This window comes from Dreissena polymorpha, chromosome 5 (genome assembly GCF_020536995.1).
Source record: "Dreissena polymorpha isolate Duluth1 chromosome 5, UMN_Dpol_1.0, whole genome shotgun sequence".
In the NCBI taxonomy this organism is placed as follows: domain Eukaryota; kingdom Metazoa; phylum Mollusca; class Bivalvia; order Myida; family Dreissenidae; genus Dreissena; species Dreissena polymorpha.
Genome location: NC_068359.1, coordinates 21,275,534 through 21,347,622, shown reverse-complemented (window position 1 = coordinate 21,347,622; position 72,089 = coordinate 21,275,534). Strand labels below are relative to the sequence as shown.

General features: G+C 36.0%; 3 long non-coding RNA genes across 4 annotated transcripts; 1 reads left to right on the top strand and 2 right to left on the bottom strand.

The window, feature by feature from the left end:
• Positions 1 to 969: 969 nt before the first annotated feature.
• On the bottom strand, positions 970 to 5,960 carry LOC127831786 (uncharacterized). Of its 2 annotated transcripts, none has more exons than XR_008026496.1 (3): positions 5,860 to 5,960; positions 4,025 to 4,142; positions 970 to 1,504 (listed from the first exon to the last, which is right to left on the bottom strand). It is a non-coding gene; the product is annotated as an uncharacterized LOC127831786 (long non-coding RNA). The 2 variants fall into 2 exon arrangements; XR_008026495.1 differs by lacking the exon at positions 5,860 to 5,960 and adding an exon at positions 5,636 to 5,809.
• Positions 5,961 to 38,708: 32,748 nt separating this feature from the next.
• Positions 38,709 to 49,649, top strand: LOC127831787 (uncharacterized). The gene is made up of 4 exons (XR_008026497.1): positions 38,709 to 39,382; positions 45,214 to 45,393; positions 45,574 to 45,680; positions 49,584 to 49,649. It is a non-coding gene; the product is annotated as an uncharacterized LOC127831787 (long non-coding RNA).
• A 13,207-nt stretch (positions 49,650 to 62,856) lies between these two features.
• Positions 62,857 to 64,545, bottom strand: LOC127831785 (uncharacterized). Its single transcript, XR_008026494.1, has 3 exons — positions 64,378 to 64,545; positions 64,044 to 64,145; positions 62,857 to 63,667 (listed from the first exon to the last, which is right to left on the bottom strand). It is a non-coding gene; the product is annotated as an uncharacterized LOC127831785 (long non-coding RNA).
• Between the last annotated feature and the right edge of the window lie 7,544 nt (positions 64,546 to 72,089).

Genomic DNA, 72,089 nt, shown 5'->3' with positions numbered 1-72,089 from the left:
CGACAGCACAAAGAAAATACCAGAACATTGTGCTAATAATTTTCATAAGACAATTAAATGATTTTCACTTGTTCCATTCACCTATATTTATACTCTAACTGTTATTGTTATTGTTGATGTTTGCTTACAGTTTATACTTAACGATTGTTAGTAGCATATATTACAATATATGTTTGTACTGACCGTATATTTTAATAAGACTAATACTTAAATCCCATAAACTGTTGCTTGTTGTTTTTACAGCTTATTATTAAGTTATCTTTATTGTTAATAATGAGCCTTTGCACACACTTTTTCGAGCCAATGTTTGAAACTTAAACGGAAAAAAACGATCGCTTACATGTAATTTTACTTTGATTGATCGTGTGTTCATACTGTTAAATGACAAATGGTCGATAAAGTAAGTAAGATCAACAAATAATACCCACTGTAAGAACGTGACCGTCGCGTTTAAACGTGAACTCAACGAACGTTTCTATTGTGGTTCGCGAACGTTATCTAGATCGTATGCGTTAAAACACTTTCAATCAATAACTGCATTAACCAAAATTAAAGTAATATTTTCATAAAATTACAATAGTTGATGACTTATGCATTTTTCAAAGAACAGAATTTAAAACAAAGTACATTAAAAAAATCTTCGTTTATATGTTGCTTTGAACCAAAACAAGAATCATTTGTGGCTTGGCACGAGATCAGGACAGCACCATCTTGTCAAGAGATGACTTCATCATTATACAAGTGTAAAATTTGACACATTATAATCTGAAATTTTAGCTCTGAATTCCCAGGTGGGGACGAATTTGCGACACTTGTCATGTTTAGTCTTTAACACCGATTTCGCAAACTCAAAATGTGCAGCTCCATGAGGTACACATGCATGCCAAATATCAAGTTGATATCTTCAATATTGCAAAAGTTATGATTTTGACCCATATATTTTACCTTTGACCTTGATGTTTTTGTAAAAAAGTGTGACATGTGCATAATACACCCCATTTAAAATCAATGGATGCAATGTAAAAAAGTACATTATTCACAGGGAGCTAGAGACAGACAGATTTGGAAACTAAAACAAGCAAATTTATTGACAATGTGTAAACAGTGCTGAGTGAGCATAGAATTTCTTGTATTCAAATGCTTGTGCAGAAACAACATAACATTTCTACAGTATATTCCCTTAAAATACTTTATCATGCTTAATATTCATAATTATGGATGAAAGGCTGATTAAAAAACAGACACAAGATATACATCAATGCCATTATAACCACATATTCACCCTTACAAATAAAACTTTATTTTTAAATTCTTTGATGAAATCTGACCTCTAAAGTCTTCAATTAAATACTTGATATGTTAAAAAGGTCCATCACAAGACAATTACTGGGCAATACATGTATATAGTCCGTGTTACCACCCACACACAGCTCAAACTGACGGTTAGATGTAAACATGGTAAGGTAAGGTTGCACCAGGATCTGCCAGGTTCATTTGTGAAGATCTGCAATGAAAATATATAACAATGACTGATAATTATGACTGCAACGTTCCACAAACACATCAATAATACATCAATACAGTGGTAACCACATGTTATTTTTCCCTTCATTGTTGTTTTTCTTATTGAACTTAATATTTGTAAAAATAACACAACACATTATTAATCAAATGATACACTGTTATCAACATGAAAATAAGATTTTTGTTTTGTACATAATTTATTTCTGTTCCCTCCAGATATGCATAGTGAAAAGAGCTAAGGCATTTTTGTTTAATAAATTCTGTTAGTTTTTATCTAAACATCCGCATGCCACGGATAAGATAATCAATAAATCATATGTTGTTTTACAAATGAAAACAAGGGACAAAATTGTCACAAAACCAGGTTTTCATTGTGAAAAAAAAATCTGATAAAGGGAGAAAACTCAAACTGAACTTTTGAAATGACCAAAAAAAATTAACCCCCTTTGTAAGTTTTTTTTTTTTAAATCTATTTTTAGTCGTGGCGACCTTGACATTGGAGATATTGACGTGATTCTTTCGTGGGACAAATGATGGTGAACAAATGTGCCAAATGATTTTCAAATCTCACAATGAATGACATAGTTATGGCCAGGACAAGCTCATTTATGGCCATTTTTGACCTTTGAACTCAAAGTGCAGGGCTTTTTTTCCTTCTTTGCGATTGTCCGTGGACGGACATTTCACAATTTTGACACGGCCAATTCACAAACCTGACATGGCCGTGAATATTTACAAAAACGGCCGTTTTAAATCGTGAAAAACGGACTTTTTGTGCTCAAAACTGTCAAAAACGGCCATTTCGGAACAGAAATATAAGTTTCATAACCTCGTTTTTAATTCCGAATTCGCGAAAAACTGTCGACTCGCGTTACCGATGTTTGCTTGTTTTAATCGATTTTAAAGTGTTGTGTAACCGGTGAAACCGGCGTAAATAGTAAAAGCTCTGCCCAGCAACGTAACTTTAAAAAATGGCGACGCCGAACGCTCTCTACTACACGAAGAAAATTAAAAAAAAAACGCAAAATAATCCCGATTTATTTAAATTTGGGATAACAGTAAAGAAACAAAAGCTTTCTACAGAAGGGTAAGATTTGAAACATGCACATTGATAACATTATAAGGAAAGTCATTTGATAAAAGTGAAAGTATCTGCCGCGGCTTATGTATTGATGGAAGCTAGTCAAAACGGCCCCTAGTCAAAACGGCCCCTAGTATTGATGACCGAGACTTGTTATTCGTATCTGTTTACGATTGGAAATCTTGGTTAAAGTACATGTAATAATGTGGTTTTTTCATATATATTTTTTTCATTTAAATGCATATTCATGACACATATTCATGATTCAAACTTTGTATGTAGTCTATTTATGCTTTGTGAAAAAATGTGAAAAATAAAATAACTTGTTTACATTTCTTACAAAAGTATTGTTTTTCAATGTATACCTAATGTTTCAGATCAAATGACAACCTCCCAGGGAGATCATCATGCACTGGCGAGGGTCAGGCTCACAGAACATGAAAATTATCATGAAGAAGGAATTTTCCTCTTCAGATTTTGAGAGAATTATTGACATTTTCAAGAGTAAAAAGAACAGAGTTCTAAAGCTGTAAAGTCCAGAACATGTCTGAGTTATGTGCCCTTGAAATGTTCTATGTTTATAAATGTAATTCCTGTGGTAAAGAATTGTTGGGACCAGGTATTTTAGTTGCATTTGGTACATGAATAATTTTTTGCAAATCAGATACATGTATATTTGTTGTTATTGTATCAAATACAGTATTCATAGAAGGAAAATATGCCTTTATTGCATTATTTAAGGAAATTTTGATAATATTTAAGTGTTTAACATGCTTTAGCTATGCTAATGCATTGAACTTTGAATAATTTAATTTAAATAAGTTCGCGACTCGTTTTTTCACAATTTTAAGAAGTTCGCGACTCAATTTTTCACAATTTTGAAAAGTTCGCGACTCATTTTTTCACAAAGTGAGGGGCCAGGGCCGCTTCACAAAGTCAGGAAAAAAAGCCCTGAAGTGTGACCTTGACCTTGGAGATATCGACGTAATTATTTCGCGCGACACACCGTCCAATGATAGTGAACAAATGTGCCAAATGATTTTAAAATCTGACGATGAACGACATAGTTATGGCTCGGACAAGCTCATTTATGGCCATTTTTGACCTTTGAACTCAAAGTGTGACCTTGACCTTGGAGATATCGACGTAATTATTTCGCGCGACACACCGTCCAATGATGGTGAACAAATGTGCCAAATGATTTTAAAATCTGACAATGAACGACATAGTTATGGCCCGGACAAGCTTATTCCGCCAGCCCGCCAGCCAGCCAGCCAGCCCGCCAGCCAGCCAGCCAGCCAGCCCGCCCGCATTCGCCAATCTAATAACCAGTTTTTTCCTTCGGAAAACCTGGTTAAAAATAGAATAAATACTAAACACAAATGAGGTAAACAATACATGGTGTGAGTCATACCATACCTGCTAATTACAGTGTAAGCACATCTTTTGGTACTATGTCATTATTTCCAATCAGTATGTTATGATGTGGATCAGCTTTGGACACATGCCCCTACATGTATATCATTGGAGTTCTTCACTGAAACAACAAGATACAGGCCTTAACAAAATTATTGCAAAATATATATGTGTGGTTTTAATTATATTTAAACATAATATATTACAAATAAAAAAAATGCCCGCACAAGTATTGAATCTGGTAACAATCTTACCAATATTCCAAAACATATGAGCAGACAACCTTTAAATTGTCTAAAACTGGAAACTATAGTCTCTAAAGTGACTTCCAAATTTGTGTTGTTCTACATTTTTTATTTCTATATTTGTTTTAATGAATACTTATCTTTGCGCATCACTGTTTAAATTTCAACTTGATCATGAACACTTAACTGACATTGACGCATTCATTAATCCTTTCAGTGCGGGAACCGAATTTTGAAGGCCTTTGCAAACAGTTTAGATCCAGATGAGACGCCACAGAACGTGGTGTCTCATCTGGATCCAAACTGTTGGCTATTCTGATAGTATTTTTTGAAAAAAAATCGAAGAAATGCTAATTGTAGAAATTCAGCAGACGACATTTTAGCAGACGACAAATTTCCCAGCATGTAAAGGGTTAATTCTGGTGTTACAAATAGAATTGCGAGTGCTTACAGTCCATTACAGGATTGCACACAGATTTGCAACACAAATTTTATAATACATGTACAGTCAAGTTACCATTACCGGATCAGTAGCATAATAAAGTTGTTCTGGTGAAAAGCAATAAATGTTTTGAGACTTCTTTTACATCAGTTTGATTAAATATTACCTTTGCTCACTGATTCAGCATATAGTCTTATTTTTAAACGCAGGCAAAATGTATTTGTGATACCTTTTTTTCGCTGCAGAATTCATGCATTAACAGATCAGTTGTAGCCATAACGGATCACGTGATCGAAACCACTCAGGGGGCTTCTACCACGCTATTTGAACTGTCGATACATGAACTGTGTTGTTTACAATGCCCCAATTACATTGCCAGTTATAAATTATATTCATTTGTTTTTGTTATAATTGTTTTCTATATGTGATTGAAAATGCTGTGTTCAAAATATCATCCAAAACTGACAACTATTTATCGGGAAGCACATTCTTGAACATGAAAGTGATCCTCTATGGGTAATGATCCGGTAATGGTAACTTGACTGTATCTTCTACAACCTAATTCCATATTCATGGGTCACACCCCAATTGATCAACAGTTATACAATCATCTTAAAAATAAATAAAGTGAAAGTAGAAAACTTTGAGAAGCATATAAGCACTAAAATTTATCAAAGCTGTGTCACTACAGTTGATGTCATTTTAAAATCGTATAATAAGAAATGATTTGACAGATAAATTGTGAAGCGTTTTAGATTTTGACAACTGTGTAACAGACAGAAATATCCGTTAAAATCGTCATTATGAGAGTCAATACGTCTCATAAACACGTTATGATTGATGAAATATATTCTTTTTTACAGGAAATGTTTTATCCACATACTACTTCTTGAAGCAAACAAACTGAAAATCTATGAAAAAATATACCTTGGCAAAATCCAGAAAGTTTATCCGAAAATTTATGTTGATCTGCCATTCCATGCCCTACTGTTTTGATTGTTATATTAACTTAGGTTAATCTACACCATAAAATATCAAAATAAAAAAGGTAAACATCAATATTTAAGTATCCATCGTGTATTTTTAACATCAAAAAATAATATTAAAATAACTAAACCATAATAAACACCATAATAACGGACAGCGATTACCGTCTGCAATTTCCTTCTTTGTTCATATCGTATGCAGTTTTCAACGTTATCTATATTGTATGCAAATTCCGTAAGCGTTTTAGTGAGACCCGACGCCAACAATTAGTTTGTCATGATATTTACTGTGTTTACACACTAAGGTCCTTAATTTACATGTGTGGATGAACAAATCTTCGCTGAATCGCATTGCATTGCCCGATTAAAAATAATAATGCGAACTCTGTTGAAAACATATAGAACTAGCTCACTATATAGAATTATCCGTGACATTTAATAACATCCGGTCCTTAACGCCACCTCGGAAGTAGCATTGGCTCATTTATCACTCAAAGGAGGTGGCGCCCATGATTAAATTCATTCAGCTTTCTCCACTGGATTGAAGTTCAGTCGTAAGTTGTGATAAATGAATCAGTTTTTAAAATGATAAAATTGTGACTTTAATGTCTGTCATTGTTCAATGTATTTTTTTTTAAAAAGACCCCAAAGTGAGGCATATAATATATATAGTCCGTCCGATCATTCGTCAGTCAATTATTTTGGTAGAAGTATATCACGTTGTATTTTACACTTATAAATAAATTGTATGATTTACTAATCTGTCACCACAGAGTGGATCTCGGTAAAATGTTCACATTTTAATTTCTCTAATGTGGAGTCTTAATGAAAAATTGTCTTTGACTAGTTTTGGTCGGATTGTGGTCCTTTTTCTATTTTTCCACTTAATAATATATCGTTTCAAAACCTTGTGTTTTAAGTCCTCTTATCGCTTTGTGGATTTTGTCACACTTGCACTGCTTTGAAGCTTATGGTATGGGAGGAATATTGATAGCGATAGGATTCGGCACTTTTTCGCAGTACAATATATGGTGGATTTGTACGTGTGCGTAAATGCGTTGTGGTGGGGTGGGGGTATCAGTGTTATGACACGTTTCTAGTGATTACATAGAAACAAAAACATCTTTCGGCCTTAATATGACTTATGCAAACAGAATCGTAAAACTCGATTTGTAACGGACTAGAAGTACAGAAAAAAGTTGAAACAAGAATGATTATTTGTGTTACCTTTATACAAACGAGGTGATATTTATACGTAGACTTAATACATACGTGAATTTGAAATGCGTGCACAAAAAAGCTGTTGGTAAATCATAAAATGGCTGTTTTATTAGTGTAAAAATGATTGGCCATCAGCAATTTTAGTTCAATTAAGGTGTTCAAATAAATTATACCTTGCAATACAGTTGTTTCTATTAATCCGATATTTTTTTTAGGTTTGAAGCTTAAAAAGATATGTCGTATTTGTGGATATTATTTGGAGGTTACAAGAAAACGATGAACACAAGAAACGTTGAGACAAAACAGACGACAGCAGGAGGGAAATGTTCCTCATTAGAAAAAAATCAGTTGTCTGTTTCCACTAAAAACTCGAATAAAGTAGGTAGGTCGGCACATATTTTTTAGCTCAACTAAGCACAACGTGCTCATGGTGGGCTTTTGTGATCGCCTTTTGTCCGTTGTGCGGCGTCAACATTTGCCTTGTTAACTCTATAGAGGGCTCATTTATTGTCCAATCTTCAGGAAATTTGGTCAGAAGATTGGTCGCAATGATATCTTGGATGAATTCGAAAATGGTTACGAAATGGTTACGTTTGCTTGAAACATGGCTGCCAAGGGTCGGGGCATTTTTCCTTATATGGCTATAGTAAAATCTTGTTTACACTGTAGAGGCCACATTAATGGTCTGATCTTTATGAAACTTGGTCAGTAGATTCATCCCAATTATATCTTGGACGAGTTCAAAAAATGATGCCGGTTGGTTGAAAAACATGGCCGCCAGGGGGCGGGGCATTTTTCCTTATATGGCTATAGTAAAACCTTGTTTACACTTGAGGCCACATCTATCTTCCGATCTTCACGACACTTGCGCAGAAGATTTGTGCTAATAATATCTTGGAGGAGTTCAAAAATAATAACATTTGCTTGAAAAACATGGCTGCTAAGGGGCGGGGCATTTTTCCTTTGATGGCTATATATGGCATAAGTAAAATCTTGTTAACACTCTATAGGCCATATTTATTGTCAAATTTATGAAACTTTGTCAGACGATTCATCCCAATAATATCTTAGACGGATTCGAATATAATGCCGGTTGGTTGAAAAACATTGGCCGCCAGGGGGCGGGGCATTTTTATGCCCCCTTTCGAAAAAAGTGGTTTATAGTTTTCGCACTGTCCGTCAGTCTGTCTGTCTGTCTGTCACTTTTCGTGTCCGCTCTCTAATTCAAATACATTAGTAGTTTTCATCCGATCTTTACCAAATTTTGTCAGAAGTTGTATCTAGACAATATCTGGGTCAAGTTCGATTATGGGTCATGCCGGGTCAAAAACTAGGTCACGGGGTCACTAAGTGCATTTCAAGGACTTTGCATGGTTTCCGCTCTCTAATTGAAGTAGTTTTCATCTGATCTTTACCAAAGTTGGTCAGAAGTTGTATCAAGACAATATCTAGGTCAAGTTCGAATATGGGTCATACCGGTTCAAACACTAGGTCACGGGTTCACCTAGTGCATTTCAAGGATTCAGCATGGTGTCCGCTCTCTAATTGAAGTAGTTTCATCTGATCTTTACCAAACTTGGTCAGAAGTTGTATGAAGACAATATCTAGGTCAAGTTCGAATATGGGTCATGCCGGGTCAAAAACTAGGTCACGGGGTCACTTAGTGCATTTCAATGATTTAGCATGGTGTCCGCTCTCTAATTGAAGTAGTTTTCATCTGATCTTTACCAAACTTGGTCAGAAGTTGTATCAAGACAATATCTAGGTCAAGTTCGAATATAAGTCATGCCGGGTCAAAAACTAGGTCACGGGGTCTCTTAGTGCATTTCAAGGATTAAGTATGGTGTCCGCTCTCTAGTTTATGTGGCGTTCTGATTTATTTTGATATTCTAAGTTATTTTCATGCCTCCGAAGGAGGGCATTTAGTGATCGGACTGTCCATCACACTTTGCGTTTATATTTCGAAAAATGCTCATAACGTCTATGTCGCTTCAGATAGCAAGTTCATGTTTGGCATGAATGTGTATATGGACACGGCCTTTCCATACGCACACAAATTTTGACCCCTGTGACCTTGACCTTGAACTTAGGGTCCGCGTTTAGGTTTCGAAATCTGCGTTTAGGTTTTGATAAAAGCTCATAACTTCTACCAAGCGTTTATAGGGGGCATAAGTCATCCTATGGTGACAGCTCTTTTTTCTTATATTGCTATAGTAAAACCTTGTTAACACTCTAGAGCCCACATTTATTGTCCAATCTTCATGAAATTTGGTCAGAAGATTTGTCTTCTTGATATCTTGTTTTGGTTTTGTGGTAGCTTTTGTCCCCGGTTGTCTGGATTTTAACTTGTGAAATGACGAAATGTGTCAGAATTCTTTCCCCCCTTACTGTAACTTTATCATTAATCATGCAATTGTTTTAAATTACGTACCACACATGTTCGTCATGTATAGGCGGTGTCTCACGTGAAAGGCTAATGTCCCTAGCTTTAAGGCTATCTACAGGTCAAAGGTAAAACTTTGGCATATAACAGTTTTCCGGACTCTTTAACTTCATTATTCGTATTGCAATTCTACTAACCATAATGTTGAACATACAGATACTGTGACTCACATGTTCGATCCTTTTCCCTAGTTAGAGGGTTTAATTTACACAATCTTGTCCACGAGCTTTTGGGGAGTGTTATTTCATCATCGTGGAATTTTGATAAACAGCTTACCACAACATCTTTTCAGCTATAAACATTTGTTCGGAATAGTTCGTTTGATTACAAAAAGTGAATACTGTAACATCGTAAGTTGGTTTGGTCTAAAAATTATTCACAAACATAAACGATGAGACCAGATTTGCATGTGTCCCGTTAGTTATTTGTCTGAATCGTCATCATATCCATAGCCTACAAATTAAAACTCACCAGAAAGAGCTTTAAAATAGACGTGTAAAAAGCTTATCTCAAAGGTGAGGGTATGAATGTTCAGTAAAGCATGTCTTATAGGAGTTGAACAGCACAACACTTTGAGAAATATTTATGAGCTATTGTCAATACACATACAGGGAAACTTTAGATGCACCAGCAGTAGAGGGAATCCTTTTTATACAATGCGATCCTTTATTTATGACAAGTACCCAATTTACAACGAGCAAGACCCGAGCAAACACACCAGACTAGATACACATGAACAAAACAAGTCACAAACATGGGCAAAACGTTGGTCTTCGTCTTGGAATCATTGGAATCATAAATGCAAAACATGAGGGCCAAGATGGCCCTCCTAGTTCGCTCACCCGAGAGGAGTCGGTTCATTCAATCTTTTCACCAAATGTCAAATTTGACCTAGATATTGTCCAGACAAACATCCTGGTCAAGTTTCATCATTATTTCATCTGCGAGTCATGATCAATGTACCTATGAAGTTTCATGATCATAGGCGTAAGCATTCTTGAGTTATCATCCGGAAACCCTTTTTCTAAGTTGAGTCACCGTGACCTTGACAGCCATTGTGTGAATACGTTTTTTGGCACTGTGACCTTGACCTTTGACCTAGTGACCTGATAATCTATAGGGGTCATCTGCGAGTCATGATCAATATACCTATGAAGTTTCATGAACCTAGGCAAAAGCGTTCTTCAGTTATCATCCAGACACCATTTTACTATTTCAGGTCACCGTTATCTTGACCTTTGACCAAGTGACCTGAAAATCAATATGGGTCATCTGCGAGTCATGATCATTGAACCTATGAAGTTTCATGATCCTAGGCATAAGCGTTCTTGAGTTATCATCCAGAAACCATTTTATTTTTCATGTCACCGTGACCTTGACCTTTGACCTAGTGACCTGAAAATCAAAAGGGGTCATCTTCGAGTCATGACCAATGTACCTATAAAGTTTCATGATCCTAGGCCTAAGCGTTCCTGAGTTATCATCTGGAAACCATTTTACTATTTCGGGTCACCTTGACCTTTGACCTAGTGACATGAAAATCATAGGGGTCATCTACGAGTCATGATCAATGTACCTATTTAGTTTCATGATCCTAGGCCTAAGCGTTCTTGAGTTATCATCCGGAAACCATTTTACTATTTCGGGTCATCGTGACCTTGACCTTTGACCTAGTGACCTGAAAATCAATAGGGGTCATTTACGAGTTATGATCAATGTACCTATGAAGTTTCATGGTCCTAGGCCTAAGCGTTCTTGAGTTATCATCCGGAAACCATTTTACTATTTTAGGTCATCGTGACCTTGACCTTTGACATAGTGACCTAAAAATCAATAGGGGTTATCTGCGAGTCATGATCAATGTATCTATGAAGTTTCATGATCCTAGGCATAAGCGTTCTTGAGGTATCATCCGTAAACCATTTTACTGCTTTGGGTCACCTTGACCTTTGACCTAGTGACCTGAAAATCAAGAGGGGTCATCTGCGAGTCATGATCAATGTATCTATGAAGTTTCATGATCCTAGGCATAAGCGTTCTTGAGTTATCATTCGGAAACCATTTTACTATTTCGGGTCATCGTGACCTTGACCTTTGATATAGTGACATGAAAATCAATAGGGGTTATCTGCGAGTCATGATCAATGTAACTATGAAGTTTCATGATCCTTGGCATAAGCGCTCTTGAGTTATCATCCGGAATCCATCTGGTGGACGGACGGACCGACATGAGCAAAACAATATACCCCCTCTTCTTCGAAAGGGGGGAGGCATAATGTGAAAACTGCCCCTCCCCCCCCCTCACAGCAGTCATGTTATTCAACTGACCGGAACCATTTTTTAACTCAACTCTCATATCAAGGAAACCAATGTTCTGAGCAAATTTCATGAAAATTTGGCCAAAAATGTGACTTCTACTGTGTTCACATGATTTCACTCTATACATATAGAGAAAAATGCCCGCCCACGGCCATGTTTTGCACCGATCCCGACCATTTTCAAACTCCTCAGAGATATCAATAAAACCAATGTTTTGACCAATTTTCATGATGATTGGGCAAAAAAATGTGACTTCTAGAGTGTTTATAATGTTTCTCTATAGCCAAATAGGGAAAACTGCCACTATATACATATAGAGAATAATGCCCGGCCCACTGGCGGCCATGTTTTTTCACCGATCACGACCATTTTCGAACTCGTCCGAGACATCAATTGAACCAATGTTTTGACAAATTTTCATGATGATTGGGCCAAAATTGTGACTTTTAAAGTGTTTACAAGGTTTCTCTATAGCCAAATAAGGAAAACTGCCCCGCCCACTGGCGGCCATGTTTTTCAGCGGATTGGAACCACTTTTGAACTCAACCAAGATATCATTAAGACAAACATTTTGACAAAGTTACATGAAGATTGGGCATGAAATGTGACTTCTACAGTGTTTACAAGGTTTTTCTTTTTTTGACCTTGTGACCTAGTTTTTGACCCGGCACAACCCAGTTTCGAACTCGGCCGAGATTTTATTGGGACAAAGCTTCTGACCAAGTCTCATAAAGATGGGACAAAAAATGTGGCCTCTAGAGTGTTTACGAGCAATTGTTTACGGTAGGACGGACATACGACGGACAAAGACCGGTCACAAAAGCTCACCTGAGCAATCAGGTGAGCTAAAAACACTTGAGTTTTCACTGGTTTTAAAGACCTCCAAACTCGACTTAGAATAATTACTTTATCATCTAAGTGTACTTAAAGAATGACCTCGTACCACCAAAATTCAAAATAAATAAAGAAATTTTACAGGTGTAGTCTAGCAATGCAATGACGGCAACCAAAAAAAATAATAATATGATCGTTGACACAACAGTTTGTCTTATTGGCGTTCCTCAATCGACAACCATGCATTTGTTATTATCTAAAAGGTTTATGTTCGTCGAGTTCTCATGTTCCTGTTTGAAACATATTTCATAAACCCATCAATGAAGAAAAGCTACTGTGGTAATTCGCCATATTGTGCCCGTTATCCTTTGATCCACGTCAATCGTTTCCTTCAAATACCTTCTCTTAAGGAAGCTGTAGGATTGTGAAATGTATATAACATATGGTTGTCATTCATATTTTCTTGGTCTTGCTTTCCGTTACCTAAGTATAAAAAATTCGTTAAGATAAACAAAAGAATGACAAAGACATATTGCAATAGATCTTAATGTTCAGAATTATGCCAACCCACAACATTGGGCCCGTCATCTTTGAGTTTGAAAACGGAAAAACAGCAAAAACCATTTATATCTCAAGAAACTGCAATGTCTGAGCTTACTTAACCCCGGTGTTGCACATAGGTTATAGAAACTAAAATAGTAAAATCAATCAAAAAAGTCTTATCTGAAACCGAGGAATTAAATGATTTGTATTTGATATCGTTCACTTTGTAAATTCACAAATTTTAACAGGAGGTAAAATAGAAGGAATGCTTTATTGGACCCTTATTACTTAAATCTGAGAATATTGAAACTTACATACATCAATTACTAAGCAATACTTCACGCTAACAATACAGTCGCATAACTAACACGAATACTAGGTACTATGATATCAATATCAGATTCCATTTGTTCATCATATACCGTTTGTACACCATATATCAGTTTCAAGATCTCTGATAAAAAAGGCGTTAACTGAAACGTTGATGAAAAGGGAAGAAAAATATGTGCTTTTGTTGGATTTATCATACTAAGATCTCTGATAGTCATTTTGGAAATCTTGTCATCCAAAATCGCCTAAACAATCGAACCAGAATGCAGAAACGCAAACGATTAGACCACAAGCACAGTATTAAGCCATAACGACTGTACATTATTTTCATTTGTCTTTCATTATTTTATAGAACGGACCAAAATTGGTTATGTTGGGAAACCAACAATTCACGTATCATACATGCTTTATTCACTTGATTTTGAAACTTGAATGGACAGAACTCCGTTTCTAAGACATTCGTGTTCTTTATTTAAATAAATAATTAAAAGGTTTATTCTAAAATACACCGTTTTTATTCTCTTGAAATGAATGTGGAGATTTAGAAATAAATCCGAGACATGAAGAGAGAACACTGCCACCGACTGTGCTTTATTTGCAAAAAAATGAACAAATTAATGCACAAATTAAATGTACTGCTAATTTGCATCAAACTTATATCACGAGTAATTTACGGCTACATTGTGCCAACAATGAGTGGCAACAATACAAATAGTCAATGTGTTTCGGACTTGGAACTATCCGAATATGGTTTGAAAGTAAGTTAGACTTAGTTATTATTACAAGACTAAGATACAGTGGTACACAATGGATATAAGATAGCCATATTTAAATCGACGAATATTGGATAATAGTTTTTGCTTCATAAATAGTTTCTGTTTTTCACTTGCATAGTTTTCACCGGAAGTACCGACCTATTTTGTGTATGCGCAAGTTGTTTCCCTTTATTACTTTCTTTAAAAATACTACCAAAGACAAGTGAGTAATATTGCATAAATGGGTGAATATTTGATTAGGTTCCATTTACTGTCCCTATTTAACAATTATCTAAATGGTAGTCATAAACAGAGATAAGTTTCATAATTACAATGTTAAATAATGAGTAAACAATATCTGATAAAAGTTCTTAGCAGATCACACGCTTAAAGCAGTTTTATGCTTTGTCGAAGCAACTAACCTCCATGTATTTTAGTAACGGTGTGTTGTCCGAATTCTTAAAGGGTACTTTTCTTGATTGTTTTATAAAAGAATGCTTGATTGTTTTATTAAAGAATGTCAATCGAAAAAGAAAAAAAAACATATGGAGCTAAATATATTTAAACTTAACTTAACAAGGGCTGTTTGTAAAACATGCATGCCCCCCATATGGGCTGTCAGTTGTAGTGGCAGCCATAGTGTGAATACGTTTTTTGTCACTGTGACCTTGACCTTTGACCTAATGTAAGTTATCATCCGGAAACCATTGTACTATTTCGAGTCACTGTGACCTTGACCTTTGACCTAGTGACCTGAAAATCAATAGGGGTCATTTGCCAGTCATGATCAAGGGGGGAGTGAGAGGGGGGTATAATGTGGGGTGTGGTAATTAATAAGATGTTTAAAAAAAAATTGGGGGGGGGGTGAGAGGGGGGTATAATGTGGGGTGGGGTAATTTATTAGATGTTTAAAAAAAATAATTTTTTTTTTTTTTTGGGGGGGGGGGCTGGGGGTAGGGGGAGTGAGAGGGGGGTTAAATGTGGTGTGTGGTAATTTATTAGATGTTTAAAAAAAAATTGGGGGGGGGTGGGGGTGAGAGGGGGGTATAATGTGGGGTGTGGTAATTTATAATATGTTTAAAAAATGCGTGCATTAACTAGCATTTCACGTTCAATGTTTGCATAATTCTGTTCTGTCTGTGTCAGTGTTTTATATGCATATGCAACTGGCTGACCATCTTGCATGATCGCTGCACCTACACCGTTCAAAAGCGTCACATTCAATGCAAACGGGCTTCTTGGGAAAAGTAAGCTAACACTGGGCTTTGTATAATGACCTGCTCTTTGGAAAAAGCATCTGTTTGTGGCTGATCCCAGACAAATTCAATGTCGTTTTCAGAAGCATTATCAATGGACATGTTATTTCCATTACTACGATATCAATACAATATACCTTTTGTGCATCATTTACCCTTTGGTAATCTTCGGAAACCAACAATTCACGAATCATACCTGCTTTATTTACTTTAATTTTATACAAGAATGGACAAAACTCCGTTTCTAAGAACTTTGTGTTCTTGGTTTTTATTTAAATATTATCTTAAATGGGCCTTTTCACAGATGTTGGCATGTATTGAAGTTTGTCATTAAATGCTATATATTGATAAATGTAAATATTGAATCTAAAAAGCTCCAGTAAAAATCAAGAATAAAATTAAAAAAGAGGTAACCCCAACAGGGCTCGAACCACTGACCCCTGGAGTCCTGGAGTAAAAGTCTAACACTCAAACCACTAGGCCATCCGTGCTTATACAATGAAGGATGTATTTTATATGAGTAATAGTTTCACAAAATATAACGACAACAACAGAACTCTCCAAATAATTCAATCGTTTCGCGCTTTTTTTTTCGTTTTTTTTATACCACTTTTTTATAGCGCCCTTTTCATTTTGTATGATTTCATGCAGAGGCGTTTTACATTTTTTTCCTGATCACTGGGTCATAAGTCGTCTGTTAACATCTTTGCGCAGCATGCAGCCACGGCACATCGGCGTAGTTTCCTCACATGTACACTTGGGAGTAGAGAAGCAGATGTGGGATAACCTTTTCACAAGATAGAAGATGATTATGTTACCTTACATTTCAGGTTGATGTTCACTTAAACATGCAGTGTTGACTTTACTGGAAGAATATTCAAAATGCTGTGTGCGAAGATGACCACGCATCAAAGAAATTGAAGCATAAGACCTGTCACATTCATCACATTGATACAATGTCTTCTTATGTGTCTTTGTATCATTTATCTCTGTATTCCTACTAGACTTGATAGATTTAGAGTTTGGTTCCTGTTCTACTTCAAAGTCATTATCACTAAAACATTATTCACTTTCTTTAAAATCACCTAATACCTTTTTAAGCTTCTCAATATCTGAGAAATTAACAAAATCATTTTTACTTTATGCCATACTGAAGAACACTGAGATTGTACATAAAAACTAATGAACATTAAAATTAAGGTTACATTAACAAGATAAGTGTTATTGTTTGATTTTTTAGTGCAATACCGAAAAATTAAAACGGCGTGAAAACGGTCAATGTCGGAACAATTTAAAGGACGCATGCTAATTATCATGATAAAAGCAATTTCTAAATTTGTTGCAAAGATATATTGTGATTGTACTTGTTTGTCAAATAAAGCGGCCTATCAAAGGTCAATATGTGAGAAGTTGTTCATGTGTGTTGGATGTGTGACAAATTTATTTTGAGAATATTCCTGTACTGATTGAATAATGTAGGCTAAAGACTTGTTATTACAGTAGACGCACGTGTATTTTTTATACACTTTAATATAATTAATCTTTTAAACAATTTAATTGATATTTGTTTTACATAATTCATCTATATAAATAAACGTCTCTTTGTTAATAGTTTTTAGCAACTGATGGGAAATCACAGATGCAATATCTGACGCGATTGAGAACACAATAAATCGGTATCGCGATTTCCGTATTATTTTTCATCTGTTTCTAATTAAATTTCTTAATGTAAACAATCAATTTTCAAGCTTTCGTACGATGATTACTTCTTAAATATTTAAATAAAAATGGTAAATATTTGATAATCTTAAATTGAAGATCGCGTCTCGCAGCCGCTTAAATCGACCGCGGCTGCTAGTACTGTTGGTTTTAACTCGGCGCAATAAATTGAATAGTTCAAATAAACAATTGAAAATAACAGGAATAAACGCAAATGTATAAGCTTTCTTATGAATGTTATTTAAATTAAATTTCTGACTAAAAATGACAGAGCAATAGTATATTTTACAGTGAAGGTGACGATATTTTTTACCTGAAACTCAGCCGCAGTTGGAAGACAAACCGTAATTACGTTGTGTTTAACGCGTCATGTCTTTTTTAATATGTTATGCATTGACATATCAATTAGATATTCAGAAAGAGCAACATTTCAGCTTTCTAAAATGGGTAACATTTTAAATATTGAATAACATATGACGTGACCATCGGAATTTAAATTACCAAGGTAAGATGATGATGGTTTCCCGCCATATTTCAAAGTCTCATGTAGTCTCCAACCTAAAAGCAAAACACTGAATTTGTAGTATACAACAATGTTTTCTCTACCACATGCACACAGAAATATCCAAAAATAATGTCATGGCAAGTGCCCATAGAGAGAATTGTGTCTACAAATAAATGACATTCCATTTTTTAGAGAGTATAGCATTGAACACCACAAGTATTTAGTATACTGTAACCTATAAGAGAAATTTATTCTGATTTAAATGTGTTTTTTCTTGCATATTATTTCATTCCCATGCATATTGCACCAATGTATTAGGTTTGGATGTTTTATCTGTCCTTTTGGCCATTCTGCTCCATATTTTCAAACGTCGGTGATTTCTGTCCGAAGGAGGCCAATTTTGGAGCCTCTAAAAGCTTAAATGCACCTTTAAGATTTAAAGCTGGTGATTTCTATACCTGCGACAAAATACCCCCCAAAAAACAAATAAACATGCCTATGGGGCTTATGTGTGGTGAGGAAAGAATGACTTTGTTAGATAATTTCACTCTAAGCAATTTTGATAATGCTTTTTTTGTGTATTTTTTTTATCACCCCAAAAATGTCAATTTCATTGCCAAAAAAATCCAATTTCATCAAAGACAATGAATTAATTAGTCAAAATGTGAGAACAAGATACATATATGTAGGCAAGCATAATAAGCTTAGAAATGAACAAGGGCTGTTTGTAAAACATGCATGCCCCTCATATGGGCTGTCAGTTGTAGTGGCAGCCATTGTGTGAATACGTTTTTTGTCACTGTGACCTTGACCTTTGACCTAATGTGAGTTATCATCCGGAAACCATTGTACTATTTCGAGTCACTGTGACCTTGACATTTGACCTAGTGACCTGAAAATCAATAGGGCCATCTGCCAGTCATGATCAAGGGTGAGAGGGGGGTATAATGTGGGGTGTGGTAATTTATAAGATGTTTAAAAAAAATTAAAAAAATTGGGGGGGGGTAGGGGGTGGGGGGGGGTAGGGGGAGTGAGAGGAGGGTAAAATGTGGTGTGTGGTAATTTAATAGATGTTTAAAAAAAAATTTGTGGGGGGTGGGGGGTGGGGGGGTGAACGGTGAGAGGGGGGTATAATGTGGGGTGTGGTAATTTATAATGTTTAAAAAATAATTGGGGGGGGGTAGGGGGGTGGGGGGTGAGAGGGGGTAATAATGTGGGGTGGGGTAATTTATTAGATGTTTAAAAAAATCGGGGAGGGTGGAGGTGGGGGGGGGGGGGGTGGGGTGAGGGGGGTATAATGTGGGGTGTGGTTATTAATCAGATGTTTAAAAAAAAATTGGGGGTGGGGGATGAGGGGGGTGGGGGGTGAGGGGGTAATAATGTGGGGGGGGTATTTATTAGATGTTTAAAAAAAAAATATTTGGGGGGGAGGTGTGGGGGTGGGGGTTGGGGGGGGGGGGTAGGGGGGAGTGAGAGGGGGGTATAAAGTGGGGTGTGGTAATTTCTTAGATGTTTAAAAAAAAAAAAATGGGGGGTGGGGGAGTAGAGGGGGGGGTGGGGGTAGGGGGGGTGAGCTGGGGGTGTAATGTGGGGTGTGGTAATTTATAAGATGTTTTAAAAAAAATGGGGGGTGGAGGGGGGTTGGTTGGGGGGGGTGGGGGGGTGAGAGGGGTTAATAATGTGGGGTGGGGGTAATTTATCAGATGTTTAAAAAAAATTGGGGTAAGGGGGGTAGAGGGGAGTGAGAGGGGGGTATAATGTGGGGTGTGGTTATTTATTAGATGTTTAAAAAAAAATAGGGGGGGTTGGGGGGAAGGGTGGAGTGAGAGGGGGTATAATGTGGGGTGTGGTAATTTTTAAGATGTTTTAAAAAAAATTGAGGGGGGTGCGGGGCGGGGATGGGGGGGTAGGGGGGTGGGGGTGAGAGGGGCGGGTAGGGGGGTGAGAGGGGGAATATAATGTGGGGTGTGGTAATTTATAAGATGTTTAAAAAAAATGGGGGGGGGTTTGGGTTGGGGGGTAGGGATGGTGAGAGAGGGTAATAATGTGGGGTGGTGTAATTTATAAGATGTTTAAAAAAAATAATTTTTTTTTGATGGGTGATAGGCGGATGGGGGGGTAGGGGGGGTTAGAGGGGGATATAATGTGGGGTGTGGTAATTTATAATATGTTTAAAAAAAATTGGGGGTCGGGGGGTGGGAGGGTGGGGGTGGGGGCTTGGGGGGTGAGAGGGGGTAATAATGTGGGGTTGGGTAATTTATTAGATGTTTAAAAAAAAAATTCAGGGAGGTGGGAGGGGTGGTAGGGGGATGAGAGGGGGATATAATGTGGGGTGTGGTAATTTATAAGATGTTTAAAAAAAATTTGGGGGTGGTGGGGGGTGAGGGGGGTGGGGGGTAGGGGGTGAGAGGGGGTAATAATGTGGGGTGGGGTAATTTATAAGGTGTTTAAAAAAAAATAGGGGGTGGGGTGGTAGGGGGGATAGGGGGGGTGAGAGGGGGTATAATGTGGGGTGTGTGGTAATTAATTAGATGTTTTAAAAAATGGGGGGTGGGGGGTCGGGGGGTTGGGGGGGGTAGGGGGGAGTGAGAGTTGGGTATAATGTGGGGTGGGGTAATTTATTAGATGTTAAAAAATGGGGGGGTGGGGAAGTAGGGCGGTGGGGGGGTAGGGGATGGGGGTGAGAGGGGGGTTTAATGTGGGGTGTGGTAATTTATTACATGATGTTTAAAAATGGGGGGGTGATATCCTCTATTCATTAAACATGAAATTTTAACTTATTGCATTTGTTTCCCCTGTATATAAGAAAGATATAATAGTGTATTACCTCCCCTGTCCTGCTTATATTTATATTAATCAACAAAATTAAACATTAACACAATATTAATTACACAAAATATACAAAAAAAATCATATTCTGATAATATTTTTACTGATCCACTTTATTTAACTCAAAGGATGATGTTTCATTGGACTGATAATTATAGATTTAGGATTACAGACCAGTTGCTTCAGTTATATTGTTCAGAGTTCGCCCTGTTGGCCGCGTATGCATTCTTGAGTTATCATCCAAAAACCATTTTACTATTTCGGGTCACCGTGACCTTGACCTTTGACCTAGTGACCTCAAAATCAATAGGGGTCATCTGAGAGTCATGATCAATGTACCTATGAAGTTTCATGATCCTAGGCCCAAGCGTTCATCTGACAACCACCTGGTGGACGGACCGACAGACCGACCGACATGAGCAAAGCAATATACCCCCTCTTCTTCAAAGGGGGGCATAACAAGATACATATATGTAGGCAAGCATTATAAGCTTAGAAATGAGGTACCATGTAGTAACAGGAGCAGAAAGGCTGCTCAGATCAATGCAGGCGTCCAGAAAGGTGTTTCTAGTACTTTTCACAGCTTCCCGCAGAATTCTCAACACAACAAATATCATTGATCCATGTCACCTTTGTATGCAAAGACAAGCAAATAAGGTCAATACTTCCCTTAAATCACTGAATAAGAGAATCATGTAACAAATAAAAAACAAAACTGGTTGCTAAAAGTGCCAAATTTTGGCAAAAAGATCCCTCTAAGGTTAATGATGAAGGGGACACTTGCTACAAAAATCCTATGTTTAAGTCGCCGCGACATCCTTTCAAGCCGGAACCATAACTGTAAGCATATTGTGGAGAAAACAATACCAAACACAAGCTAATTGTAGGGTGACAAGTAGCAAATCAACTCAGCTGTACTGCATACATGATCAGGAACAAGGATAAACCTGTTAAGTGCCAACTTCCACTGCCAACAAAGCATGAGCTTTACGTGTCAGGACGCGGAACTATCGATAAAACTGCACGGGGTATTGCACGACGGCAAGGGTTTGAGTGACCACAGACCTGATTATGACAGTATTTCACACCTTAAGCATCATAAATATGCTTATTGTCTTGTGTACATGATAATAATTTAGTATTATTACCTGTTTTGCCATCAACAACCTTTATCCAGTGGCCCTCGGCTTAGTACCAGATATTCCTGTACCTGGAAAAGTCAAAATACCCAATAGAAATAGATATAAAATGAAAAAAAAACAACATGCATTTATGTATTTTAAGTGTATTTCTATGAATAATATGAAGTGATAAAGCTTGTTATATTCATGATTGTACTAAACATGAAGGCTTGCTCAGTTAAGCGTCTGCTGCACTGTTCAAACTGTAAAAATGTCCACTATTCCATATCGGTGAAATGGGGCTCTGTTTGAATGTTCATGCTTTACGCACAAGCTATTGTTGCATTACTGGATCACGGAGTCCCTGGCGTTGAATTCTGACTTCATGTAGCACATCAACGCTACATGGTCAACCAATATGCGTTTGAATTTAAGTCGGAAAGCAAGTTAGCCCTTATTATGCTATATAAGGGTGGGGGTCAACTTGAAAAACAACTATTCCAGGTCAAATAATCTGAATTCATTTATTTGATGCACTTATAGTCTTCTCTTTTGCTAAGAAATGATCAAAAACCAGCTTTCTCGGTCATATTTTGCACTGACAGACAATATTTAATTTTAACCTGAAGTTAGTTTAGGTCACATTATACCAAAAGATTTTCTTATCAAACTCAATGTAAAACCAACATCTTCAACGAAAAATAAAGTCAAACTTTTGCGTGTAGACACCCTCATAACCATACCTTTTCTTAAAGAGCATCACAGCCGAATTGATTTAAACAATAAAAAAGATAGGTCATGCAGTATGTAAGAAAGAACTCGACGCGAATCAACGGTCACTGTTTTAAGGCCCTCTTTTTACAGGCTTAATTCCAGTTGATGATGGTTTCCTGCCATCTGTCAAAGTCTCATGTAGTCTCCAACCTAAAAGCAAAACACTGAATTTGTAGTATACAACAATGTTTTCTCTACCACATGCACACAGAAATATCCAAAAATAAAGTCATAGCAAGTGCCCATAGAGAGAACACCACAAGTATTTAGTATACTGTAACCTATTCAATGTAAGATCCGGACTTAGAACTATCCGAATAGACCGTACACATTGTTTGAAAGTAAGTTAGACTAAGTTATTATTACAAAACTCAAATAAAGTGCTACGCAAGGAAGATAATAAATCCGTATCTATAACGACGAAAATTGGAGAATAGTTTTTGTTCATAAATAGTTACCTATCTGTTTTTAACTTTCATAGTTTTCACCGGAAGTACCGACCTATTTTGTGTATGCGCAAGTTGTTCCCCTTTATTAGTTTGTTTAAAGTAATATGATTATAGGTGCTACCTAATTAACGGACAAAAGCTTTTTAAGTTTTTTTGATAACCATGCATTTTTAATAAATATGTGGACATGATTGTGTTCAAAATATTATAATTGTTGCAATAATTAAGTAATGCATCCAAAAAAATCAATCTTAAAACGAGTTACATGTTCCAAGCTTAAAGATCTAGCATCTTATTTTTTATTTTTTTTTCTAGCCACAGGAATTTATAGCTGGTTCGGTGTCTGCGGTATAGTGGATGGGGTGTCTGCTAACTGGCTTAGTCACTGGGAGGTCTCTGTATTGATCCCTTACGTGGGAGCATTCTTTAGATAACCCTAACGACATACTATGGCGTACCATTTTGGTTAAAAGTCAAGAAGACCTACAAGTTAAAAAGAGAAATGTACGTCGAAGTACAATAATTTTATGTCGACATAAATATAAATACACTTCCAAGTATATATTTGTACGTCAAAGTACAATTTGTACTTCGACATACATGTTTTGTACGTCTATGTACACATTTTTTGAACAGCCAATCAAAACACTAGTCTCTTGAGCAACTTTTCCTTCAGATTTATTCATAATAAATGTTTAAAATCTCTTTTTTTAATTGAGGACAAAATGAATAAAAATATCAGAATGGCAAACAACAACACATAGAAGTTTCAAGTATTTAATGCATTGAAATAGATTATATACAAATTTGTACTCACTCGTAAAACTGATGCATGTGATAATACGATAATGTCTGTTAATTGGCGTGAATGCAATGGCACTCACTTTAATGAGTATAATAGATTATTAATGTATGATTGTGATATTCACGATTTAGCGCATTGTGACCTGAAACAAAAAGACTGTATAGACGCTGCATATGTGCGGGTGTGTGAAAGACTTACCAGCTATGCAAACGCTACACTTCCGCAGAAAAAATATGTTTCCTTTCTAAAGCCATACTGGAACTCGGAACTTACTGCGGCCCACGACAGTATGTCCCTGGTAAGAAGAGAGTGGTGTCGTCAAGGTCGGCCACGTGACGCTACAGACCAAGCCTTTTCTGCGTATAAAACTGCTAAAAGAGAATTTCGCCGTCTGCATAGAAAATGTGTTAATATCTATTTATCAAACTTAAATAACGAAATTGATCGAATGGCCGAAGTTTTGTTTATAGATAGATATATATAGACTTTTCAAAGTTCTATAAAAGTTCACACATGTTCCATCCAAGTAAACATGAGCAATATTCTGGTAAGTTGTCGTTGTTATCCACCAGAAACACATTTATTCACAAAATTTAAAGATATTCTGATCTAACTTTTTAGTCTTTTAGCTTTAATTTTTAACGTATTTACACCTCGTCTGCTCGCATTTTACCGAGATCCCGAAAGGTTACATATCACTATAATTAGTTTAGGCCTAAAACCACAAAATCCGATACCGTTGGATTTTTGTACCACAATCTTACGTAAAAAATCTTCCAGATTTGAAATCAACAAAAAACAAGACATTTATAAATTGTCTGCATTATTGATCAATTTTTAAGATATTTGTTGGTTTTCCGTTTTTAGAAGCTGATCTGCCAAGGCAAGAGCTGGGCATCATACAAGCCATTCTATCCAGCAAAACTGACAGTTTTGGTTTACAGAAATCAACAAAGGAGCGATTCCTGAACTATCAAAATTTCCAAGCTATACACACAGTTATTATCTGTGGTGATCTTTATTGGTTCTGTATGAGAGTTCCCATGCAAATTTTGTCTGTATATCGACAAGTGTCTGCCAATAATTGTCAAACTAGTAATACAAAACTTACCACAAGTATGTAAAAGCACTAAGTACCTGTGATCATTTTTAGTAAGATAGTGTAATTCTAAACAGTAGCAAATAGCTTGTTTAATAAATGCATAATGCAATTAATATGATTTCCGTTCTATTGTATAATTAATAAATTGGTTGTTACTTGCTAATCCATGATAAATGTTTTACGGCTAGTACAAAACCAGCAATGTTAATTTTGTAAAAGGTAATATCATAACGCCACTTTGTAATTTCATATATGTAAATATTCTTGAAATGTAGGTTGATGACAGTGTTTTAGTTTTACTTATTTTGTAACTATTATTTTATGTGCAAATAAATGATGTGAAGTGTTTTGTATCTCCACACAATACCACATACGTTTTTATATAATGTACTGTATTATGTGTTATTTGAATGTTTAAATAAAAAAATATGGATGATATAACATGATGCATTCTAATATTTGCATTCAAATTGTAACTATAGAGCTAAGTGTATGCAGTTTAGACTGTGATTTTAGAATTGCTACAAAATGGCTAGTTTTTTAGTGGCGACAAAATTTAAACTATTCAACAATAGTTTGCGAAAGAAAATTAGAAACCTGCAAGATACCTGTATTTATTAAATATTTTAGTTGCGAAACAAGTATGTTGTTATGCTGTTACACATAATTATACATTGATAATAAATAAGAAGACAATTAGTGGTGTTAACGTTTCCCAACATTAGAAACCATTCTTCTGATGAAGTCAGTGATATACAGACGAAAGCTCCAGGTATGGCTTTCAATACGTAGTGTGTGTTACTTGACAGTCTAAAACTTCTTGGATTAAAAAAAATCCTGTCAAATTTGTCAATCAAAATTTATTTGACACATCACATGATTTTGATTATGTTAAATCAGTGTACTGTATGCTTAATGCAACTGCTTTAGCAAGCTGTCAAGTTGAATTGAGACATTTGATGAAGCAAACTGTTTCCTGGGTAGGACCAGTACTTAGTGTCTATATGACGTACCATGACGTCGAAAGTCTACAAGACCTACTAGGTAGAACGAGAAATGTACTTAGACGTACAATTTTCACCGACCCTTGAGTGTTATCCAATCAGAAGACACCTTACGTCTGTTGCTTTTAGAGATATTTGACATTGAACATTATTATTATTTATACCGAATTATGCGACTATCGACCGCTTACTCATAGATACTGTGCGTATTTATTAAACATTATTATTATTATTATTATTATTATTTATACCCAATTATGGGACTATTGACCGCTAACTCATAGATATTGTGCGTATTTATTGACCTGGCGTGGCGGAATTAACCTCTGACTTATGCAAGTAATGGTTATTACAAAATACGACCAACGGTGAGGTTATAATACATTATTTATCCCGTGAATGCTTAGTTACCGTTGGGAATTTCCTACACAGTAATGCGCTGGACGGTCGTGATACTCCGCCCCGCACGATCAATAAATACAATACGCTGAATAATTTTAATTTTAAAAAGGTTACAATTGAATCTTCTTCAAATTTGTATATAATCTATTTCAATTAGGTATATACTTTTATTCCTCCATATACAAGACACGAAGATCAAAACACAATATAACTATATATAAACAATGGTTAGATAGATACAAACATAAACGATATATATGGATGTTAATATCAACATCAGCAAAAAAGAGAACTTTATAAACTTTATAAACAATATTATTTAGTAAAACTGTGTTATGTTACGTAGAAGAGTCTCCAAGTTGTCCCATCTAGGAGGCAAAAGCGAAATTTTAGACAGGGAGCTAGGAGTATCGTGATATCACGATCATTATTTAACGTTTGATATATCCCCAGGATATGTGTAGCCTAGCACCGAAACACGAAATTGCTAGACAGACAATTCCTGGCTGAAAAAAACAAACAAACAAACTATTTAAATGTACTGTATATACTATATATAAGTTAATGTAATCGCAATGTAATCATTTAGTGAGTCCCCTACTGTAAAAACATTTTGCAAACTAGTGATGAAAGTTTTGCATGATTGAGGTTGTCATAATTTATATTAAGAAACATCCGGAGTATATAATTGCACTGCTCAGAAAGACTAGAGCGACACATCTGGTTGAAAGCACCAAGTCCGTTTGTGTCTATTATGGTATTCCATAACTGTTCACGAATGTTAGAATTCATATTACAGAGCAGAATACGATGGGGCACTATATTCAAATTCACATTACAAAGTGCACATGTATTTATATACGCGGGCATAGTAAGTCGCCCAATTACTCGCATTGTCTTACTACATAGAGAGGAGAGTTCAGGATTATTTCTGGCGATACTCCATAAACCACACACTCCGTCAGACCGTAATATTGTTGAGCCAAGAAAGGGGTACTTTTCTGAACACTCTTGAAACAGATTTACATTCCTTTTTTGTGTAACGTGTCGGCAGAGCATGGTTTTCCACCCACTTTTCACCGGGAACAGGCCTTCTGCAATTTATGATCCAGGATGTGGTGTAGTTCGTATTTGCATAATATCGCACGTATGTCAGGAATAAAACCATGGTGCTGTTTGTCAAAGTTTTCATAATACAAGAGTCTGCTGTTAAACAAATGTTTGGCCATGTATGTATTTGGCAGGTTACAGAGTTGTTCTAGAAAAACAAGCTTTCTGTAATCAACTATTGTCTCCATAGGCACGGCATGGATAGCACATAAAGTAAAGTTAGTTGCAGTGTTTCGTGGCAGACCCTGTATGTGTTTTAGGCAAAACCTATGAGAGCGTTCTAGCTTAATTATGTCGTCTGCACTTATTGAAGTCCACAGTTCACAGCCATATAATGCTTTAGGTATCACAACAGAGTTATAAACTTTTATAGATGTTGATGGATTGAGTGCAAGGGGAGATATTCCACTATTAACGATACTCAGATATGTCCCTCGAAGCTTGTTGCACGCGTCATCAACCATTCCTGTAGAACGTAGAAACAGGTCGCACTTCAAACCGAGGTGACCGTAGGAAGATGCCTCTTTGATTGTGTGAGTACCGAGTTTGAAAATTCGGTTTGTCTCTCCCTTCAAGCGTTCATTAAAAACAACGACTGCACATTTGCTCGAGTTATATTGGTACTGCCATTGTTTTGAATAGTTGCTACAGATTTCAAGCATTGCATTTAATCCATGAACAGAGTATGACAGCAACAGCATGTCGTCGGCGACTGTAGGTGAGCTGACCCGAATATTGTACACACAGATACCAGCCCCAGATTTCTCTAAGGTACTGATAAGCCCGTTGATGTAGAGTAAGTAGAGCAACGGGGAGCTGCGTCCACCTTGCCTCGTGCCTTGAAGGACGTCGAACCACTCTGAGTGATTCCCCTGATACCGGATACAGCTAGACATGTTCGTGTATAAAGCACAGAATGCAAGAAAGCTTGTGCTGTCAATGTCTGTTTCTGTATACAGCTTGTAGAGCATCCCGCGGTGCCAAACGGTGTCGAAGGCCTTTCTGCCATCCATAAAGCATGCATATAGCTTGGAGTTGGACTCCCGTGCAAAATACACAGATTCACGCAGAATAAAGGAAGTCATTAGGCAGGGTAATCCGTCTTGGAAGCAACCTTGTTGTTTATTTATATTCGTCATTATATTTACTTTTGACCTTGTCAATAGGACTGATTCGTACAATTTTAATAAGACGGAAGTGAGAGTTATGGCACGAAAATTATCCGGCAAGTCACGACGTTTGTTCCCCCCTTTGTGCATAGTATTGATGACGCCACGCTTCATGCTGTCTGGGACGTGTCCGGTACGTAGTATCCAGGTATAGATGTTCGCAAGCACTGGGGATATCACATGTTTTGCATTAATTAGATGTTCATACTGGAGATTGTCATATCCACCAGCTTTTCTCTTCGGACACGTAAATATTATGTGATCTACAGTTTCTGGGAGTACACGGACTTCGGGGTCTGGCTTTATATTCGTCACAATAAAATCGAGTTCCGATGAGACGTGCTTTTCCCAAGTATCACTGCTATGAACATCATCAGGGTCGTGATGGGGCTGATACAACTCCCGGAAATAGTGGTACCAGCCGTCTGAAATACTGTCTCGGTCCCTCACCGTTGTACCATCAAAGTTGATACCCGAGCTAAGACTAGAGCGGTTACGGTTCCTGCGGGCGTTTACCATTTTCCAGAACTTGTGAGAGTCGACTTCGGCCATTCGATCAATTTCGTTATTTAAGTTTGATAAATAGATATTAACACATTTTCTATGCAGACGGCGAAATTCTCTTTTAGCAGTTTTATACGCAGAAAAGGCTTGGTCTGTAGCGTCACGTGGCCGACCTTGACGACACCACTCTCTTCTTACCAGGGACATACTGTCGTGGGCCGCAGTAAGTTCCGAGTTCCAGTATGGCTTTAGAAAGGAAACATATTTTTTTTGCGGAAGTGTAGCGTTTGCATAGCTGGTAAGTCTTTCACACACCCGCACATATGCAGCGTCTATACAGTCTTTTTGTTTCAGGTCACAATGCGCTAAATCGTGAATATCACAATCATACATTAATAATCAATTATACTCATTAAAGTGAGTGTCATTGCATTTACGCCAATTAACAGACATTATCGTATTATCACATGCATCAGTTTTACGAGTGAGTACAAATTTGTATATAATCTATTTCAATGCATTAAATACTTGAAACTTCTATGTGTTGTTTTTTTTTGCCATTCTGATATTTTTATTCATTTTGTCCTCAATTAAAAAAGAGATTTTAAACATATATTATGAATAAATCTGAAGGAAAAGTGGCTCAAGAGACTAGTGTTTTGATTGGCTGTTCAAAAAATGTGTACATAGAAGTACAAAACATGTATGTCGAAGTACAAATTGTACTTTGACGTACAAATATATACTTGGAAGTGTATTTATATTTATGTCGACATAAAATTATTGTACTTCGACGTACATTTCTCTTTTTAACTTGTAGGTCTTCTTGGCTTTTAACCAAAATGGTACGCCATAGTATGTCGTTAGGGTTATCTAAAGAATGCTCCCACGTAAGGGATCAATACAGAGACCTCCCAGTGACTAAGCCAGTTAGCAGACACCCCATCCACTATACCGCAGACACCGAACCAGCTATAAATTCCTGTGGCTAGAAAAAAAAATAAGATGCTAGATCTTTAAGCTTGGAACATGTAACTCGTTTTAAGATTGATTTTTTTGGATGCATTACTTAATTATTGCAACAATTATAATATTTTGAACACAATCATGTCCACATATTTATTAAAAATGCATGGTTATCAAAAAAACTTAAAAAGCTTTTGTCCGTAAATTAGGTAGCACCTATAATCATATTACATTAAACAAACTAATAAAGGGGAACAACTTGCGCATACACAAAATAGGTCGGTACTTCCGGTGAAAACTATGAAAGTTAAAAACAGATAGGTAACTATTTATGAACAAAAACTATTCTCCAATTTTCGTCGTTATAGATACGGATTTATTATCTTCCTTGCGTAGCACTTTATTTTAGTTTTGTAATAATAACTTAGTCTAACTTACTTTCAAACAATGTGTACGGTCTATTCGGATAGTTCTAAGTCCGAATCTTACATTGAATAGGTTACAGGATACTAAATACTTGTGGTGTTCTCTCTATGGGCACTTGCTATGACTTTATTTTTGGATATTTATGTGTGCATGTGGTAGAGAAAACATTGTTGTATACTACAAATTCAGTGTTTTGCTTTTAGGTTGGAGACTACATGAGACTTTGACAGATGGCAGGAAACCATCATCAACTGGAATTAAGCCGGTAAAAAGAGGGCCTTAAAACAGTGACCGTTGATTCGCGTCGAGTTCCTTCGTACATACTGCATGACCTATCTTTTTTATTGTTTAAATCAATTCGGCTGTGATGCTCTTTAAGAAAAGGTATGGTTATGAGGGTGTCTACACGCAAAAGTTTGACTTTATTTTTCGTTGAAGTTGTTGGTTTTACATTGAGTTTGATAAGAAAATCTTTTGGTATAATGTGACCTAAACTAACTTCAGGTTAAAATTAAATATTGTCTGTCAGTGCAAAATATGACCGAGAAAGCTGGTTTTTGATCATTTCTTAGCAAAAGAGAAGAATATAAGTGCATTAAATAAATGAATTCAGATTATTTGACCTGGAATAGTTGTTTTTCAAGTTGACCCCCACCCTTATATAGCATAATAAGGGCTAACTTGCTTTCCGACTTAAATTCAAACGCATATTGGTTGACCATGTAGCGTTAATGTGCTACATGAAGTCAGAATTCAACGCCAGGGACTCCGTGATCCAGTAATGCAACAATAGCTTGTGCGTAAAGCATGAACATTCAAACAGAGCCCCATTTCACCGTTATGGAATAGTGGACATTTTTACAGTTTGAACAGTGCAGCAGATGCTTAACTGAGCAAGCCTTCATGTTTAGTACAATCATGAATATAACAAGCTTTATCACTTCATATTTATTATTATTCATAGAAATACACTTAAAATACATAAATGCATGTTTTTTTTTCATTTGATATCTATTTCTATTGGGTATATTGACTTTTCCAGGTACAGTTATGTCTGGGACTAAGCCGAGGGCCTCTGGATAAGGGTTGTTGATGGCAAAACAGGTAATAATACTAAATTATTATCATGTACACAAGACAATAAGCATATTTATGATGCTTAAGGTGTGAAATACTGTCATAATCAGGTTTGTGGTCACTCAAACCCTTGCTGTCGTGCAATAACCCGTGCAGTTTGTATGGATAGTTCCGCATCCTGACACGTAAAGCTCATGCTTTGTTGGCAGCGGAAGTTGGCACTTAACAGGTTTATACTTGTTCCTGATCATGTATGCAGTACAGCTGAGTTGATTTGCTACTTGTCACCCTACAATTAGCTTGTGTTTGGTATTGTTTTCTCCACAATATGCTTACAGTCATGGTTCCGGCTTGAAAGGATGTTGCGTGAGACTTAAACATAGGATTTTTGTAGCAAGTGTCCCCTTCATCATTTACCTTAGAGGGATCTTTTTGCCAAAATTTGGCACTTTTAGCAACCAGTTTTGTTTTTTATTTGGTACATGATTCTCTTATTCAGTGATTTAAGGGAAGTATTGACCTTATTTGCTTGTCTTTGCATACAGAGGTGACATGGATCAATGATATTTATTGTGTTGAGCATTCTGCGGGAAGCTGTGTCCCCAGAAGAAGTACTAGAAATGCCTTTCAGGACGCCTGCATTGATCTGAGTAGCCTTTCTGCCCCTGTTACTACATAGTACCTCATTTTTAGGCTTATAATGCTTGCCTTCATAAATGTATCTTGTTCATTTTAACCTTTGCTTCCAGTCTAAACCCCCAAAATGAGCATTTTTTTCTTTGGCTCGGTTATGACCGCCCATTTTGACCAGGTTGCCACCATAAAAATAGTCAAAAGTATTTTTTTTGTGCCCAAAATATGAAATTTTGTATTCTCTTGAACCTCTGAATGAGAGCTGGCAGTTCATATTGACTATCTGCTGAAGTTTAAAGGCACCCATGACATTATATGCTAGAATCTATCATTGGCAGCTGGTAAATAAATGGGCTCTGAGCCACAAGGCGCTTTCAAGATTTCACACTTTTATTGGTGTGAAACAACCAGTTTTGGGAAGCTGATTGATTTTTACACTTTCAAGTGACTTTGATCTCACATTTTGACTAATTAATTTATTGTCTTGGATGAAATTGGATTTTTTTGGCAATGAAATTGACATTTTTGGGGTGATTTAAAAAATAAAATACACAAAAAAAGCATTATCAAAATTGCTTAGAGTGAAAATATCTAACAAAGTCATTCTTTCCTCACCACACATAAGCCCCATAGGCATGTTTATTTGTTGTTTTTTTGGTATTTTGTTGCAGGTATAAAAATCACCAGCTTTAAATCTTAAAGGTACATTAAAGCTTTTAGAGGCTCCAAAGGGCCTTCTTCGGACCGAAATCACCCGCGTTTGAAAATATGGAGCAGAATGGCTAAATGGACAGACAAACCAGCCAAACTTAATCTATTGGTGCAATAATATGCATGGGAATGAAATAATATGCAAGAAAAAACACATTTAAATCAGAATAAATTTCTCTTATAAACTAACTTCAGGTTTAAATTAAATATTGTCTGCCAGTGCAAAATATGAGTAGGAAAGCTGGTTTTTGGTCATTTCTTAGCAAAAGAGAAGAATATAAGTTCATTAAATAAATGAATTCAGATTATTTGACCTGGAATAGTTGTTTTTCAAGTTGACCCCCACCCTTATATAGCCGAATAAGGGCTAACTTGCTTTCCGGCTTAAATTCAAATGCATATTGGTTTGCCATGTAGCTTTAATGTGTTACATGATGTCAGAATTCAACGCCAGGGACTCCGTGATCCAGTAACGCAACAATAGCTTGTGCGTAAAGCATGAACATTCAAACAGAGCCCCATTTCACTGACATGGAATAGCGGATATTTTTACAGTATGGACAGTGCAGCAGACGCTTAACTGAGCAAGCCTTCATGTTTAGTACAATCATGAATATAACAAGCTTTATCACTTCATATTATTCATAGAAATACTCTTAAATTAAAATACATAAATGCATGTGTTTTTTTTTTCATTTTATATCTTTTTCTATTGGGTATTTTGACTTTTTCAGGTACAGGAATGTCTGCGACTAAGCCGAGGGCCACTGGATAAGGGTTGTTGATGGCAAAACAGGTAATAATACTAAATTATTATCATGTACACAAGACAATAAGCATATTTATGATGCTTAAGGTGTGAAATACTGTCATAATCAGGTTTGTGGTCACTCAAACCCTTGCTGTCGTGCAATACCCCGTGCAGTTTGTATGGATAGTTCCGGGTCCTGACACGTAAAGCTCATGCTTTGTTGGCAGCGGAAGTTGGCACTTAACAGGTTTATACTTGTTCCTGATCATGTATGCAGTACAGCTGAGTTGATTTGCTACTTGTCACCCTACAATTAGCTTGTGTTTGGTATTGTTTTCTCCACAATATGCTTACAGTCATGGTTCCAGGAACGGCTTGAAAGGATGTCGCATGCGACTTAAACATAGGATTTTTGTAGCAAGTGTCCCCTTCATCATTTACCTTAGAGGGATCTTTTTGCCAAAATTTGGCACTTTTAGCAACAGTTTTGTTTTTTAATTGGTACATGATTATCTTATTCAGTGATTTAAGGGAAGTATTGACCTTATTTGCTTGTCTTTGCATACAAAGGTGACATGGATCAATGATATTTGTTGTGTTGAGCATTCTGCGGGAAGCTGTGTCCCCAGAAGAAGTACTAGAAACGCCTTTCAGGACGCCTGCATTGATCTGAGCAGCCTCTCTGCCCCTGTTACTACATGGTACCTCATTTCTAAGCTTATAATGCTTGCCTACGTAAATGTATCTTGTTCATTTTAACCTTTGCTTCCAGTCTAAACCCCCAAAATGAGCATTTTTTTCTTTGGCTCGGTTATGAACGCGCACTTTGACCAGATTGCCAGCATAAAAATAGTCAAAAGTATTTTTTTTGTGCCCAAAATAAGAAATTTTGTATTCTCTTGAACCTCTGAATGAGAGTTGGCAGTTCATATTGACCATCTGCTGAAGTTTAAAGGCACCCATGACATTATATGCTAGAATATATCATTGGCAGCTGGTAAATAAATGGGCTCCGAGCTACAAGGCTCTTTCAAGATTTCACACTTTTATTGGTGTGAAACAACCAGTTTTTGGAAGCTGATTGATTTTTACACTTTAAAGTGACTTTGATCTCACATTTTGACTAATTTTGCCCCCCTTCGAAGAAGAGGGGGTATATTGCTATGCACATGCAGGTCTGTCGGTCGGTCGGTCTGTCTGTCGGTCCGTCCACCAGGTGGTTTCCGGATGATAACTCAAGAACGCTTGGGCCTAGGATCATGAAACTTCATAGGTACATTGATCATGACTTGTAGATGACCCCTAATGATTTTGAGGTCACTAGGTCAAAGGTCAAGATCACAGTGACCCGAAATAGTAAAATGGTTTCCGGATGATAAATCAAGAACGCTTAGACCTAGGATCATGAAACTTGATAGGTAGATTGATCATGATTCGCAGTTGAACCCTATTGATTTTCAGGTCACTAGGTCAAAGGTCAAGGTCACGGTAACCCAAAATAGTAAAATGGAATGGGGATGATAACTCAATAACGCTTATGCCTAGGATCATGAAACTTCGTAGGTAGATTGATATTGGCTGGTAGATGACTCCTATTGATTTTCAGGTCACTAGGTCAAAGGTCAAGGTCATGGTGACCCGAAATAGTAAAATGGTTTCCGGATGATAACTAAAGAATGCTTATGCCTAGGATCATGAAACTTCATAGGTACATTGGTCATGACTCGCAGATGACCCCTATTGATTTTTAGGTCACTAGGTCAAAGATCAAGGTCACTGTGACCCGAAATAGTAAAATGGTTTCCGTATGATAACTCAAGAACGCTTATGCCTAGGATCATGAAACTTGATAGGTACATGTAGATTGATCATGACTCGCAGTTGACCCCTATTGATTTTCAGGTCACCATATCAAAGGTCAAGGTCACAGTGACATGAAATAGTAAAATGGTTTCCGGATGATAACTCAAGAACGCTTATGTCTACGATATGAAACTTCATAGGTTCATTGATCATGACTCGCAGATGACCTCTATTGATTTTGAGGTCACTAGGTCAAAGGTCAAGGTCATGGTTACCCGAAATAGTAAAATGGTTTCCGGATAACTCAAGAAAGCCTATGCCTAGGATCATAAAACTTCATAGGTACATTGATCATGACTCGCAGATGAACCCTATCGATTTTGAGGTCACTAGGTCAAAGGTCAAGTTCATGGTGACCCGAAATAGTAAAATGGTTTCCGGATGATTACTGAAGAACGCTTATTCCTAGGATTATGAAACTTGACAGGTAGATTGATCATGACTCGCAGATGACCCCTATTGATTTTCAGGTCACTAGGTCAAAGGTCAAGGTCACGGTGACCCGAAATAGTAAAATGGTTTCCGGATGATAACTCAAGTACGCTCTAGGATCATGAAACTTCATAGGTACATTGTTCATGACTGGCAGATGACCCCTATTGATTTTCAGGTCACTAGGTCAAAGGTCAAGGTCACTGTGACAACAATCATATTCACACAATGACTGTCACTACAACGGAGAGCCCATATGGGGGGCATGCATGTTTTACAAACAGCCCTTGTTAATTCATTGTCTTGGATGAAATTGGATTTTTTTTGGCAATGAAATTGACATTTTTGGGGTGTTAAAAAAAAAAACTAAAAAAAAACATTATCAAAATTGCTTAGTAAGAGTGAAAATATCTAACAAAGTCATTCTTTCCTCACCACACATAAGCCCCATGGGCATGTTTATTTGTTTTTTTGGGGTATTTTGTTGAAGATATCGAAATCACCAGCTTTAAATCTTAAAGGTACATTTAAGCTTTTAGAGGCTCCAAAGGGCCTTCTTCGGACTGAAATCACCTGCGTTTGAAAATATGGAGCAGAATGGCCAAATGGACAGACAAACCAGCCAAACTTAATCTATTGGTGCAATAATATGCATGGGAATGAAATAATATGCAAGAAAAAACACATTTAAATCAGAATAAATTTCTCTTATAAACTAACTTCAGGTTTAAATTAAATATTGTCTGCCAGTGCAAAATATGACTGGGAAAGCTGGTTTTTGGTCATTTCTTAGCAAAAGAGAAGAATACTCTGAAACTGCAAGGCCTTGGGCTGAGATATTTAGCATGAAATATTGTGTGATGGACCTTTACCCGTGGGCAAGTCGAGGTCACACTTTGAGTTCAAATGTCAAAAATGGCCATAAATGACCTTGTCTGGGCCATTATTATGTCATTCATTGTCAGAATTAAATTCAATTTAAAACCATGTGTTCACCATAATTTGACGGTGTTGCATGGGAAGGAATAATGTCGAAATCTCGAAGGTCAAGGTCACACTTTTAGTTCAAAGGTAAAAAATGGCCATAACTGAGCTTGTCCGAGCCATAACTGTGTCATTCTTTGTAAGATTTTAAAATCATTAAGCACATTTGTTCACCATCACTCGACGGTGTGTCATAAGAAAGAATTACGTCAAAATCTCCAAACTCAAGATTACACTTAAGAGTTCAAAGGTTAATTGGTGGGACTTGTACCATGATTGTTCAAACTATGTTCCTGGGGTCAAAATTGCCCCACTGGGGAGGGAAATGTAATTTCCTTATTAGTATATTGTAAAAACTTCAAAAACAAAAATCTTCTCATAAATCACAAGGCCTAGAGCAAAGATATTTGGCATGAAACTTCATCTTTTGGACCTTCACCAAGATTGTTCAAGTATCATTGGATCATATTTGCCCCACCCTCGGATCAAATTTGTTTGCCTTCTATAATATATATAATGAACACTTAAAAATATTCTTCTCAAAAACTGCAGTGCGAACATACATATTTTGCATAAAACATCATCTGGTGATCTTCTATACAGATTTTAAAAATTATCGGCTGGGGGTACCAATGATAAATTCATTGAATTTACCTGCTTAGATTCATTAGCTTTGTGGATATGCAATAATTTGCAATGTTTTTAAAGTGATTGAATGATTCAACATTAACATAAAATTAAAAAGAAAAAAACTATTTCATACATCATATTATACTTTTAAAAAGCCATAATTGTAATGCTTTCATGGAAAAAAATGAATGTTTGCTTAATTTTCAAAAATATTAATAAATTTTTTATGTTAAGGATTCCTCATAAAGGTTTTACGTGTGCACAGAATGTTATGGTAATCTCCAAAGCATTCCCATTACAAAATACATCCGATGTCTATGGATAAGTTATTTTTATGCCCCCTTTCAAAGAAAAGGGGGTATATAGTTTTCGCACTGTCCGTCTGTCTGTCAGTGTGTCACACTTTTCGTGTCCGCTTTCTAATTCAAATAATTTTCATTGGATCTTTACCAAACTTGGTCAGAAGTTGTGTCTAGACAATATCTAGGTCAAGTTCGAATATGGGTCATACCGGGTCAAAAACTATGTCACGGGGTCACTTAGTGCATTTCAAGGATTAACATGGTGTCTGCTCTCTAATTGAAGTAGTTTGCATCAACATTCATGCGCCTGTCAAGTATCGGGCATTCAGCGTGAGAGTCGCGCATTTACGCAGCAAAACACTCTCTCACACAGCCAAATCTCATGCTGTCCTTTTTTTTATACGCCCGTTTGTAAAAACGGGACGTATTATAGTTTCACCCTTGGCGGGCGGCGGGCGGGCGGCATCCACAGCAGTGTCCGCTCGCTAATTTAAATAGTTTTCATCCGATCTTCACCAAACGTGGTCAGAAGTTGTGTCTAGACAATATCTAGGTAAGGTTCAAATATGGGTAAAAAATTAGGTCACTTAGTGCATTTCAAGGATTTAGCATCGTGTCTGCTTTCTAATTGAAGTAGATTTCACCCGATCTTCACCAAATTTGGTCAGAAGTTGTTTCTAGATGATATGTAGGTCAAGTTCAAATATGGGTCATGCCGGATCAAAAACTAGGTCATGTGGTTACTTAGTGCATTTCAAGCATTGAGCATGGTGTCCGCTCTCTAATTGAAGTAGTTTTCATCTGATCTTCACCTTATTTGGTCAGAAGTTGTGTCTAGATGATATGTAGGTCAAGTTGGAATATGGGTCATGCAGGGTCAAAAACGAGGTCACAAGATCACATAGTGCATTTCAAGTATTTAGCATGGTGTCCGCTCTCTTATTGAAGTAGTTTTCATATGATCTTCACCTAATTTAGTCAGATGTTATACTTAATAATATCTAGGTCAAGTTTAAATATGGGTCATGCCGGGTCAATACTAGGTCTCGAGGTCACTTAGTGCATTTCAAGTATTGAGCATGGTGTCCAAAACCTTCGAACGGGCGTATCTTGTGACAGTTTGGCACTCTTGTTTAAAACTGACGATGCATGAAACTATTTTCACTCATATTTTTTTATGTAATTTAAATGCCAAAATTTAGAAAATGCATATGAATGGGAAACGAAACTGTAAGTAAGTAAATAGTGTTACAGTTACTGTACAAACAACCCATTTTTCAAAAGAAGCGTTTTTTTTTTGTAAACTGTACTGATGGTTTTGCTAGTTATGCCATAGGTTGTTAATAACTCGCGTTTGTTCAGCTAATTTCATTATTTCTTTTATAGCCATTATTGTGTTATCATGGTCATTGATTTGAACAAAAACAAACTGTTATTTTTACAGCATCCAGTAAAAATACCCATATTGTAAATCTCACGGGTACTACTGCTCTAATGTTTGATCAAGAATGCATCTAATGGATAATCAAACTAGTGGTTTCACTCAATTGATTTTTGCATATATAGGTAGGAGTACCTAGAGATTGAGCTGGAGACAGTGAAGGTGCTGACCTCTGTGTGGAACACTTAGAAGCTGACAAGTTTTCATATTGAAGGGCATGGTTCCCAACCGCCCATCACACACAGAATGAAGCTTGTCGTCTTCCGCAGTAAAAACTGGTTAGTGCTCCACAATGCGAGACCTGGTTCATATGTATGTTGCTGGAGTATTAATTATTATTATCAAGATTATCTTGTTTTATATTTCTTGATTATTTGCTATTATATCCCCCAAAACGAAGTATAGTGGGGTATATAGGAGTGACCTTGTCTGTCTGTCGATGGCTCTGTATTAAGTGTCCCCTCTCTAATTCAAGGTGTTTATCGGATCTTCACCAAACTTGGTCAGAAGTTGTATGTAGATGATGTCTAGGTCAAGTTTGAATACAGGTCATGCCGGGTCAAAAACTAGGTCACGGGGTCACTTAGTGCTTATAAAACATTCATCATGCTGTCCGCTCTCTAATTTAAGTAGTTTTCATCCAATCTTCACCAAACTTGGTCAGAATTTTATCTAGATGATCTCTAGGCCAAGTTTTAACATGGGCAATGCCGGGCCAAAAACTAGGTCACAGGGTCACTTTGTGCGTTTTTTAACATTCAGTATGGTATCTGCTCTCTAATTCAAGTAGTTTTCATCCGATCTTCTCCAAACTTGGTCAGAAGTTTAATCTAGATGATCTGTAGGCCAACTTTAATCGTGGGTAATGCCGGGCCGAAAATTAGGTCACATGGATTTTGACTTTAGGTCCTATAACACTGGCTTGCGACACCTGTCGACAGGCTTTCAACACAAATTTTTGGAATAAATAGTGGACTGAATATCTATCTAAGTTTGGTTGTGAGCTTATCTGGGCCATAACTATGTCTTTCAGTGTGAGATTAAACAAAAAAATTGCACATTTGTTCACCATCATTGGACGGTGTGTCATGCCGAAGAATTGTCGATATCTCTGAGGTCAAGGTCACAATTGCATAATAACTCTTAAAATCACCAAACATGTAAATATGTTGTTCTTATTTTGTGAAGACAGCATGCAAAAAATTCTGTGTCAATGCGGTATGTGGGGTTATTCCTGGTATATTGGAGTCTGTATGTTGGTTGGTCTGTTGTGGATTTGTCTATCCATTCAAACTTGTAAATATGGGATCAGCATGAAAAGAAGATTTTCAAAACACAATTTTTATTTGCATTGATTTCACATCCAAGAGTAATGTTCTTGATTCCTTGATCTTCGCTCATAAACATTCACAGGGACAGCAGGGGTACATTGTATTTTATTATTGTTTATGACCAAGTTTGTATTATATTTGTTTTGAAAGTGTGAACTTTTTAATGGATAAATAGATAGATTGAACAAAATTAATTTATTATGCCCTCCTTCGAAGAAGAGGGGGTTTATTGTTTTGCGTCGGTCAGACCGTCCATCAAATGGTTTCCGGATGATAACTCAAGAACGCATAGGTACATTAATCATGACTGGCAAATGACCCCTTCAATTTTCAGTTCACTAGGTCAAAGGTCAAGGTCACAGTGACTCGAAACGGTAAAATGGTTTGCGGATGATAACTCAAGAAAGTTTAAGCCTAGGATCATGAAACTTCATAGGTATATTGATCATGACTGGTAGAAGACCCCTTTTGATTTCCAGGTCTCTAGGTCAAGGTCACAGTAACCTGAAGCAGTAAAATGGTTTCCGGATGATATATATATATATATATATATATATATATATATATATATATATATATATATATATATATATATATATATATATATATATATATATATATATATATATCGTGGGCTTAGCGCAAAACGGTTGTAACTCACATTTTTACCAAAAATCATATTTTTTCATTTTTCAAGTTGTTTTTTTACTTTACACATCCTAAATAGATATTAAGATTATATTCTGAAAATTTACCCATGAAAACATGTATTTGGCTTATGGTTGTATTTAATTTTGGATAATTTTTGTTATGCAAAACAGTTGTATCTCAAGTTACAACCTTTGAGCACAAACAATTTCAAAGTGTACAATGTTGGAAGGGAAGTAACTCACCTTTACATCTTAAGTTTATGACATCATAATTATGACATCACTGTTTGATTTGCTTGCCATGTGGGCCTTGACATTCTAAAGGTTGTTTTGATTTTTTTGTTAATTCTCAAGAACATACATAATTACCTTTACATCTTTCTTAAATCATTTAATATTTGTATTATAATTATTATAATTCAACAGAGTTAAAGTCAAAACAAGTTTATCTTATCAGCTTATTTTAATTTAAAAAATAATGAACTTTAATCCTCTTTCTGAATTCAAATACAAAATATTCAAATATAATTGTGATATAAGAAAGATGATAAGACAGAAACTAGAACAAAATGCGATTGATCTTTTTCCTACCTTTTGAGCATCATTATTATAATTGTCTCAGTCTGACATGCTACCCACTGGTACCATTGTCTCAGTCTAAATTGCTACATACTGGTATTATTGTCTCAGTCTGACATGCTATGTACTGGTACAATTGTCCTAGTCTGACATTCTCTATACTGGTACCATTGTCCCCATCTGACACTACGTACAGGTATAATTGTAACAGTCTGACATGCTATGTACTGGTACCATTGTCATGGTTTCAGATGCTACACACTGCATGGTACTATTGTCACAGTCTCACATGCTACATACCCGTATAAATGTCACAGTATGACAAGCTTCTTACTGGTACAAATGTCATAGTCTGACATGCTACGCGCTGGTACCATTGTCACAGTCACAGATGCTACGTTCTGGTACCATTGTAACAGTCTCACATGCTACATACTGGTACTATTGTCACAGTCTAGCATGCCATGTACTGGTATAATTGTAACAGTCTGACAAGCTACGTAGTTATACCATTGTCACAGTCTCACATGGTAGCCACTGGTATAATTTTCACAGTCAGACAAGCTACGTAGTGGTACGATTGCCACAGTCGCACATGCTCCATACTGGTATAATTATAACAGTCTGACTTGCTACATACTGGTACCATTGTCACAGTCTGACATGCTACATACTGGTACCATTGTCACAGTTGCAGATGCTACGAACTGGTACCCTTGTAACAGTCTGACATGTTACATACTGGTTACATTGTCACAGTCAAGCATGCTAAAAGCCTATGTACTGGTATTATTGCAACAGTCTGACAAGCTACGTAGGGATACCATTGTCACAGTCTCACATGCTAGCCACTGGTATAATTTTCACAGTCTGACAAGCTACGTAGTGGTATGATTGCCACAGCCACGCATGCTCCATACTGGTATAATTAAAACAGTCTGACTTGCTACATACTGGTACCAATTTGTCACAGTCTCACATGCAACATACGGATATAATTGTCAAAGTGTGACAAGCTACATACTGGTACCATTGTCAAAGTCTGACATGCTACGTACTGGTACTTTTGTCACAGTCGCAGATGCTACTTTCTGGTACCATTGTAACAGTCTCACATGCTACATACTGGTACTATTGTCACAGTTTAGCATGTCATATACTGGTACCATTGTCACAGTCTGACAAGCTACATACTGGTAAAATTTTCACAGTCTGACAAGCCACGTAGTCCTGGGTACCATTGTCAAAGTCTGACAAGCTAGATACTGGTACCATTGTTACCGTTGCATTTGATTCATACTGGTACCATTGTAACAGTCTGACATGCTACATACTGGTACCATTGTCACAGTCTAGCATGCTATGTACTAGTATAATTGTAACAGTCTGACACGCTACGTAGTGTTACCAATTTCACAGTCTCAAATGCTACTCACTGGTATAATCTCACTGTCTGACAAGCTAAAGAGTGGTACCATTGTCACAGTCTCAAATGCTACCCACTGGTATAATCTCACAGTCTGACAAGCTACATAGTGGTACGATTGTCACAGTCTCAGATGCTACGTACTGGTACCATTGTCTCAGTCTCACATGCTACATATTGGTACCATTGTCACAGTCTAACATAATACATACTGATGCCATTGTCACAGTCTGACATGCTTTGTACTGGTACTATTGTCACAGTCTGACATGCCACATACTGGTACTATTGTCACAGTCGCAGATGCTACGTAATGGTACCATTGTCACAGTCTGACATGCTACATAATGGTTACATTGTCACAGTCTAGCATGCTATGTACTGGCATAATTGTAACAGTCTGACACGCTACATAGTGGTACCTTTGTTACAGTCTCACATGCAGCAATGATGCTACCTACTGTATAATTTTCACAGTCTGACAAGCTATATAGTGGTACCATTGTCACAGTCTCAGATGCTTCGTACCAGTACCATTGTCACAGTCTCAGATGCTATGTACTGGTACCATTGTCTTTGTCTCACATGCTATGTACTGATATAATTGTCACAGTCTGCCATGCTTAATATTGGTACCATTGTCACAGTCTAACATAATACATACCGGTGCCATTGTCACAGTCTGACATGCCACATAGTGGTATAATTGTAACAGTCTGACAAGTCATTTTGATGAATGATCTTACTTTTGCTGTTATACCCAGTTAAAGCGTTTATGGTATCAAATCTTTAGCTATTAATTCTTTTATGTTAAATAACTACAGACCAAATTGAACAAAGTAACAAGGGAATTATTGTGATGCTAAAATATGTTTGAATACAAGTACATACTTAGAAGTCTCAATTCTATTTTCCAAATCTCAATTCTACCTTTTTGAAACAAAATTAACTTGTTCTAGAACTTTCTTTATTGTTAATTTTATTAATTTACCTATGTTCAACATAGTGTTAAATTCCTTTTTATTCATTAAAAAATCAAGTGAATGGACCGTGAAAAAATAATTATATTCTTTATAATAAATTATAGTATTATATATAAGCATTATATAAAAATGATGTACATGAACGGCAGGAAATAAGTTAATTAATTAATTAAGTTGGCTTGAGTAAAAATCTTTTAATACTGGAAATATTATTTTTCGCTTCTTTAATTGCATTTGTCGAGACTGCAGTATAAAATCACAAACTTTTTCGGTAATGTATAATAAAGGATAAAATAAATACCTCAAAGTTTGAATCTTAGCTGATCATGTAATCTCTAGAATAGTTTTAGATGATTAAAAAAATCGTTTAAAGATCTCATTTGATTCAATTTATTAAAATAAACAACAAATTATATTTATAAAAAACGTATATCAATAATGTGTGGAATAACTATGAATACATTTTATACACCATACTAAAATGATTGTATTTGTTCAAAAAAGTGTTTTGTGATTGTTGAAAGTTTATGGTAACTAATAAGTTTTGCTTTCTTTTACTAATGATGAAGAATAAAGAGTATATGATGAGATACTTCCATTTAACACAAAATAAATATTAAAATCTGCCCAAATTAAAAATGGAAAACAGTTGTAACTTGAGTTACTTCCCTATTGCATAAAAATAATAGATGAAATTTTCCAAAATTTCAGGTGGAAAATGGTTGTAACTTGAACATGTTCAAATATCTCTTTCTATAATTATTCTACAGATTGGAAATGAGTCTTTTAACACTGTTTGGAACTAACCAAATATATGCTTTTTTAATAAAATCCAGCAAGAAATTTTGTAAAGAATTGGGCAGTTTTTTGTCTCTCCTGTAAAATTTCCAAAAATGGAGTTACAACCGTTTTGCGCTAAGCCCACGATATATATATATATATATATATATATATATATATATATATATATATATATATATATATATATATACATATAATTAGCTATTGATACTTAAGTGAGAGTGATTACATGAGTATTCACACAATGGCTGCCACTACAACTGACAGCCCATTTAGGGGGGGGGGGGGCATGCATGTTTTACAAACAGTCTTTGTTAACATTAAGTTATCTGTATCTAGTACCATTTTAAAATGGAGGGGATGGTGTTGGAGATGCTTCGGAGACTAAAGGGCAACATGGCTTGCAAGAACTTCACCATAATATCCTGAAGAGGAACATGAGCTTGTCCAGGACCACTTCGCAAGCAATGACCCACAAGTACTGAACATTGCTAGAACTACTCTGTGGGTATGTTGCTGGTATGTTGCTGGAGGTGATGTTTTTGTTTGAGATTGAAGAGTGTTGCTTGTGTGCGCTGGTAATCACAAACTTGTTTAAAAGTTGAAATGATAAAGAATTAGTAACTAAACATAATAAGTACAAAATAATGACACTCACAGTTCTCTCCATAAACCCCAATACTCTTCTCTCCATAACAGGGTGCTGGAAGATGCTTACTGCTATATTGACTGCTTCCAAGCGCTTCCTGGACCTAAAAATTATCTCCCAGCAGCAACCTCCCCAAGGTGTGACGAGAGTCTTCAAGGTAATTGAAAGAGGGTGCAATGTGAAGTATAAATGCATAACGAGCCAAAATGGAAAGCTTAGGTTTGGAATAACTCGTCTCATGGTCAAAGTCACACTTAATACTCAATTTTCTCATACCATTATTTATGCAAGAAAGCTCATTCAACAGCTCGCCACAATTAAGTTATATGCTGAATTCATACTTTCAGGTCAAAGGTCCTAGGCCATTAAGTAATGGTCAAGATACTTTGTGTCTGCTCTGTAAATCCTATACCCATTGAAATATTTCTTTTAAATCTCACTCAAATGGTGACCATATTGTTTCAATATGCAGAGTTTGGATTTGGCATCACTCGAACTTGAAGATAAATATTCATTTGCCACATTATGAGTTTGATTCTTCTTAGTAAATCACATATCCCGTTTCATTGTTCCAAGAAACAAAACACCAATGCTCACCACAATTAATTAATGCGATTTGCAAAACCAATCAGGTTCAAACAAGATAAAAGGTTTAAACATTCAGTTCTATCCATTAAATTTGTATCCGCTCATTATTGTCCCCTACCGGTTTCATCGGAGGGTGCATCGCTTTGAACAGCCATATCTTCATCAATTTTGCAGAGATTTTCACGATCTCGGTCTTATTCAACGCAGAAATAAATTTCCTTTCTGGAAATGTATATGTCTTGCAATATTTTTACAAATGCTGGGTCAACTTTTAAGAAATAACACGATACACAACTCGCATGACCCAGTTGACAGTGATCATGCTGTCTTTAAGACTGAAATCTTCACGGAGTAAAGGGCAACTTCCTTACAAAGTTCATGTAGTTCGATACCATAATTCAATAAAACGTATGAAAAACATTATTACCGTTCTTGTCGTTACATTCTGCATCAAGACTAACTGTCCAGCGCCGTTTGAAACCTTTGTTTACATACATTTCAACTAACTGACATTTTAAACATACGAGTGATTTCATTGGTACAATGCGGAGGTGTGTCTTTACAACTGGAGATTTCATTCATAAAGAATGCATGATCACTGTCAACTGGGTCATGCGTGTTTTGTATAGTGTTATTTCTTAAAAGTTGACCCAGCATTTGTAAAAATATTGCAAGACATATACATTTCCAGAATGAAATTCATTTCTGCGTTGAATAAGACCGAGATTGTGAAAATCGCTGGACAATTGATGAAGATATGGCGGTTCAAAGCGATGCACCCCGTTTTGGGCTGATTTTGAGTTGCATACCTTGTTATATATATATTTGATAGTGAAATATTTTTTTTCAGAAAAGTTAATTTTTCGTTATAATATGATTATTTATCATTCAAAATGATGTTTTCACTAATTAATATCATAGCCACACGCTACCCACCTGTGGTCCTAAATAGAATAAATACCACCTCAAATATTTCCTTTGACATATTGCTTTCATATTTTGCATACTGCTTTACCAACATGACCCCAATCTATAAACAAGAGCAGACAACTGTATCAAGCATTTTGACAGAATTATAGCCCCTTTTATACTTTGGTAATTAAACATTTGGTTAAGTTTTGTTTTTTGGTCTAGTTTATTCCTAAAGTATCTTAGCTATTGCTTTTTAGACTTGGAAAACTCACTAACTATCGTAAGGGGACTGTACAGGGCAAGTTGCATAACTCTGGTTGGCTTTTTAATGGAATTATGGCCCTTTTTATGTCCCCCACTATAGTAGTGGGGGACATATTGTTTTTGCCCTGTCTGTTGGTCTGTTGGTCTGTCTGTTGGTCTGTTGGTCTGTCTGTTTGCGCCAACTTTAACATTTTGCAATAACTTTTGCTATATTGAAGATAGCATCTTCATATTTGGCATGCATGTGTATCTCATGAAGCTGCACATTTTGAGTGGTGAAAGGTCAAGGTCAAGGTCATCCTTCAAGGTCAGAGGTCAAATATATGTGGCCAAAATCGCTCATTTTATGAATACTTTTGCAATATTGATGATAGCAACTTGATATTTAGCATGCATGTGTATCTCAAGGAGCTGCACATTTTGAGTGGTAAAAGGTCAAGGTCAAGGTCATCCTTCAAGGTCAGAGGTCAAATAAATGTGGCCCTTATCGCTTATTTTATAAATACTTTTGCAATATTGAAGATAGAAACTTGATATTTGGCATGCATGTGCATGTCATGGAGCTGCACATTTTGAGTGGTGAAAGGTCAAGGTCAAGGTCATCCTTCAAGGTCAGAGATCAAATATATGTGGCCCAAATCGCTTATTTTATGAATACTTTTGCAATATTGAAGATAGCAACTTGATATTTGGCATGCATGTGTATCTCATGGAGCTGCACATTTTGAGTGGTGAAAGGTCAAGGTCAAGGTCATCCTTCACAATGTCAAGGTCATCGTACAAGGTCAAACATCATATAGGGGGACATTGTGTTTCACAAACACTTCTTGTTTGTCTTTGTAACTTTGAATATTTTGGTTAATATTGTGTATTTAGATCCACTTTACTTCTAAAGAATCAATGCTATAGCTTTCAAACTTCAAATACTTTCTTACTATCATGATGTTACTGTACCTAAAAAGTTGAATTTGACCTTGACCTTTGAATGACCTTGACTCTCAATGTCATATTAATAAATGTTGCTTAAATTGCGATAACTTCTTTATTTATGATCACATTTGATTCATACTTTGACAAAACAACACTTACCTGACATACCACAATGGACTCCACCCAAACCATGCCCCACCCCAGAACCCCCCTCCCCCCTAAAAAAAAGACAACATTGTTTTTTTCTTTTTTTTTTAAATATCATTTATTAAATGACCACACACCCACATTATACCCCCTCTCCATGATGGCTTACGTTTTACTGTCAAGCACTCGAATAGTCGAGCGCGCTTTCCTCTGACAGCTCTTGTTGCCTTAAATTTTCATTGTTCTTTGAAATTAAATTAATAATGACCAATTTTTTTTCACTGCTCTTTGTTATTATTTGTTTTTGGTTTACAACTTTTTCTGCAATCAATTTAAGTGGGCATGTCAATGGTATTTCTCTATGCAATGGCAAATATTCAACATTCCACATGTCCGATTTTTATGAAAAATAAAAGTACATGTATCAGGAACATTGATGAATTCGTTTAAAAAGATTAGTGAAGGGCCAAAAAAATATTATTACATAATGGTCTTAGTGCTTATGGGGATCGAAATCTTGCCCACAACATTCACAATCTTAATGAATATTTTCTACACAAAACTACTGTTCCATTATTCATTATGGTCAGTGAGCATGCGCATAGCTGGATATGTTAATACTACTACGATTTCCTGCGCCCACAAAAAGTGTCGTGGGGATAACTTTTTTTAGCTTGACTATATATATATATATATATATATATATATATATATATATATATATATATATATATATATATATATATATATATAAAGTGGAGCTATCCTCCTCACCCCGGCGTCGGCGTTACCGTGAGCGTTGGAATGTTAAAGTTTGCGTACCACCTCACATATTTCCTATGTCCTTTGACATATTGCTTTTATATTTTGCATACTTCTTTACCAACATGACACCAATCTATAAACAAGAGCAGACAACTGAATCAAGCATTTTGTAAAAATTATGGCCCTTTTTTCACTTAGAATATGAATATAATTGATAAATTTGTGTTAAAGTTTGCGTACAACCTCAAATATTTTCTATGTCCTTTGACATATTGCTTTCAAATTTTGCGTACTTCTTAACCAACATGATCCTAATCTATAAACAAGATCAGACAACTGTATCAAGCATTGTGACAGAATTATGGCCCCTTTTATACGTAGATAATTGAACATTTGGTTAAGTTTTGTGTTTCGGTCCATTTGACTTGTAAAGTATCATAGCTATTGCTTTCAGACTTGGAGATCTCGCTAACTATCATTAGGGGACTGTACAGGGCAAGTTGCATAACTTTGGTTGGCCTTTTAACGGAATAATGGAATAAATTTCGGCGGAGCATATAGTTGCCAGTTTGTCTTTCCTTACTTACTTACTTCCTTACTTCTGTCACACTTTTGCTATCGTTTCTCATAGCGCCTTCAATACTTAACCAATCGCTTTCATATTTGGCATGTAGGTACCTTGCATGGACCTTGCATCTACCTTTTGATGAGGTTTGAGGTCACTAGGGTCAAGGTCACCGATGCTAATAATAGTCTTTCTTCCGTCAAACTTTTGCTACTGTTTCTCATAGCGCCTTCAATACTTTACTAATCGCTTTCATACTTGACATGTAGGTACCTTGCATGGACCTCTACCTTTTGATGAGGTTTGAGGTCACTGGGGTCAAGGTCAAGGTCACCGAGGCTAATAATAGACTTCCTTCCGTCACACTATTGCTACCGTTTCTCATAGCGCCTTGAATACTTTACCAATCGCTTTTATATTTGGCATGTAGGTACCTTGCAGGGACCTCTACCTTTTGATGAGGTTTGAGGTCACTGGGTCAAGGTCACCGAGGCTAATAATAGATTTTTTAGGTGTTTATTAACACATACATTGACAAAGCGCATCATCGGGGAGCATCCATCAGTTTCACTGATATTCTTGTTTGTCTTAGTAACTTTGAATATTTTGTTAAATTTTGTGTTTAGATTCAATTTACTTCTAAAGTATCAAGGCTATTGCTTTCAAACTTCAAATACTGTCTTACTATCATGATGGTACTGTACCTGGCAAGTTGAATTTGACCTTGACTTTTGAATGACCTTGACTGCCCCCCCCCCCCCCCCTCAAATTTTTTTTTCTTTTTTTTGAAATATCATCTATTAAATGACCACACACACACACATTATACCCCCGCTCCATGATGGCTTACGTTATACTGTCAAGCACTCGAATAGTCGAGCGCTCTGTCCTCTGACAGCTCTTGTTAATTAGTAATGTACATATTTACAATATATAAAGCAAGGTCTGTGCTTTAAGAAACATTCAAATAAGTTCTTATTAACGCATACATTTATTTCAGAGAATAAAATTCCGTTTTAGCTGTCGATATGCCCTTTAACAAATCTTATATGATTCAAGAATCAAATTTTTGAAAATCAAAGCGACATTTCATTGTGGTTCTTGCCAAATTCGCCAATATGAATGTATTTAAGAACACAGGCGGTTAGCGTGTGGCTATGATATTAATTAGTGAAAACATCATTTTGAATGATAAATAATCATATTATAACGAAAAGTTAACTTTTCTGAAAAAAAAAAATTCACTATCAAATATATATATAACAAGGTATGCAACTCAAAATCAGCCCAAAACGGGGTGCATCGCTTTGAACCGCCATATCTTCATCAATTGTGCAGCAATTTTCACGATCTCGGTCTTATTCAACGCAGAAATGAATTTCCTTCCTGGAAATGTATATGTCTTGCAATATTTTTACAAATGCTGGGTCAACTTTTAAGAAATAACACGATACACAACACGCATGACCCAGTTGACAGTGATCATGCATTCTTTATGAATGAAATCTCCAGTTGTAAAGACACACCTCCGCATTGGACCAATGAAATCACTCGTATGTTTAAAATGTCAGTTAGTTGAAATGTATGTAAACAAAGGTTTCAAACGGCGCTGGACAGTTAGTCTTGATGCAGAATGTAACGACAAGAACGGTAATAATGTTTTTTCATACGTTTTATTGAATTATGGTATCGAACTACATGAACTTTGTAGGGAAGTGGCCCTAACTCCGTGAAGATTTCAGTCTTAAAGACAGCATGATCACTGTCAACTGGGTCATGCGAGTTGTGTATCGTGTTATTATGCCCCCCTTCGAAGAAGAGGGGGTATATTGCTTTGCTCATGTCGGTCGGTCGGTCGGTCGGTCGGTCCGTCCGTCCACCAGGTGGTTGTCAGACGATAACTCAAGAACGCTTGGGCCTAGGATCATGAAACTTCATAGGTACATTGATCATGACTTGCAGATGACCCTTATTGATTTTGAGGTCACAAAGTCAAAGGTCAAGGTCACGGTAACCCGAAATAGTAAAATGGTTTCCGGATGATAACTCAAGAACGCATACGCCTAGGATCATGAAACTTCATGGGTAGATTGATCATGACTCGCAGATGACCCCTATTGATTTTGAGGTCACTAGGTCAAAGGTCAAGGTCATGGTGACCCGAAATAGTAAAATGGTTTCCGGATGTTAACTCAAGAACGCATACGCATAGGATCATGAATCTTCATGGGTAGATTGATCATGACTCGCAGATGACCCCTATTGATTTTGAGGTCACTAGGTCAAAGGTCAAGGTCACGGTGACCTGAAATAGTAAAATGATTTTCGGATGATAATTCAAGAACGCATATGCCTAGGATCATGAAACTTTATAGGTAGATTGATCATGACTCGCAGATGAACCCTATTGATTTCCAGGTCACTAGGTCAAAGGTCAAGGTCACGGTGACCCGAAATAGTTAAATGATTTTCGTATGATAACTCAAGAACGCATATGCCTAGGATCATGAAACTTCAAAGGTAGATTGATCATGACTCGCAGATGACCCCTATTGACGTCACAAGGTCAAAGGTCAAGGTCACGGTGACCCGAAATAGTAAAATGATTTTCGGATGATAACTCAAGAACGCTTTTGCCTAGGATCATGGCACTTCATAGGTACATTGATCGTGACTTGCAGATGACCCCTATTGATTTTCAGCTCACTAGGTCAAAGGTCAAGGTCACAGTGACAAAAGTCGTATTCACACAATGGCTACCAGTGCAACGGACAGCCCCTATGGGGGGCATGCATGTTTTACAAACAGCCCTTGTTTCTTAAAAGTTGACCCAGCATTTGTAAAAATATTGCAAGACATATACATTTCCAGATAGGAAATTCATTTCTGCATTGAATAAGACCGAGATGGTGAAAATCGCTGCACAATTGATGAAGATATGGCTGTTCAAAGCGATGCACCCCGTTTTGGGCTGATTTTGAGTTGCATACCTTGTTATATATATATATATTTGATAGTGAAATATTTTTTTTCAGAAAAGTTAATTTTTCGTTAAAATATGATTATTTATCATTCAAAATGATGTTTTCACTAATTAATATCATAGCCACACGCTACCCACCTGTGTTTTAGAACGATAATAGTATACAATTTGTTCAGAGAGTCATGAAATAGAGTGAAAATGTGTTGGTTCTGGTAGCGATTTTATTTCACTTGTGAGCATAGACAGTTTATATTTTCACTCATTTCTTTGATTATTTGTAAATAAAATCACTATGGTAGGTAAGATTTAAATAATAGTTTAGCCATGGCATGCCTTTTTTGTTTGTTAAAAAAAAATCCATTTTTGGTAACCTTTGATTTAAGTCCATTATTAGAAACTGTCTGAGAAGTTTGGTTCAAATTATGTACCAATATATTTTTTATTACCTTAAATATGGCCTTTTTTCAACTTATTACATTCATTTCAGTGATGGATAACCTCTGAAATGTCCCAGGTAGAGTCTGAAAGTGATGACACATGTTGTAGAATGCTTATAATTCTTTCTACATATCTCTAACACTTCCATGGATCTGTAAACACTTTCAAGGTCAAACGTCATATAGGGGGACATTGTGTTTCACAAACGCATCTTGTTATTTCTATGTCCCCCTCCACTATAGGGGGGGGGGACATATTGTTTTTGCCCTGTTGGTTGGTTGGTTGGTTGGCTTGTTTGCTCCAACTTGAACATTTTGCCATAACTTTTGCAATATTGAAGATCATATTTGGCATGCATGTTTATCTCATGGAGCTGCACATTTTGAGTGGTGAAAGGTCAAGGTCAAATATATAGCTTCAAAGCGGCGCAGAAGGGGACATACTGATAGTGTTTCTGACAAACACATATCATGTTGTTTCATGAATTTTACACTAAAGTGTTACGAAAAACGACGTTTACATCAAAATGACTCTTTATGAATCATCAAAACTATGTATTTTATGAAACAAGAAATTAAACGAATGAGGACTTTTGTAAATCTGAATGTTGAAGGAAGTACTGGCGTCAACATTGATCCTCATGAACCTAAAATTATTCCAATCAGATAGTTGTCTAAATGAAATTTGCTCTGTGTAAGACTGGGACTTTAGAAAGGCAATGGAAAAGCGTTTGACCTATTAGGTATTCTTATTTTAAAACAATCGCATTCAATATATGGAGAACTAGACAGAGAACACTTCATTATTTTAACATAATTTGATACCTACAGATTTTTGTTTGATTGTAAAATATAAGTACGAGTCTATTATTTCAACTTGAAATGTAGGTGAAAATGTGCTCTGGTCTTAAATTACTTCAAATCATGGATACATAATAAGATTTTTTAATTTATAGTGCACTATTGTACGAATATTAAGAAGAGCTGTGGTTTTAAAGTACTCGTACACGCCTGTAGATATAGAGTTTAAGGATGTGTCTGTATGCATACAGTCATTGCTTGGCAGCATGAAGTATCAATGCAAAAATAGCGTCATTAACCGTTTCTGACGAACTTCCTACATACCCAAACGCTTGACACCGTATAGAAAACTAAGTTTTCGTAGCTGATGATACATCCACAAGAAAATTGAAATGCAAATGGTACTACACAGTCTAAAGTATACCAATGGAAAGATCTAGGATCCCAAAAGGTGCCTGGTGCTGCTAAAGAAATGAGCAGTGTTGAAATTCGGAACAGACGATGACATTTTCTGATTATGAGTTATATCAAGGGTATTTGTAAGTAAAATGTATTTAATTACAGGTGTAAGCACATGTGCTTCGTGAGTGTTGTTATCGAATACTTGACAAAATTAATTAAAATTTGGAGGATATTCATCATTTCAATGTTGATGCCCTAAAGGGACAGGAGCGATAAAAAAGGAGCTGGGTGAAGCTACCTCCAATTTTGCTCTACGTTTTCCCTAAGTATTCCAAGTTTGTTTGTGCCTATACATTGTGAAATGTGTTTTGTTATTATGAAACCGGTTAACGTCGAATAGACGCGATTTATATGGGTAATGATTTAAGCTAGAAACGAATTGAGCAAATTACAAAATTAAAAGGCCCGGTCAGACCGACTAACGAATATGCAACGGAGAAAAAACGCACAAAAATGCAGATTTTGGTTATCCGGTGATTAAATTTACCTGCTCTGTCGCCGCTCAAGACTCTCGCAAACGGTGTGTGAAGCGTAGGAAACACACAATGACCGCACAAGTACCGGTGCTATAACGGGAAAAAACGAACGTTTAACGGATATGTACCTGCTAATTAACGGTCGGCTAACGGATATGACTGTGCGAGTAAAGGACTTCTACCGGATAAAACGGCAGTGAAATACATTAGTACCGGACAAAACGTTCGCCCAACGTGAGAGAAACGGAAAAGTACCGAACACCAACGTACAACAATGAAAAAGTAGGGCATATCCTCAGAATCATGTGGCAAAACTTCAGGTTCTGGCAGGTTAAGGTCTCCGTTCTCAGCTGCTGCCTTCAGGTTGGACTCGTTCCACAACTGTGCATCGGATGCAGCAACACGGCCTCCAATGTCAGCCCAGACGAACTTGTAGTCAGAATCCTACAGGGCTAGCAGGATAACTGATAAGTACTTCTTGTAGTTAAAATACGTAGACCCGGATCTTGGTGGACATTTGCAGGCAATATGTTCGCCATCAATAGCACCAAGAGTATGGGGGATATTCCAGCTGTCCCTGAAGCCGTCCGCTATTCGCGTGCAATAGGCAGCTCTTGTTGGCAACGGCATCACCTCGTCAGCATACTCATCTATGACTGCTCTACAGACCTGACGCGTAAAAGATAACAGTATAATAAGCTAGCGTGGATTATAAGTGTATGACACATGTAGTAGATAATCCATGACTTTTAGCGAGTGGATGATAAGGTAAAAATATACTTCTTCATAAAATGTGCTTATAACTGTGTGCATTTCAAGATATGCGCACAAGACATTACTAATGACAATATATAATTTAGAAGGTTAGTGTTGTAGTGCGCGCACTCATCTATTTGCCTTTTATCCTATACCAATAACTTAACACAATGCAATTCATATAAACTGATGCTATACGTAGACATTAAATATATAAATATATTAAAGTGACTAACAGAAGCCTTTTTAAAATTTATTTTAACACTATAGTAAATTAAGCGGTACTTATATTTAGCACGAGAAGAGAAATAGTGTTGTGGGGTACCCTCCAGCCGAATCGCATATCACGGTACTTTGAACCAGACACAAGATGCCGCAGCGCAATTGATAGCTTCATCCCTGGTTCAATTGGAAGTCTGTAGTTGTTGCGCTGTTTCGTTATCCTTTGGCCCACTCGTGCGAGAATCTCATCAAACATCTCGGTTGGTACTCTCATGAAGTTGAAAAATGCGAAATGGATCTCTTGAACAATGCTATACAAACTACCGGTACATGTACCGCTTGTAATTGATATATCACGTGTGTTATGTATCTTGAACACGGGTATACAAAATTTCTGGTGCACGTGGCGCTTGTCATTAATATCACGCAGGCGACATGGATCTCTTGAGCATGCGTATGTCAACTAACGGTACACGTGACGCGTGCCATTAATATCGCGCAGGCGACATGGATCTCTTGAGCATTCGTATGTCAACTAACGGTACACGTGACGCTTGTCATGAACATCACGCAGGCGACATGGATCACTTGATAATGCGTATGTCAACTACCCCTACACATGAAGATTGCCATTAATATCACGCAGGCGACATCGATCTCATTAACATGCGTATGTCAACTAACGATACACGTGACGCTTTATATTAATAGCACGTATGTGACATGGATGTCTTGAACAAGGGTACGCCAACTTAAGGTATACGTGACGCTTGATATTACTATCACACAGGCGACATGGATCTCTTGAACAAGGTTACACCAACTACCGGTACACGTGACGCTTGATAAATCGCGTATGTGACATGGATCTCTTGAACAAAGGTACGCCAACTAAAGGTACACGTGGCGCTTGATATTACTATCACACAGGCGACATCGATCTCTTGAACAAGGCTATATATGTACCGCTTGTAATTGATATAACACGTGTGTTATGTATCTTGAACACGGGTATACAAACTACTGGTACACGTGGCGCTTGTCATTAATATCACGCAGGCGACATGGATCTCTTGGGCATGCGTATGTCAACTAACGGTACACGTGACGCTTGCCATTAATATCACGCATGCGACATGTATCTCTTGAGCATGCGTATGTCAACTAACGGTACACGTGACGCTTGCCATGAAAATCACGCAGGCGACATGGATCTCTTGAGCATGCGTATGTCAACTAACGGTACACGTGACGCTTGCCATGAACATCACTCAGGCGACATGGATCTCTTGGGCATGCGTATGTCAACCGCCGTTACAAGTGACGCTCGTCATTAATATCAAAGTACTAGTACATGTACCGCTTGTAATTGATATCACACTTGCGTTATGTATCTTGAACATGGGTATACAAAGTACTGGTACACGTGGCGCTTGTTATGTCACCCATGCGACATGGATCTCTTGAATATGCGTATATAAACCACCGGTACACGTGACGCTTGAATGATATCACGCATGCGACATTGTTCACTTGAACATGACTATGCCAACTAAGGTACAATTGTCTCTTGTAATAGATATTACTTTAACATGGGTATGCGAACTATCGATATACGTGCCGCTTGTACTTGATATGGCACATGAATTTATGTTACATATGTATGAAACTACCGGTAAATGTACCGCTTGTAATCGTGTCACCAGTTATAACAATGTTTAACCGTATAGTAAATTTCATTGTCATTTTTAAAACCTAGATATGCCCGATACACCAGTCACTCGTGTCAACCTGTACACTTGAAGGAAAGTTGTAATTTGTATTGATATGGCTCCTTTGAGGTAAGAATAATAACACATTGTATGCATAATAGTCATATTGATCAAAAAGTGAAACAACACGATACAACCATACAGCACATTACAAAAACTGTATACAAATACGAATATTTATTTGCAGTCAGGCCACAGGGCCATAATACATACAGTTTAATTTCATAATTATATAAAATAACCTGAATAGTTAAAGAATACAAAGTCATATGATGCAACACACGCATGCACTTTCGTAGAACAAATGCTGCTATACATTATCATACCACCAAAACAAGGATTACCTAATAATTAAATACCTATAACATGTGTGCATGCAAAATAGTAACATACTTATAAAGTAACCTAAGAATCAGTATTTTTTATCAGATATAAATAAACAATGCAATACAATCATGCAGTATTAAAATGACAGCTAATTTGCATGATAATTACGTAGTTGTTATATATAAGCATGCACATACACACATTTTGCAATCAAAAATATGTGCTTGTCATTTCCATCGGCCATTAACAAATTGAACAAACCAAACAGTTTCCATTTCATTCAACCACGGCGGAATAAACAAATCATGTGTTATACAATGGGCACTGCATAAACACAGGGTACCCATCTTCTACATTATAAACATGTCGCATAAGACAAAATTTACAGTATCTATGATCACGTATATAACATACAACAAGAATATCAGTGAAACGGATGGATGCTCCCCGATGATGCGCTATGTCAATCTATGTGTTAATAACCACCTAAAAAAATCTATTATTATTTCGGTGACATTTACCCCAGTGACCTCAAACCTCATCAAAAGGTAGAGGTCCATGCAAGGTACCTACATGCCAAATATGAAAGAGATCGGTAAAGTATTGAAGGTGCTATGAGAAACTGTGACAAAAGTGTGACGGAAAAATCTATTATTAGCCTTGGTGACCTTGACCCCAGTGACCTCATCAAAAGGTAAAGGTCCATGCAAGGTACCTACATGCCAAATATGAAAGAGATCGGTAAAGAATTGAAGGTGCTATGGGAAACTAGTAAGGAAGGACAAACTGGCAACTATATGCTCCGCCGAAATTTTATTTCGGGGAACATAACAATTAGGAAAAATATGAAAAACAACGAATTTCAAGAATAAATGCTACGACAGAATCAGGAACACTGATAATAAAATGGCTTTTGTAAGGTGCATGAAGACAGCGAAATGAATACTGCAAATCATACAAGTCACAGAACATATCATTGACAATTTTTCATAAATGATTCAGCTATAAAGGTGCCATGATGACACTATATCGCTCATCTGACTGTTGCTTTTGTCTATAAACTTGAACTCTCTTCCTGGCCATTTAAAAGAAGTGTTCACTATGAGCAAATAAGGACAAATTTGCCTGTGAGTTGGGTATAGCATATTTTGAAATTCACGGAGGAGGTCAACCAGACGATGTTTTATGCCAAATATATAAGCTTTCCTTTTGGTTGCCATCGCAACCAGATTTATGCATGGAATGCATTTAATTTAGCAACTTTGAAAGAGGTTCATGCAAGAAAACTCGTGACATGTTTCATTAAGATTGGCACAGAGGTTAGATGTTGTTTAAGTAAAAAATGTTGACCCATGACGGACCAAGACCATTCACTATAGCTCACCCTGAGCACTTTATTCTCAGTTGAGATATAAACACAAAACAATTATTGCATAATAATACATAGTATGTGTTTACTCGCTCAGTCTTTAAATAGAAAAAAAGCATCAAAAGATGCAATAGTAAGTATTCAAAGTTCAGATGAACTTAAAATTATAGATCATTTAAGTATCACATTAAACTAACCCAGCTAATGCAATTCTTATCTTTTTTTCATATGATAACTTTCTTCTTATTCCATTCATTTAAAAAGAATTGTAGGTAAAAGCAAAAGTGTGACTGTGACATCTGACGGGCCGACCTTTTAATGCACTGTATAAAGCTGTTGAATTGTTCACATATTTCAGAATTTACAGATTCAAAGCCTTGAAGTCTGCTAGCTGTTAAAGCACTAGATTATTTGTTGGAGTAGCCATGGAAAATGTCATGAAAAAACGTACATTTTTATAGTATCCACTTTCTCTGTTTAGGCAATATTCTTGTAAATTACATGCAAAGTCATAAAACACGTCTTGTGGAGGGGTTTCTAAATAGCTATAGAGTGATAATGCGGGGTCTTTTCTTCCTACTGCCCCAGTCATGTGAAAACCATAGCAATGTCCATGGTCTGCACAGAACCAAAGAAATAATGTTGATGTTCCTCGAGCAGAAGTTTGAACTTTAGAATAAAGCTTTTGACATTTTTCAAATTCTAAAGTAGTATCGTCATGGTCTATATTTCTTTCAACACAGCTATCATTGTCAAAGGAAAACTTTCTTAAACTTCTTAACTTTAACCCAGATTCATTAAAATAATAGGCCCTTCCAAACTTTTCAGGATTGTATGTGCCCAGTTGAGGTACAGGTGGTTTAGGTTCAGTAACTTGCAATGACATTGATTCATTAATTAGATATTGCAAAAATAATATAATGTCATCAGGCAATATTTCATTGTTACTTATTAAAGACTCGCAAATTAAATCCTTTAGTTCAGGTGCAAACGAACGAGTTTCATTAACAATACTATTAAATCGATCATTTTCAATATTGGGGATATTTAATAATAGTTGAATTTTGTAACAATAGGCAGGGGGTACAAGGCTTGTAATGGACGCTGTTGTGGCTAGCATTTTTAAAACATTTGAATATGCAACTCGTTCATTATCACTCATTTGATAAAATCTTTCGAAGGAACCCAAAACTTCAGAGGGCAGTGCTTGTTTTAACAACTCGATACGGTCCAATAAATCCCTCTCTGGAATAATTTCATTCTCTTTAATTTCATTCAGTTCTTTCCGAGCAATGTAATCTAAAGTAGTTCGAAGGTTAATCATTTCTTGTTTGTCAATTCCATTCAAATTTTTCAAAAAACATCTATCCATTCTACGATGCAGCGTATTATTAATGCCCAAAGCCTGGTTTGTGTCTGTAATTTCCTCATAATTTGAATTCCGAAATCAAACCCCTACTTTTGTACCATCACAGCGCAATCTCTTAGGACCATAACCACATACACCACAGGGTATACGGAAATCTATTTTCATGTTTGAAGCCCAACTGAACCAAAAATTAAAAAAAAACTGTTTGATCCATAAACCTAGCCTTATTGTGGCGAGTTTTATACATCTCATTTTTAAACTGGCAGTAAGAGGAAAAATTGCAACTAGAATTCATAACCATAGATACAAATTCCCACCTTATTTCATCTTCTGCTGCTGTATACTACTTAATACATGTATACAATCTAAGTCCCCTTCATCCCAAAGAATTCTGCATGGCTTACTAATTGAATTATAGCATTCACGTACATGAATGTCACATTTTACAGGTGCAAAATTTGTGTAAATATTTAATGTCCTTTGTCTTTCGTGTATGGTCAGTCCATTTTCACTGTAATTATCGTAATCTTCTCGCTTGAGCCAACCGCTTCCACAGGGACAGGTATTGTCTGGAATATCTGGAAATAAAACAAGTCCTTTTAGGCAGCCATCTGAACAAGGTTAGAATCATTCCACTGATCACGTTTTATGATATTTTTCCTTAACTCATTATTGTCTTTAAGTCTGGGAGAATGTTTACTTCTACACTTAAAATTCCAAAGTCCAGATTCCTCATTTAAGTTATTGTATGCAGCAGTACTTAATGTAACCGAAACAGGCATTTCATCATCAATATTGTCATCAAAAAACTGCTGTTCTTCATCATCATTGTTATCAATATTTGTATGAATTAAATCTTCCCACATGAAAGTATATGATTTAAATAAGTTTAAGTGCTTACAAACCTTCGAATTTAGTAAAGTACTTATATTTCTCTTATAACTCTTTTGAGAACGGCATCTACCAGCAGTGCATGACACAGTGCATTTACCAAGCCTTTTGTTAATGCTAAAATGAACAAAAGCTGGATACTCGTCACCTTCTATAAGAACAGAATATTTTCTAATTTCTGGTTTTCTAGATATTTCAACTATTTCCTGATTGTTAAAACACAAAGCCTTTTAAACAAAGTGTTGGATTCTTGACAATGATTCTGGACACTGTACATGGTCCGGTGCTAAACAAGGTAATACATGCAATTTAACAAACTTACAATGCATGCAAGTTACACAGTTATCTCATGAAGAGTCTAAAACTAGAAATTCTTCGTTCCTAATATTAAATTACTTCACATTAAGCATAGTTTAGTATATTGTACATGTGCAGTCAAGATAGTCACCAGTTTCTTGACAAAACCTAGTAGTGAAAATAAAATCATTTGCTTTAAATGAACCATCCATTTAAAAGTAATCATTAAGGCAACAAACTAGATTGCCACTGTCATCATGCATTTGTATAACTAAAGTGCCATGATCTAGGTGGGAACAACAGTAGTTTTTCAATATTGACAGGTTTCCGAAATGCTCAGAAATATCCGTTTCAGTGTCTTTATTAGAAATGCCAACTCTTTTCTCTAATTCTGATCTACAAATATTTATTGGCTTTAACTGCTTTATGATCTTTCTTTTTTTTCAAAACTGGTTCTGACGTTTCAACAGTGGTTTCATTGCATTCATTTAACACTCGAAAATACTTCTTATAAAAGGAACATAAGTTAACATAACCCTTTTTAAAAAAGAGCTGAATCGTTTTGTTTCTTAATGATGTACCCAAAGAAACGTTGCCTGATTCAACAAAATTAGATTCATAACGTGCTGATTTAACAAATAAATCTGGCTTTGCTTTGATGTTTCCAGACAAGCAATTCAAAACAAATGACCGATGTAGGAGAGTACTATTCACAACTGCTGGTACTGTTATTATATCTTTTGAACAACCAATTTTGGTCACAAGTTGATTTATTTTAAAGTCATAAACTAGTTTCAGTAAACTTTCATGCAAATCCTGCGGTTTCATTTAAAAAAACATCTTTTCAGGCTTGTCTACAGATGCTTTTGATTTGAATGGCGAAAAAAGTACTACGTAAGACAGTAGTTGAACACTATCACAATTTTCATTGTCATTCAGTTCATTTACATATGCTGGCAAAATTTTATCAACGCAATTACTAAATATTTTATCTGGGCGATTCCTTTTTATATTATGTTTATTTTCATCGATTTTCATTTGATTTATATCTTCCAATGTAATAACTTGATGCAACAAAACATTATCATCTGCAACATTAAAATGCGCCTTAAGGAAATATAAGTACTTCTGTTCCATGAATCCACTGTAAACTCCAGATTCAACACATACCTTACATAATAAAATTCATTGTCTTCAATTTTATTTTTAAAAACTGAACATACAAAGGTTCCAGTTGTACAGTTGTTATGTGCAGATAATCTACTAGCTTCTTGTTCTAATTTTAAAAAAGATTGCTTCTTTGATGTAACAAAACCCTTTTCTGCTAAAGTTTGTAATACAAGATTTTGCAATTTTAAAGCGTTTGAACAGTTTGTTAAATTTTCAATCAATATATCTGACCACAATTTATTGTCAACATTTAATTGAACATTCTCATTTGATTTTCTTCTTTTCTTCTTTTCCGCATTCCTTTGTTTAAAGTTGTTCCTGAGAAGTATGTATTGCACAACTCTGGTCTAGATGTAGAGACAAACACATTTTTTTCATTATAACTAGCTACAGTATATATATCTTTAGGAGTAGGACTATAGTCAGCAGCAGTATTAAACTGTACAGTTGGACACTTTCCCTCATCATTTTCCCAGTTTTCACCTAAATATTTTCTTTTAAGTAAGAAGTTTATTTTTTTCATAATCAGAAGGAAGACGTATACTTAGCAATTCCAGGTATTTGTAGTGTTCCTCTATTGTGAAATAACCCGTTGGAATGGAGAAATCTTCATCAAATAAGAGCAGCATCAGTTTGGACCTCTGACATTTTTAATTCAATAATGACAAATAATTTTGTCATTTTCAAATAAGGCATATAAGTGATTTTCATATACGATCTTTAAAAGTATACAACTGAATCCTTTTATCTTCACATGAGCGGGATCGCCAGACAAACTTCAACATTGCGACATATTTGAAACCAATTGAGAAACAATTTCATGCCCATATCTTAATTTGTTCATTTAGTATCAGCAGTATGTTCTAATCGAACAAAAGTGTTGACACTTAGAGATAATCAAACAATTGAACATCTGTAATAATGGTAGGAAATGAAAAACACATTGACTTGTTATATATTAAATACAATTTTGAGATTAATGAAAATGCTTTATATAACTTGAACAAGACAATTTACAAGATGAAGCGGACACATATTCAGATCTGTTGTCTGTTCATTGATCTTCCCATCAGGTAGCGTGTTTTTCCATTCATCGATTGTTTTGAATATCTCGCTGTTCTGTGGGAACAAATATGTGAGCAGTGCAATCAAAAGTACTAAAACGGCATGACTTAAAGGAATATCTCTTTGGAATGAATATGTTTTACATAAAAATTCATTTAAAAATGTACAAGCGACAACTTAACAACACATTGCCAATTCTTTTCTCGTAACAGTTAAAAAAACACCAATTAACAATGATTAACACATCTGTAAAGTTTATACTGAAAATATACAAATGATTACCTACATCATACAAATGTCTCAAAAGATGCAGCTCAAATCTTCTTACAGCTGAAAAACATTCACGGCAGTCTTCCCATTGGCATCTATTTGTTCCCTCTATGTGACATACTATATGGGCACTAAGTTCACCATAATTAATAAATTTCTTGAAGCATGATGTCCACTTGCAACTGAAAGTATGTGGAAGTAAACATTTGTATTGTTATTAAATTGCTTATTGAATATATAAGATAAATATGAGTATAAAAACAAGCAATCATATGTTTTTTCATTTTTAAATATACTACTATGGTAGTAGTATTTGAGAAAATGAAAACAAATATCAGAATGGATTAACATCATTTTTTACATTAATTGACTACCTAAATTACAGAGGAAACAAGAGAGGTTTTTTTTGTGAAACCCAATGCCCCCTACTACGCTTTTATGCCGTAATGCAGCTATTTCAGAAAAAAAGACCTTTGACCTTGAAGGATGACCTTGACCTTTCAAAACTCAAAATGTGCAGCTCCATGAGATACACATGCATGCCAAATATCAAGTTGCTATCTTCACCAATACAAAAGTTATGACCAAGGTTAAAGTTTTGGGACAGACAGACAGCCAACCAGACAGGCCAAAAACAAAATACTGCGATCATTTGATCTTGGGGCATACAAATAGAAAATGGTCAATATATGAGATAATAATTTCAAAAAGCACCTTCCTCAAATTACCCTAACCACACATATAATATATATATTTATAGAACATTTACAAGGTTAAAATTCCTCTGCTTAAAGAACTTGCCCACTTATATTGTTTATTATAAGGCAGTAATATCTCACCAGTCCAGGGTTAAGTTCAACGTCATTTGAAAGAATAAGAAGAAGCTGTGAAGTGTCTACATCTTGTTGGGGCGTCTCGTCAGTGTCTCGTTGGAAAAAGAAGTGGGATTGCACATTGACTTGATCTTCATTTGCGGCGTTGTCATCTTGTTGGGGCGTCTCTTCAGTGTCTCGGTGGCAATGGATGTTGCCCAAACAAAAAAAATCTTTAGCAAATTGTACCAAAATTGTCAATAAATTGGTAATAAATCTGAGAAATACAATTCATTAGCCCCTTTTATTGACAATTCATTTAACGAATAAGCAATAAATTGGTTTCTTCAGTGAAAGCCCTAACCCTATTTGTTGTCAACTCATTATAAAGGCCCGATTTCTGTACAATTTATTTGAGAAAGCAAATACATAGAGTACTCTTTATTGCCAATCCATTGTAACAGAAAAATGTTTAGTACTATTTATTGCCAATTCACTATAGATAGAAATAAGACAAGCACTATTTATTGCCAATTCATTATAGATAATAAGAAATAGAGCATTTTTTATTGCCTATTCATTATAAATAGAAATAAATCAAGCACTATTTATTGCCTATTCATTATAGATAGAAAAAAATGAGAATATGTATTGCCTATTCTTTATACTTAAATATGTACCTTGTACATATTTAATTCATGATCATTATATTTGCGTAATGAAAATCGTTTCCAGCTTATTTCAAACATTATTTGTAAGTAGCGATAAATTGGTAGATTTTAGTTAAAATTACAAAGCCATAAAAAGCTGGTTTCTGTCAATTTTAACATGATTAATTTATACAGTAAGCCTGATTACAATTATTGTTTATCAGAAGACAAGCCATCTTCATACTGAATTCAATACTAATTTAAATAGATAATTTTTGGCAAAAAAACTGATGAAGATCAAAGATATTTGCAGTTATGTCTTCCATAAATTAAGGTCATGAACGCTATACCTTGCTCAGTGCAGACGACACAGCGAACACGAAAGCAAAATTTGTTTTTCTATGTAAATGAACATTTCTTTGTTTGTTTTTTATCCTTTTAAAAATGTTTTGTCAAACAACAAAACACAGTCAATGAGAAACAAACACATTATTCTAGCAATTTGTATACATTTTTAACAAAACCTATGCGCTGGCTATATCGTTCATATGTAACCGTATAATATTGCGCTGCTTACTTCCCTTTGGTAATATCAGTGTTTGTTCACCTACGAATGTTTGAAGCGTTTGCCGCCATTGCTATTTCGGCATTTTCTTAAGACGTTTATACCGGTTTATAGCCCCGAATGGTGTAAATTTCCACATGTTAACAATGCTATATAACTTGTATTTTGTTAAGGCATTAATTATTTTTGAGGTATATTCATTCATTCTGGGTTTTTCAGTAAATGCTATTCGTACCCAAACTACGTCGTACCTACCATTTCGACCCAGTTGAGGCTATATGTCCTAAATGTTAGGGTAACTTCCAAAGCTTTTCTTTCGTAACTATGTCATTGTTTATTAATTAGGTAAAGGCTATATGTTTTACCTTTTTTCAGTCATTTTAAGGATTTTTTTATTACAATACACCATTTTCTTTGTATCATTGATACTTAATTACTGCAGAACTAAACGTCTTATATTTTGTTTTACAGCAATTTACCACAGACATCGAGTTGAATCTAAGAATAAAAACTGAATACCACCACATACAGTATTCTTTTTCGACACGATCGGTTCACTATCTGTTTCCAGAACAGAATAGTAAATTTACATACAATTTGCTAGTAGCAGATGGAGATGACGGGTACTGGACATCGAACTAAATACACATTCAAAATGGTCACACTCAAGTCTCATCTGTATTTAAACCGGCTTTAGAAAGTTTATTGTATGTCAACACAGCCTGAACGTCTGTTATCTGTATAAGGAATGGCTCTTTATGAAGAGAGAATTGATGACTTTAGGAAGCGCTGTTCTGCTTCATGGCGCAAAGTGGCTGAAAGTTTGGACAAATTAAGTAAGATGTTTAACTTATGAGAGTAATGTTGGTGAAATTAACCTGATTGAACAGCAATTACAAGAAACCTATGAAAGTTACGTAAAAGTAAAAGACACATTTGAAGTGTACTTAAAAAATGTGTAAAGTGAAGCAAGTCTTAAAGAATTATTGGCTCTCACTATACAGACCCGTTGCTACAGGAAAAAGCAAAGTTACACGCGCTGGAAAAGATTGACCAAATTAAACAATAAGTATTAAGAAAAAAGTCATGTTAAGCATGAAGCCAAACTCTGTTTATGGTGGTGTGAATTAAGACACACAGTTCGAGATACTAGCCGTTGGAGTGAAGTTCAGTGAACTCATCGCATTGAAACAAGCAGAAGCCGAATCTGCAAAGATAAAACAGAAATATACTCAACAGGAAGCAGCTCTTTTGAAACAAAAGGCAGAATCAGAAGCAAATTTTCAAGTTCTTTCTCAGCAAAAAGCTTTTGAAGCCGCGGCTGCAGAAATAAAGGTACTACAAGAGCATGATGTCGAAGGCTCTGATGGGTCGGAAAGTCATGTTGCATCAGACATTCAATTCAAATTGCAAACTTTGCCTGTTGTAAAACCTGACAATCTAGTTCAAGATTACATCAAGAAATCCACAAAAAAATCCAACAGTATCTGACACTTGTCAGAAAAACGAGGTGAATCAGTTCTATAAATGGACATGTTGAAATATACATGTACTGGAATTAAATAAATTGTTATCACATAATTGTAACCGCTATAATATTTAATTGTTTACCACTTGCAATTAATTTCTCGTATTAATTATGAGTCATAGGTAACACTTGTTTACAGTAAAAAGGTGTGATGATGATGCCCGAAACCGTCTTTAATGTTCTGTACTGTACTAATTACCGGTTTTATATTACTCAAATGCTACTTGCTAATCAAGCTGCGATAAACTCTTTCTTCATGCCCGACGTCAATCAAAAATGGTCGATAGTTAACCCCGCCCTCATAAGCATTCGCGTAACCGATTGGACGATGAACTAAATAGTTTGACAACTGGAAAGTTACCAGATACATCCTTGTCAGCATTTAAATGACCGTGTAATGTGGCTAGAATAATTGATACGCGCGTCATGCTATTCTCTTATCAGTGGATTATCCATTACCCCATGTGGTGTTTATGGCGATTACTTGTGAAAGTAGGTACCGAGTGCTCTTTTAAAACAGGGAATATTGATACACTGATAGGGAAACCTTGATTTTTTTTGGACAATCTCCACTTTCTTTTACTGAAGAATACACTGATCGGAAAATTTCAAGCGCCCCGGGGACTCTGATTTCGAAATTCAAGCGCCCCGGGAAGGGGCGCTTAAATGGCCTGGGGAAGACCCTGCACTAATATTGGAGAAAATCTGTGCAAATTCCTACTTAAAAAAGACTTGGCTCTCTCGCGACTGACTATATTTAGTAACAAGGCGGAAAACGAATTTCAAGAACGTGATGTTCGAGATCATGGATACAAGCGCTTTTAAGGAAATGAATTTGGCTGTGAAGTGGCCAAGTTCTCGCCAGCACGCAGTTCAGGGCTCGATTTTTTTTTCTACTTGCGAAACATTGCGAGCAGCTTTAAAACCAACTCGCAAAATTAAAAACATTCTCGAAAATTTTGCTGGAAACATAATTTAACTTCGTTTTTTTTTACTCAACGGTTAACTTTGCTTTATCTTTCGTATTGTTATTTACGCCTGTGGGCAAAAAGAAACTAGTTATTTTTCGCTTTGACGCCATGTCTGTTCAAGTTCAATGAACACGTGTGAATTAGTAGACTGTTTAATTTTCACTGTATCAATACAATCTGCGTATCTGTACTATAAGTATACCAGTCTACATACAAGGTGTGGGCTTCCGCATACAGGTATATGGACGTTCTATGACCTACGGTTAAGCGTTCAGAACGTCGAGCACATTAGCAATATTCCTTTTTTTTCACTATTTCTTCACTCGCAAAAAATTACTAGTGGCTTAAAACTTAACTCGCAATCCGTATTTTTCACTCGCATTTTGTGAGTGTGCGAGTGTTAATTTCGAGCCCTGCAGTTAGCTTGAGATCATCGTACCGCAGAGATCCAGTCTTAGCATGCGAGAAACTATGGTCTCGACTGGATGAACGTTATGGAAAAGCGGAGATTGTCCACCAATCTATCACAAGGCGTATTGAATCTTTCCCTCAGCTGACCTATAAAGACTCAAAAAATGGTATGAGCTTAGTGACTTGCTGAATGAAATACGTGCCTTGAAAGAAGACAATGAGTTCTCAACGGCTCTATCGTTCTACGATACTTGATTGGCTTAGCCCCTATACTAGCCAAGCTTCCAGCAAATGTTCAAGAACGTTGGGCAGCCAAAGCCAACGATTACGAGAAGAAACATATCGTTAGTTTCCCTCCATTCACTGCCTTTGTGGAATTCATAAGAGACCAGGCTACTATATGTAAATTGTAAATAACTAATATTGATAAAGGCACCTGATATGTACATTTACGCAAAACAAAACTCTGCGCAAGTTTTCATTACAAGAATTATAGAGCTACAATTCATATTCTTAAGATAAAAACATAGTTACATAAATTTTACATACATTTTTGTGGTCACTACCATTTTGCGTTTATTTCGATCCCCTAATTTGAAGAGTTTAACTATAACATTTTTGAAACATATTTGAAATATATATTTAATTTTATATACAATTTCATATCATTAAAGGGGCCTTTTCACAGATTTTGGCATTTTTTAAACTTATTCATTAAATGCTTTATATTGATAAATGTAAACATTGGATCGTAAAAGCTCCAGTAAAAAAATCAAGAATAAAATTTAAAAAAGGAAAAGAACATTGCCCGGAGCAGGTTTCGAACCAGTGACCCCTGGAGTCCTGAAGTAAAAACGCTTTAGCCTACTGAGCTATTCCGCCGAGTACACATACTAGCCGTATTTTATACGTTATATAAGCAATCTTCGTAGTTTCACAAAATTTAACGACAAAAACAGAACTCTCCAAATTATTCAATCGTTTCGCGTTGCAACGCTTTATAATTTTTAGGTTTTAAAATCGTCAAAAGATGCATATAATGGCTATATTAGACCATGGTAAATGTTCAGTATTACTGTTTCCTCACAAATATCATAACTAAAACGAAAATTTGCGAATCTGAAACAACTTTTTTCAATTTTGTCAATTTACCAAAGCGTGAAAAGATCCCTTTAAGCTTGAATGTTGATTTTTCTTCGAAAAATACTCTCCATTCTGTATGGTCTCAGACAATTAAAGGCTATATTCTTTTCCTTCAATTACTTCCATATGATTTCATCATCAATACTACATGTTGTACCTATAGCTTACCAGATATCTAATATATTGTATAATGCCCCACCATTAACTGGCTATATATTTCTTTGTAATGTATTATATGTGGAAAGATGGGCATATTGCCTTTTTTCCTGAATATATATGGCCTAAAAATATGTGTTCATGAACTTTTATTAGCATAAACGACGCTTTCTTATTATACAGCCCATGCATAAAAAATCTCTGTAACAAACCAATACATTTAAAAAGAAAAATACAGGAACAAATTAATACTTTGTTACTTTTAAATTTCCATCAGATTTTTTTTCAGTTTTCAGAATTTATCAACACTATTTATTGCATACTTGTTAACCCGATTTATTGTCAATTTATTGTGTATAGGCTTTGTACTTAAGTCCAATTTATTGTCAGTTTATTGAACGTATTTATTGACAATTCATTTATCATGTATGAATAAATTATTTACAATTTATTGCCGATTTATTGACAATTCATTTATCATGTATGAATAAATTATTCACAATTTATTGCCGATTTATTGATTTAATTTTTTGCAAATTTATTGTATATTTATTAGCTCATTTGCATGTGATTTGCATTGGCAATAACTATGCAATAAATAGCTTATTTATTGACTATTAGTTAACCATATTGATTCTCAGGTTTTTTTTGTTTGGGTGGATGGCACACGTAGATTTCATCTTCCTATAATAGAATAATCCTTCCTTTAATACAATACTTACTAGACAAACAAGACTATTGCCAAGCAATGTATGTCCCCTACAGGCTCCACCATTATCAGATTGTTTTCATTATATTTACTATAATATATTTTGACGTAAGAACAAAATGAAATGACGTACATAATGTTCATATTGCCATATATCCATGTTTCAAGAAAAAATATGAAGAACTTTTAAAGTTATCGCAGGATCCAGAAAAAGTGACAGACTCACAGAATGACGGACACACAGAGCGCAAACTATAAGTCGCCTCAGGTTAAACTGTTAGGGGAGAAAAAGTATTATATTTTTTCATTCAAAATCATAGAGTATATTAACATAACATAAAGCTATACAACAATGTGTTCCATTTAAAAACCTGATTGTAAAGTGTGTCAGGCCTATCAACTTTCCACGATGAATGCTTCCTTATAAAATGGTCGAGCATGGAATCTTCAGATGAACAGCACACCCTGCAGTTTGGGCAATTGTAGCAAGGGACCTAAAAATACCACTCAGCCTGAGGATTCTAAAATCGCATCTAAGTAATATTTATGAAAAAATCATGGAAATTGAAACAAAACAAAAACATGTACCACAATTGGTTCATACTTAAGAACATCTTTACATTATAATGAATTCAATACAGGCCCAGGACTGGTCCTGGAAAGCTCGCACATAGAAGACTTACATACACCAAAACCCCGCTTAACAGGTTATTGGTGATAATCAATTATACCTGAATTGTAAGAATACCAGCTATTTAGACTAATTTTATAAGGTCATTTGTG